Below are 72089 nucleotides of genomic sequence, written 5' to 3'. Positions count from 1 at the left end.
TGAGCAACAGGGGCTAGCATTTAGCCTAGTCATTAAATCACCAGTTGTGATGCTCACTTCCCATACCAGTGGGTGTGGGTTTGATACCTGGCTCCACTCCAATTCCAGTATCCTGCCAATGCAGACCCTGGGAAGCAGCAGTGATGGCTCAAGTCATTGGAGTCATGTCACCAACATGGGATATCTGAATTGAGTTCCCAAATCCCAGCTACAGCTCCAGTGAAGTCATAGGCGTTTAGGAAGTGAACCAGTTTTTCTTTGCCTATCTGATATTTTTAAATTGAGAAATATGATATCAAATGGCATTTATCACAATAATTTTAAAGATTATACATTTTGAATATTAATATGTTAAATACATAGAAAAAAATCACTTGTCACATCACAATGAAGAGGATATAATATCAGAAAATATCTCCTAAGACTAAATTCTTATAATGCATTATTTTATTATTCTCATAAACTTCAATTATAGGGGCCTAGTAAAAATTGACACAGAGCAGCATTTAGGAATTGCTATGTCACTGTAGTTTTGACATTCCCAAACATTTCAAAATTTTTTTAACTTTTATTTAATAAATAAAATTTCCAAAGTACAGTTTATGGATTACAATGGCTTTTTCCCCTCCATAACTTCCCTCCTGCCCGCAACCCTCTCAACTCCCTCTCCCTCTCCTATTCCATTTGCATCAAGATTCATTTTCAATTATCTTCATATACAGGAGATCAATTTAGTATATACTAAGTAAAGATCAACAGTTTGCAGCCACACAGAAACACAAAGTATAGAGTACTGTTTGAGTACTAGTTATACCGTTAATTCACATAGTACAATACATTAAGGACAGAGATCCTACATGAGGAGTAAGTGCACAGTGACTCCTGTTGTTGACTTAACAAATTGACACTCTTATGGCATCAGTAATCACCCTAGGCTCTTGTCATGAGTTGCCAAGGCTATGGAAACCTTTTGAGTTCACCACAAATAAGTATTTAAAAAAGGGAAAAAAATTAGAATACTGGGGCCAGCATTGTGGTTCAATAAGTTAAACTGCCACCTGCACATACAGTGCCAATTCCAAGCCCCTGCTGATACACCTGGAAAAGCAACAAAAAGGCGGCCCAAGTACTAGGCCCCTTCACACACACACACACACACACACACACACACACAGGAGCCTGATGCAGTCCCAGGCTCCTGAATTCTGCCTACCTAGCCAAGCCCATTTTGGAAGTCAATCAGCAGATGGAATCAACCTCAATCTCACTCTCTCCCCCTCCCTCCCTCCCTCCCATTTACAAATAAACAAATGGAAATAAATAAGACTTATTGTATATCCATAACCCTAGCTTTTAACCAAGGATTCATGAACATACTTCACTTTGGTTTTCAAGTCAATTTAACTTAAGTTTAGTTATGTGGAGTTTGGCAACATAAAGTGAACAGAATTCACATTCATAACCAAGGCCTGGTCTGACTAGTTTCCCTTTGTTAACTTAAACAATGAACTTTGAAACAATGATCCTTTCTATTCTGTAGGAAATTATCTTGATCCTCATGAGTGGAGGGCGATTTTAATTTTCATAAATTTGCATTTAGCTTAAGGAGGCTGTGTACCAGACTCAAGCACTAAGATGTGCAATAGTTTTGTACGCAACAACCCTACGATACTTTAACTAGAAATTTAAGCTAATAAAAAGCCAGTGGAAGCAAACCACATGGCGTAACTACTAGAAAATTGCGATCCAATATTCTGGAGTCACCATTGAAAGTCTAAAGTTTCTAAACAGTTTGGATTCTAGACAACAGAGAGGAATGTGAGCTGGAAAGCCCCGGAGATCCCAGAGCACTAGGGTTGGATTTTCAGAAGCCAGTGGAAAGAGGACTGGAGGCAGAACCCACGTGCAGGCATACTCTGTCCCTGGGGGATCCACTCAGCCCACCAGCAAAGCTGATGGCGTACAACTTCAGCCGGGAGGGGTAGAGGAGGAGACACTAACACGTTTCTAAGTCAACTGCCCTCCTGGGTCCAGTTTGTGGGGTTCCCCCCACCTCGACTTTGAACACAGGCAGACTGTGAAGTTTGTCGAGGAGTGACCCGAGAGCAGGGAGCCTGGCAGGACCGGGCACCTCGCGGATTGGCGCGGTCGCCAAGGAGGCGGCGGCGTCCTCGCTCGCGGAGTCTCCCGGACGGTGGCGGAGCCCGGGGAGCGGGTACAGAGCGTGGAGAGGGAAGCAGCCCCGGGGGAGGAGAAAGCGCCGGGACCCCAGCACTCACCCGCTGGGCGCTCGGGCCGAATGGGCCGCCACCTCAGGGTCCTCTCGCTCAGCACCACGTCGCAGCTGTCCCTCCCAATCTCGAAGATGCCCCGCAGCAGAGTCTGCTCGGCCGCCGCCTCCGTCTGCCACGGACACTCTAAATACGCCGGGGGCTCAGCGGCCGCCTGTGGGGGCGCCTCTTCCTCCAGGCCGCCCTCCAGGGAGCTCACTCGGCTCCGGCGCGTCCCCCGGAGCATGGGGAGCCTCTGACTGGGCCCAAGCCACGGGTAGGCAGAAGACTTTGGAGGACAAGGTGGAGGCCGCAGCAGCCACAACTCGGGCTGCGTCCGGCGCTGCCACAGCAACGCCGCGCGGGGCAGAGTCCCAAGAGGGAGGCGGGGCTGGCAGGGCAGTCCTTGTGACCTAGTCCCGCACCTTGGCCACAGCCTCGCGCCCCCGCCACTCACTGCGTGAGAGACCCAAGTCCGTGCAGAAGGAGGAGTGAGTGGCACCCACTGCCTGGTCTCTCCTATTCCCGTAGGTTTCCGCGCAGGGCGTTACCCCGAGTTGCACAAACACGTGGTTCTCAGACTTTAACTCACAAACCGTCCCCGGGTCGTTTTTGTTGAAGAGGTCCGAAGGGAACCCAAAAGACTTGCCATCAGGAAGCTACCAGGGGGTGCCAGTGTCCGTGGGAGATGAACACGCTCTGTGATGCCAGGGCGGAAGCCGGTGTTGTCCCGCTTCCTTTCCAAGGGGCTCTCAGGAAGAGCAGAGCGACTCCGCTTGCATGCCTAACCTGCGAGTTGACCTCTAGGCAACAGAGAGAGACTGGGCCCTCACCTCGCAAAACCACCCAGAAGGTTCTGTTTGCACACCTTCACAAGTGACAAGCTCAGTATTAAAGCAGAGTGCCTCTGAGTATGTGGGACCTTACTTTTCCAGAGCTGGCCCTCCAAGGTCTTGTTCTCCTCTGGCTACTGTGGCAAAGCAGCATTACCTGCAGAAACAGAACCCTGGGGCCTTCACCTTCACGGTCTCTTGATTTAACTGTTTGCTAATTTGGAAAAGGGAAAATCTGGAGACAGGGGCTCCAAGCAGGGTAATCATACAGGGAGCTGACATCTTGTGAAGGGACACAGGGAGAGTGTGAGGGTTTGGGAAGAAGAGCAGAGTGGAAGGCAAAGAAGAAGGCTTTTTATCAGGTGATGAAAATTACATTGAGTGATCCCTTTGACTCTTAGACCTATCAGTGTGATCAATTGTGAACTGAAATTGATCACTTGGACTAGTGAGATGGCATTGGTACATGCCACTTTGATGGGATTGTATTGGGATCCCCTGGCATGATTCTAACTCCACCATTTGGGGCAAGTCAGCTTGAGCATGTCCCAAATTGTACATCTCCTCCCTCTCTTATTCCCACTCTTATATTTAACAGGGATCACTTTTCAGTTAAAATTTAAACACCTGAGAATAACTGTGTGTCAATTACAGAGTTCAACCAATAGTACCAGAACAAAACAAAGAGAAAATACTGAAATGGATAAAGTATTACATTGTACATCAACCGTCAGGACAAGAGCTGATCAAGTCACTGTTTCTCATAGTGTCCATTTCACTTCATAAGGTTTCCCTTTTGCTGCTCAGTTAGTTGTCGCCGATCAGGGAGAACATATTATATTTGTCCCTTTGGGACTGGCTTATTTCACTCAGAATGATGTGTTCCAGATTCCTCCATCTTGTTACAAATGACCGGATTTCATTGTTTTTGACTGCTGTATAGTACTCTATAGAGTACATGTCCCATAATTTCTTTATCCAGTCTACTGTTGATGGGCATTTGGGTTGGTTCCAGGTCTTAGCTATTGTGAAATGAGCTGCAGTAAGCATTAAGGTGCAGACAGCTTTTTTGTTTGCCAATTTCATTTCCTTTAGGTAAATTCCAAGGAGTGGGATGGCTGGGTTGAATGGTGGGGTTATATTCAGGTTTCTGAGCAATCTCCAGACTGACTTCCATAGTGGCTTAACCAGTTTGCATTCCCACCAACAGTGGGTTAGTGTCCCTTTTTCCCCACATCCTCGCCAGCATCTGTTGTTGGTAGATTTCTGAATGTGAGCCATTCTCACCGGGGTGAGGTGAAACCTCATTGTGGTTTTGATTTGCATTTCCCTGATTGCTAGTGATCTTGAACATTTTTTTATGTGTCTGTTGGCCATTTGGATTTCCTCTTTTGAAAAATGTCTATTGAGGTCCTTGGCCCATCTCTTAAGTGGGTTGTTTGTTTTGATGTTGTGGAGTTTCTTGATTTCTTTGTAGATTCTGGTTATCAACCCTTTATCTGTCTCACTAGTCCAAGTGATCAATTTCAGTTCACAATTGATCACACTGATAGGTCTAAGAGTCAAAGGGATCACACAAACAAGTCTAGTGTCTTCTAATACTAGCTGATAGAATCAAAAAGGGAGAGAACGATCCATCATGGGAAGCGGGATACACAGTAGACTCATAGAATGGCAGATGTCCTAAATAGCACTCTGGCCTCAGAATCAGCCCTTAAGGCATGCGGATATGGCAGAAGAGCCCATGAGAGTATTTTAGGCATGGAAAGCCAAGATACCCTGGGGAAAAAAAAAGAAGAAGACCTAAATGGAAGATCTCTGCGAGTGAGATCTCAGTGGAAAGAACAGGGCCATCAAAGAAGGAGGTACCTTTCTCTGAAGGGAGGAGAGAACTTCCACTTTGACTATGACCCTGTCAGAATATGATCGAAGTCGGCAAACTCAAAAGGCTTCCATAGCCTTGGAAACTCATGACTAGAGCCTAGGGAGATTACTGACGCCATAAACAAGAGTGTCAAATTGTTAAGTCTACAACAGGAGTCACTGTGTACTTACTTCTCATGTGGGATCTGTCCTTAGTGTGTTGTCCCATTGAAGTAATGCTATAACTAGTACTGAAACAGTATTTTTACACTTTGTGTTTTTGTGTGGGTGCAAACTGATGAAATCTCTCCTTAATATATACTGAATTGATCTTCTGTATAATATAAAGATAATTGAAAATGAAAAAAAAGAAAATTACATTGAGAAAAAGTGAAGAGTGGGGGAGTTAAAGAGAAAATGAAATGCTGAGAGTTTTGACCCTGGTTTCAGTGTGCTGACACCATAGCAGTTCCGTCAGGTGGGCAGCCAGTTACTCTGTTCTCACCTCTGATGACAGCACCGAGTCAGGCTCCTACACTTGCCTGGCTCAGACTGTTTGCAAGCCTAGCCAAATCCCTTTCAGACACATAGCACCTGCGTGCCAGTTAACCTGGGAGTCTTATTGTTTAATGCTCAAAAAACAAATACTCAAGCTTCGAGGGGAAGCAAAGAAGTGCTCTGATTTGATCTGATCGATCGCAGAGAGCTGTTTCTTGGAGGGCATGCGCAGCTGCTGCTGAACCCCATGAAGGCTTCAGGTGGCCACGCTCAGCAGTCATCAGTAGGAGAAGGATGGTGCCCTTGGCAGAATGAGTTGCAGTTCTGGAGTCAGCATCTTGTATTCACAGCTGTTGGGCAGTCAACACAATTAGAGCTCGCTGGCATTTTAAAGGCTTACTGAAAGCCAGAGCAAATAGGCTAAGGCAATGGCTACTTCTTAAGACCTTTACAGAGCGGCAACTTGCCATTTTTCAAGCCGCAGTCAGGCCAAGCAGTCAAAAACCTGGGCCTTGAATCGTCTTGAGGATGGAAGTAATAAGGATTGTGTTCCCCTCTCCATCTCTTATGAGTTGTCCTCATACACAACTGCCTACCTGAAATGTCCTCCTGACTGTGCAGTAAGTATTGAAACACACCTGAAACCAAACACATGATTTTCTTTCACAATGCTACTCCTCCCAGAATGTGACAAAATGAGCAAATAGCATCATCAAAGCCCTTGCTATCATGTTGTCTACTTTGTCTCATGCTTCATTGGCAATCCACTGGCAAAACCTGTGTAAGCATTCTACAGAGCATGCTCCTTAGGCCTGCCCTCATCCCAGCCCATGCCTCTGCACTTGTCCACTAGAAAATGGAAATCCCTTTGCTTTCCAGTTCCTGTGTACTGGTACCTCCAACCTAGGGTCTCTTTTCCACCTAGTAGTTGCATTACTCCTTCAAAAAGAAACCCAATAACTTCTCAACACTCTTTGAATACAGTCAAAATTCTTATCAAATCTACAGAACCATACATAATCTGATCCCTGACTACCTCTGCAAGGTCACCTAATATGTTCTCCCTTGCACATAAACAAGAGCTTTCTTAGTAGTTCTCAGACACACTTCTAGTCCCTTCTTAGAGAATTTACCTTGCTGCTCCCTCTGGTAGAATGCTTCTCCCTCCCCACAGCCAAGCTGATGGTTCACATTGCTCACTTTTCTCTTTAAAGATCACCTCCTCAAGGAGACCACCCCTGTGGTCGATGTTTGCCACAGCAGCTTGGGAAACCCCAATCCCATATCAGAGTGCCTTGTTCTACTTTCCTACCAATGCACATCAGGGAAGGCTTCAGGTGATGTCTCAAGTAGTTGGGTCTCTGGCACCCACATGCAAGTCAGTCTCCGATTTCACCACAAGGAATACAGGTCTTTCTCTCTCTCTCTCTCTCTCTCTCTCTCTCTCTCTCTCTCTCTCCCTCTCTCTCTCTCTTTCCTTCTCAAAATGAAAATAAGCAAATAAAAAATTCTTAAGCACCCCCCCATAATTTGCCATTCTGTAACCTTGCTACATATATCCTGTATGAGTTTCCTAAAGCTGTTGGAACCAATTAGCATAAATTTACTGGTTTAAGATAAAACAAATATAACATCTCACTTCTGAAGATCAAAAATCCAAAATCAGCTTTACCAGTCTAAAATCAAGGCGTTAGTGAACTGCATTCCTTCTCTGTGGTATAATTACTTTCCTTGCCTTCACCAGCCCCTGAAGGTTCATGGTATTTCCTTGCTCCTGGCCCCTTCTTCCATCTCCAAAGCCAGCAGGGTAGCATTTTCTCTCGTCTGTGCTTCTGTCCTTACATCTTCTTTTTCTCTCACTTTGACCTTGTTCTTTCTCTCTTATAAGGACCCTTGTGATTATATTCAGCCTGCTGAGATGCCCGTTAATGTAGTTTCATTCTGGAGATAGAGACAAGAACATCTTCAGGTTGTAATTAATTTCTCAAATATGCTTTTTTATAAGATTGATTATTATCATATTATGTATTTACTTTTTTGTTTATTATGTAGCTCCCCCACTAAATGTGTTAATTCAGTTAGTGACCACAATGGAATATAAGAAACACTGAACAAATGTTATGTAGTTCGTTGTTGCTATTGTTGTGATAAAACCTTGATGGCAGGGCATTTATTTTATTCACCAAGGAATTCCCCACATCTAGCACAGTCCCTAGTACATAGTAAGTGCTCAGTGAATATCTGAAAGAATGAAATCCTTCAGCATTTACCTGTAACAATGATGCCAAGGAATCTTAGTAACCTTTCTCCCCTAGTTTTTGGAGATCAGCTGTCCCATTTATATAATGCTTAGTGCACAGATGCTACTTTCAAAAAGACATCCTGAAAGGTGTTCTCCCTGCTAAGGCTGAAGTTTGGGTATTTATTTCTAGAGGTTTAAACAGTCAAAGTCCTAGTTTAAACAGTTACATAGTCACTTTATGTTTTGAAGAGGTTTGGTTAACCTAGAAACAGAGTCTCCATCCTTTGTTCTTGACTTCTGAGACTAAGCATAACATTGTTTGTATTAAGTATGACATGAAAACAAACACCCAAGCTTCCAGAAGAATCAAAGAAAATCCCAGGAATCCCAAGCAATGTGACAGCCAGCAGAAGTTGGGGCAGGCTTCTCAGAGCCACAGATGGAAGCAGATGAGTCCACAGCCGACAGAGACAGCCAGACCCTCTGCAGGGGTGTGTGTGATGGGGATAGGAGGGACTAAGATGTCTAATTCCAGTTAGAACCAATGGCCAAGGATCTGAGTTTTGGTCAGTGCATAAACAATACTGTGTCCCTCCCTTTGATCTCCCAAAGTCTTTGTAGTTTTAAAGTGTGAAGTTTGTGTGACAAATGAGTGAGTGCTGTCAAATTACTATCAGTATGGTTCTTTCTGGAACTCCGGGATATATAATACTTCATATTACAAATCACTGAAAGTACAATAAAATCCAAACCCTCACCATCCCCTGTGAGACTCCTTGTGACCCGATTCCCATTCACCTGCTTGAACCCCATCTACCATTGTTCTTCCACTTAGACTATTTGTATGCCCTACCACCTTGGCCTTCTCTCTGTTCTTCAAATAAGCCAAGTTCACTTTCACTTTGCTGTTGCAGCTTCCTTTGTTGGAATATTTTCATCTTGGCAAGGCTTTGCATGAAACCCATGTCAACTTCACCCCAGCTCCTCAGAAGGCCTTCTCTGTCCAGCCAATCCAAAGTTGTTGTTTACTTAATAGTATTTCTTCATTGTTCTGTCTACTATGTGAATGTGTAGTTGATTTATTAGTTTATTTCTGTCCCTTTTCCAATCAGATGACCTAATCTGCTGATTTTTGGTTCTATGTCTTGTGCCAGAAAATAGAGCTTTTTAATATAACAGATGTTCAATAAATGTGTTTAATCCAAGAGTAAATGAACATTTTACTATGTCTCATGGGCAAGAATAAAAGAAAGATTCATTACAACAGGCCATATCTATTTTCTTCATGGCAAGATATATTTGAGTTAAGTGACTTTTAGTCATGTCCACCTCTTAGTCATTTCTGATGCTAAATGGGCACATTATCATTGTGGGAGAGAACTGACTGCTTTGCTCTCACGCTGAACGGAGATTTGGTCACAATGTCACTGCTACTCTGGCTCCTGCTGCCTAAAAAGGTAGAGGGCCATATGTCTCTAAAATAATGACAGGAAAAAAAATAGGACAAATCCTAGAATCCCACCAAGTCAGAATATCAAATTTTCTGCGCATGCCAGTTTTTTATACTCAGATTGAAACTCTGTTCAAAATGAATTGCTCAGCTGTGTTCTAGGACACATCTCACCCAGTGTGACCTCTCGCATCTCTGTAAAGATGTGATAAAAAGTAACCCAAGAGAGAAGAGGAGGCTCCCTTTCCTTTCCTTCAGGTTTTTAAAGTCTCTCTTTACCTGTGTTCTGATAATCATAAGCTTACAGCAAAATATTTGAAACACCAGGAAGAGTCTGAAATATTTTCAGGGTAACTGCTAGCAATGCTGCATTGTAGCATCTCAAGTGAGGTATAACACACCTGAAATAGGCACGCGAAATAGTAAGAAATATATCCTCATTTACTATGTTGTATGCACATGCAGTTTCTATTGTAGCTATGGGAGAAAATTAGAGGAGGCAACATCCCTTCTCACTACTAAAAACAGTGCCATTTCTAAGACTTCTTTCCCATAGACATCAGAGTGATTAACACCAGACTTTAATCTTTGACTTTTACTTCCTTATCTGTCAACATTTGGGGCCACTTTAGTGTCTGTATTCTGCAACCTACACAAATAACAGTGGTTTTAGAATAAGATTTTATTTCTCATACACAAGAGCTCCAGGGGCCAGTGTTTGGCACAGTGTTAAGAAAGCACTTGGAGCACCTGCATCCTGGATCAGAGTGTGTGGTTCAAGTCCTGCCTCTTCTTTTCTGATTCAGCTTCCTGTTAATGCACACACTGGGAGGCAGCAATGATGGCTTGGGTTCCTGCCACCCACATGGGAAACCCAAACTGAGTTCAGGACTCCTGACTCTCCTGACTTCGCTTGGCCAGTCCTGGCTGTTGCAGATATTTGAGCAAAGAGTCTGCAAGATGGAAGATCTCTGTCTATCTCTCTGTGTCTCTATCTAGAAGAATAAAGATAATATTCTTAAAAAAAAAAAAAAAAAAAAAAAAAAAGGTCCAGGCAGGCTGTTCCTGGATTGGTTCATCTCCTATGATGTCAGTAAGAAATAAAGGACTTTGCAACTTTCTACTTCACTACACCCAGGTACCAGGTAACAAGGACTCCACTGGTGCTCCCAGTTGGTAGCAGGGGTGATAAGGATGACATGCTTATCCCTGGAATGATGAACAGCAAGAATGGTTGGGACAAAGGAAGTTTTCCCTTGGGCAGTTTTTTAACCAGGGAAGAAAGTGTTTCCCAAAATCTGCCCAGGAGATTTCCTCTCAGGCCCCACTGATTAGAATTAGGCATTTTGGGCCAGTGCCGCGGCTCAATAGGCTAATCCTCCGCCTTGCGGCGCCAGCACACCGGGTTCTAGACCCAGTCGGGGCGCCAGATTCTGTCCCGGTTGCCCCTCTTCCAGGCCAGCTCTCTGCTGTGGTCAGAAGTGCAGTGGAGGATGGCCCAAGTGCTTGGGCCCTGCACCCCATGGGAGACCAGGAGAAGCGCGGTGCGCCAGCCGCAGCGCGCTGGCCGCGGCGGCCATTGGAGGGTGAACCAACTGCAAAGGAAGACCTTTCTCTCTGTCTCTCTCTCTCACTGTCCACTCTGCCTGTCAAAAAAAATAATAATAATAAATAAAAAATTTAAAAAAAGAATTAGGCATTTTTCCTGTATTCTCACTTCCACAAAGGATGGGAGGGGTATTTCCAACTTCTAGGTAGGATGTGAGAACTGAGTGACTATTGTGAAGCAACTAAAATTGCCATATTGTCGGTTTCTGTCCTATGTAATTTATCTGTAATTGTGCAACAAGCAATTTCCAAACTTATTGATTTAAAGCAACATTCATTTATTATTTTTTTTATTTTGTGAGTTGATTGAATTCAGCTGGATAGTTCTGTGCCAAGAGGTGTCAACTAAATGCACCTGCATTTGACTGAAAGCTACACTGAGGCTAAAATGCACAGAAGAGCTTCATTCTCGTGTCTGGCATCTCAGCGAGGGTGGCTGGACAAGGTGGAGACTAACAGGTCCTCATCATTCAATCATCCAGAGAGCTTTTTAAAAATAACCTAATTCTTTTTTTTTGTTTGTTTCTGAATCTTTTTTTTAACTTTTATTTAATGAATATAAATTTCCAAAGTACAGCTTATGGATTACAATGGCTTCCCCCCATAACGTCCCTCCCACCCGCAACCCTCCCTTTTCCAGCTCCCTCTCCCCTTCCATTCACATCAAGATTCATTTTCAATTCTCTTTATATACAGAAGATCAGTTTAGCATACATTAAGTAAAGATTTCAACAATTTGCACCCACATAGAAACACAAAGTGAAAAATACTGTTTGAGTACTAGTTATAGCATTAAATCACAATGTACAGCACATTAAGGACAGAGATCCTACATGAGGAGTAAGTGCACAGTGACTCCTGTTGTTGACTTAACAAATTGACATTCTTGTTTATGGCATCAGTAATCACCCTAGGCTCTTGTCATGAGTTTCCAAGGCTATGGAAGCCTTTTGAATTCACCGACACTCTGTCAAAAAAAAAAAATGACCTAAATGAAAGATCTCTGCGAGTGAGATCCCTCCCAGTGGATAGAACAGGTCATCAAAGAAGGAGGTACCTTTCTCTGAAGGGAGGAGGGAATTTCCACTCTGACTATGACCTTGTCTAAAAATAACCTAATTTCAAGAGAGCTAAAGCAAAACCTGCAAGACTTTTTAGGACCTCAGTCTGGAACTGCCATAGCATCATTTCCGCCTCTTACTATTTGCTGTAGCAAGTCACAAGGGGAAAAGGAAATGAAACCCACCACTTGATGGGAGATGCAGCAGTCACAATAAAAGGAGGCGAAGGAATTGTTGACATCTTGCAGATGGGCTAACAAAACGTACCTTTTGGGTATGGCTATCAGTGGCTAGCATCTCCCTCAATTTCCCTTTCAATACCCCAAGTTCTCATCCATTTGTGCTTATAGATGTGACTTTTTTGGCAAGCCCCTCTTATTCTGGGAACATGTAAATTATAAATACAAGAGTACTCCAAAAGTTCATGGAAAACGGGGTTGAAATAATAAGTTCATTGTAGTGTAAATAAAAGCTTTTGGATCCAAGCATGGTTATTTGATAATTTAAATTTTCTATGAACTTCTTGATGACCCTTCTTACAAGTTACCTTCTTATACATCTAGCATACAGAGATAGGGAGAGGATAATCATGAGAATTGCTGCCATTAAAAGAGTAAAAAACAGAAAGGATATCACAATCATTGGTCCATAACAATTCTGAAATTCAGGAAGACACATGTTGTCAACCACCAGTCCCTGAGAAAGGAAAATACTACTCACTGTGAGTGGTTCCCTAACTCTCAGCAGCTCTTGGTTCCACCTTGTGGGTTTTTACTTCTGCCTGCAATATTATCCCTTTTTTCAGCAAGAAATGACCCCTGTTTCCAGCTGAGTAGCTTTTCCAACCTTCCTTCTATTGGTTATAATGGGGCCCAGAGGCTTCTAATTTTGAACTGCTTACATTCTAAGTAAAACGTGAAAGAGTTGCAACTGCTTTAGAAACTTTGTGATCTTTCTTTAGGTGTTTTATATATACATATATATACACATAATATATATGTATATAGAACATAAAAATGCAGCATACTGATACAATATAAAATATGTTTTTGTTCTTTTCTCTAGATTTTGGCCAGAGTTCCTAAAAACACTTGCAACTTCCTAAGTAATAAAAGCACAATTAGCATCTCTCCTTATAAAACTTGGCTTTTGTCCCTGGATCCTGAAATAGCCTCAAGGAGATAAAGTGAAAGGAGCATTTTCAGTAACACATTTCCAGCCCTTTTCTGTTAATGAGATGGCTTTGGGAAAGATCTCAAGGATAGGAGGGGGTTGGTTGCCAAAGGAATAACTTATTATGAGTGGGTTGGAACTTTTAGCCTCACACCATGCCTTGGGAAGGAAGAGGAGCTGGAGGTTGAACTAGTCACCAGTGGTCAGGGGTTTAACCAATTAAGTCTACCTGTTGATGTCTCCATTAAAAAAATTTTTTTAAAAAAGAGAGAAGAAAAAACTAAAGGAAGGAGTTAGTAGTGCTTCTGGCTGGGGGGCATATGGAGTTGCTGGAAGCCTGGGGGACCAAATAGGTCATGGAAACACCATCCTCCTCTCCATTCCCTATCCTACGAGTCTCTCCCATTGGCTATTACACAGATGGGTCAGTTATAATAAAAACAGTAAACATGAGTAACTGTTTGCCTGAGTTTTGTGAGCCATCCAGAGTACCCCATCAAGGAGTGGCTTCCTCTGATATACAGCTGGTCCATCTAAACTACATGAGATTAGACTTCTTCTGAAGTTGGGGACAGCCTTTGGTTCTAAGTCATTGACTTTGGGGTTCACTGCACTGCCTCTGGAAAGTGTCAGAATAAAATTTAATTGTAGAGCAGCCAGTTGGTGTCCACCAAAAATTGGAAAACTGGTTGGTATGGAGGAAATTTCTTCACATTTGATGTCCGGATTCTATCAGTGCACAGAGAACTAATGGGATTTTTAAAACATAATATATATGCTACCTGTGATATAGGTAAATGTGTGTATAGACTATCATTTCATACAAAAGCCATTTTTGCAAAATCTATTTGAGATTGCTCCCTCTTTATTTTGGGACCAAGTCAGCTTGTTGTGGTGCATGCTCCTAGTATTTTTAGAAGCCTCTTTGTCCAGGTAAGCTGTGTATTCTAGCAGCACCCTGTACTGGAACTTGACCTGAGGGCATATTTAATGGGAAGGCACTCTACTTTCCTCTGTGCTTTGAGGCCATTTCTTGCTTTTAAAATATTTTTTTCCAGACAGGAGCCCTCTACAGTTTCTCTAAATTATGCTTGCTCATCACTTTCTTACAAAAGCCAAACTTCTACAGCTAAAAAAAGCCTATTAGCACTTAGAATATTCTGCCAAAAATCTCCTTAGCCAGATCCACAAGCTAGCTCATGAGTTATTTTTGCTATCTCCAAGGTTACTGCAGAATTATTTGGGGCCATCTTTGTCCACCTGCCAGATAGAATCACTCTGCTTTCCTGGCCTCCACCATTTACCAGTTCACTTTCTTTCTGATCAGCACACTCATCTCTTTTCTCCAAATTCCTTAAAATATCACATCTCTCTAAGGTTCTCTCTGTAAAGATTGAGTCATTGAGCAATGGCTACTAAAGTTGATAGGCTGAGGCTACTACCAATTACTATAGTATCATGGCCTCTCAACTTTGCCTGGTCCTATAAACTTTGCTGTGTTAGTATTGATTAATCTTGATGGATTTTCCTCTCCTTATCCCCAGTAAAGCTATTATAAACCATTAGCATTCTCCTTCAACTCCTCTCACTTAGACGATCAACCTGGTAAGAATAGACTCCTATTACTCTCTTATCCTTCCTCCTGAAATTCTCTTTTCTTGCCCCAAATACTGTCTCTGGAAAATACAGGAGAGGTAAAGATGGCCTAAGGAGAGATTTGAGCTAGAAGCTCAGATAATAGAATGCAGGAAACAGGGAAGGAGGAAGGGAATATCATATTCTTAGAATTGTATCTATGAATTATATTGAATCTGTTAAAACTAATTAAAAATTTTAAAAAATCTTAAATACAAATACAAATGCAAAAAAATAAATAAATCAAAAAATAATGCAAGAAACAATTCCTCTCCCAGAATTCACTCTGTCTTCTTTAGGGTCAGCATGTGTCCCTCTGCCTTACTCTCCTCTAAGTAGTCACCTGGCTGCCACATTCCAGGCCTCTGAGAATCTGCATATATACTACATATACTTCAAGAGAAGAGTACCCATCTGCCAATATTTCTCACATTAAAAAAAGGAAATGTCAGGGCTAATCGCTGTGGCATAGCAAGTAACAACGCCAACATCCCATATGGGCACCAGTTCAAGTTCTGGCTGCTCCACTTCCCATCCAGCTCTCTGCTATAGCCTGGGAAGGCAGTGAAAGATGGCCCACCCAAGTCCTTTGGCCCCTGCACCTGAATGAGAGACCTGTAAGAAGCTCTTTGCTCCTGGCTTCAGATCGGTGCAGCTCAGGCTGTTGCCATCTGGGGAGTGACCCAGCAGATGAAAGACCTCTCTCTCTCACTGGCCTTTGCCTCTTTGCAACTCTGCCTTTCAAATAAATAAATAAATTTCAAAAAAAAAAAAAGGAAATTTCTCTTTCTCTGAAGTCTCAGTGAGGTGTTTGTATGTAAAATTTTGTCTTAATAAATTAACACTCATCAGTCAACAGAAGCAAAGTTGTGATTTTTTTTTTTAATTCAGAGACTTAAAACAGAGAAGATTTATCTTTTACTCATATACACAGAAGTAAGGGTGTGCAGAAAACTAAAAATAAATCAAGGGCAAGTGTTTAGCCTTGCAGTTAGGTTGCCTTGACCAAGTCCCACATCAGAGTGCCTGCCTGGCTCTTAATTACAGCTTCTGGCAAATGCAAACAGGCAATGGTGATGACTCAAGTAACTGGGCCTGGCTGGTGTTCTCTAGCTCCTGGCTTTGGTTGTAGGCATTTGAGGAGTGAACCAGTAGATGGGAGCTCCCTCTGTGTCTGTCCCTTTCTCTCTCTCTCTCTCAAATAAATGCAAATTTTAAAAAAAGCAAACAAAAAAAGACTAAAAACAAAATAGAATCTCAGATCTACACAAAACCAAAATTTCTCATTAATTGAATACTATCAGAGGAAATAGCAGCAACTTGCCTTTAGAGCAATCAAAGCAGTCAGATGATCAGATGCATTGTTTTACCTAAAGCTGGGGTCTCAGCCCCTGAGTTTCAAGCTGACAATGAGAGTACTGGTTTAAGGCCCTAGATAACCTAGAAATAGAGACAGAATATTGAGAAGTCATGGCACTTAAATTCATCAGGACCATAATTTTTAAAAAAGATTTTGTCATTTCACATGTTCTAAAAGTGTGGGTTAAATGAACATTTGTGAAATCAGGGAAAAACTACATTCTCCTCCAAAGGTTCTATTTAACTGGTTTAAAAGGGTAGTTCAAGAATTTTGTAGCATTTAGAATTTAAAGATCATATTCGTGCAAAAAAAATTGAAATTCACACACCCAAGCAGTCTTTAAAAAGTTTACAAAAATGTGTATGCGTGGATTTCAAAAAAAATTTCACACCAAAAGTAAACTTCTTTTAATTCCATTTTTAAGTACTTTCATACATGCTGCCCTGGAAATCAAATGTGCCATTTTTCACAAGAAAAATAAATAATAGTTGATATCTGATGCTTTTTATTGAATTTAAGGTAAGACCTCTAAAAATTTGGGGTTGGCATTGTGACTTAGTGGATTAATCCACCACCTGCAAGGCAAGTATCCCTATGAACCCCTGTTCACAGTCCCAGCTTCTCCACTTCTGAACCAGCTTCCTGCTGATGTGTCTGGGAAAGCAGCAGCAGATGACCCAGGTGCTTGGGTCCCTGCCACCCATATGGGAGATCTGGATGTAGCTCCCTGATCCTGGTTTAGGCCTGGCATAGGCTATTATAGCCATTTGGAGAGTTAACAGACCGATGGAAGATCTCTCTCTCCCACTCTCTTTCTCTCTTTTCTTACTCTGCTTCTCAAGTAAATGAATAAGGCTATTTTAAAAAGTCACCCTTAGTTTACTAAGTGGACCCACCCACATTTTACTAAACCTAGATGAAAGTTTAACTTCATTCACATAAATAATAAGCAATACTATCTGCATAGATACTTATTTAATATCTATTGTTTTCTCTTTTTCAAATAACAAAACTGGTACTAATTAAAATATGCTTATAGTTCTATATTGTGTCGTTAAAAGGTCATGGTGACATTTTCAGAATCAATTTTTTGGTATTTATTTATTTACTTGAAAAGCAGAGTGGAGGAGAGGAAGAGACACAGAGAAAGAGATCTTCTATCTGCTGGTTCACTCCCCAAATGGCTACAACAGCATGTGGGGCCAGTCTGAAGCCAGGACCCTGGAACTCCATCCAGGTCTCCCACATGAGTGGCAGGGGCCCAAGGACTTGAGCCATCTTCTGCTGCTTTCCTAGGCACATTTGCTCCCTGCTGGATCAGAGGCAGAGCAGCCAGGACTCAAACAGATGCTCCAATTTGGGATGTGGGCATTGCCAGTGGCAGCTTAACCCTCCATACCACAATGTTGGCCCATTCAGAAGAATTTAAATGAACTCTCCTACATTTATGAATACTTAGTACCAATTGTAGAATTCAGTGTGTGTATTATTTTCCTAGCACAGCCATAGAAAATTACCACAAACTGGGGCCAACGCTATGGTGCAGTGGGTTAAAGCCCTGGCCTGAAGCACTGGCATCCCATATGGGCGCCAGTTTTAGTCCTAGCTACTCCTCTTCTGGTCCAGCTCTCTGCTATGGCCTGGGAAAGCAGAAGATGGCCCAAGTCCTTGGACCCCCACCCTGCACCCATGTGGGACACCCGGAAGAAACTCCTGGCTTCGGATTGGCACAGCTCTGGCTGTTGCGGCTATCTGGGAGTGAGCCAGCAGATGGAAGACCTCTCTCTCTGTCTCTACCTTTTTCTGTAATTCTCTTTCAAATAACTAAAATAAATCTTAAAAACAAGAAATTTACCACAAATTTAGTGGCTTTCAAATAACAGCAACGTATTGTATGAGAGCCCTGGACACTGGAGTTTCAAGATCAAAGCATCAGCAAGGGTGGATCTATTGCAAGGACTTGGAGGAAATGTCTGCCGTGTGCCTCCCAGCTCTGGTGTTTTCTCACAATTCCTGCGGTACTTTGGCTTGCAGATATATAACTCCAACCCTCTTTCTTTGTCTTCACCTGCCATTCTCCCCATGTGTTCTCTGTTTACATGTCCTGAAGAAATCAGGACATCAGTGACTGAATGTAGGGCCCACCCTATTCCTGCGTGTTCTCATCATAATTTACATCTTGTACCTTAATTGCATCCAAAGAGTTTCTATTTCTATATAAGGTCACATTCTGTGGTTCTGGGTGGGCGCAAACTATGGAGGGGTGGGGCGTTTGAGGGGGAAAGTTGGAGGAGATACTACTCAACCCAATACAATTTGACAATATAAGTGAATAAGATAAAGGCACAATTAGGGGAAAATGAAATCTTGGGAATTCACATAAAAGGTCTCTTTGCTTAACATTTTTAATACCAGTCATAATCAATGAAACATGAAGATAGAGTTTATCCAAAAATCTCACAATGGGATTTTAAAATATTTAAACAAGCAGCTTTGCTTCTATTTACTAATAAATGTTTTAGTAAAGAAATATTATAACAAATTTCACTATTTAGAGCTAATTAAACTTCATATGCATTTTTAAAATTGTTTATTGAAGGGCCAGCGCTGTGGTGTAGTGGGTAGGGCCGCTGCCTGCAGTGCTGGCGTCTCATGTGGGTGCTGGTTTGAGTCCTGGTTGCTGCACTTCCCATCTAGCTCTCTGCTATGGCCTGAGAAATCAGTAGAGGGTGGCTCAAGTCCTTGGGCGCCTGCATCCACATGGAAGACCCAAAGGAAGCTCCTGGCTCCTGGCTTCAGATTGGCGCAGCTCTGGACATTGCGGCCATCTGGGAAATGAACCAGGGGATGGAAACCTGTCTCTCTCTCTCTCTGCCTCTGCCTCTCTGCCTTTCAAATAAATAAATAAATAAATTTTTTTAATTGTTTATTGAGTGTTTAGTCAGTGGCTGTAGTAAAAATTATAAAATTACCTGTTAACAGTAACAATTGGTATATTCTTAAATCTTCTTTGTAGAACCCTCTATTATCCTTTCTATTATTGGATGTGAACTCCACTCAGTCACATACTTGCAACATACCACAGCTTATAAATTTGTAATTCCCTGCTCTGAGAAGACAAGCATCATCATTGCTAGTGACACCAGAGGCAGAGAATTAACAGTTTTGCTAAGCATTGTAACACCCCTTCATTGACGTCACCAAAAGTGGTGCTGTCTTAACTGACATCGTTGAGAGGAACACTAAAGGAAGAAGATTGATCTGCTGTTTATGTGTTGAAGATTTTAAAGTACCAAGTAGCAGCTAAAGTAATTTTAATACCCAAAATGGAACATGAGCTATTGCTGAAACAACAATGAACAGAAAGGAAAAAGGTTGCACGCATTCAAGAGAGTGCTTAATAAATGTAAAAAAAAAAAAAATGGACATGATCTGAAGATAGCCTATAATATTTCAGTTCTTCTGTTTCAGTTTTTTTTTTTTTTTTTTTGACAGGCAGAGTGGACAGTGAGAGAGAGAGACAGAGAGAAAGGTCTTCCTTTGCCGTTGGTTCACCCTCCAATGGCCGCTGCGGCCAGTGCGCTGCAGCCGGCGCACCGCGCTGATCCGATAGCAGGAGCCAGGTACTTATCCTGACCTCCCATGGGCTGCAGGGCCCAAGGACTTGGGCCATCCTCCACTGCACTCCCTGGCCACAGCAGAGAGCTGGCCTGGAAGAGGGGCAACCGGGATAGAATCCAGTGCCCCGACCAGGACTAGAACCCGGTGTGCTGGCACTGCAAGGCAGAGGATTAGCCTAGTGAGCCGCGGCACCGGCCTTGTTTCAGTTTCAATTCATGTTTAACTAAATGATATCAAGAAAAAATGGGAGAAAGGACCGAAACCCACGATCCTAATAAAGGAGTGGTATTTCACGCCATGCACCATCATTAGGTTCAATTGTTGTTGTTGCTTTTGTTTTCATAGAAATAATGTTTATGATTTCTACTGGGCTGCGGATCATTTGTGGTCCTCTCCATTCTCACCTGACTTGATTTATAGCACAGTAGTTACGGCAACCTTCCTGGTGTAGTTTCATTCTCTGGGAGAGTTAATATTTACTGAGAATCTCCTAGGTCTTTTAAGCACCAGAGAAATAGCAACAGAAGAGATAAGGTCCCTGTTCTAGTGAGGGATTAGATACTTTAAAAATAAACAATTGATGTGAAAGATAACATCACATGGATATATACTCTGAAGAAAGGGAGCAGCAATATGCATTTGGCTATTTTGGTGGGGCTGACAGTGGTTGTTACTTTACAGGGGGACTGAGGAGGTCTTTTCGGAGGAAGGGACATCAAAACAAGGGCCTGAATGAAGAAAGCAAGCAGGAACACAAATATCTAGACATCCCAGCTTCCGGCAGTTTCCTGGTCTGTAAGGCAAGTAGCTGCTTTGATAATGTAGTGTGTAAATGGGTGAAAAGCACTTAGCACTGACTTGATAAGGGTGTGAGAACATCTTTCCAACTGGCTGTCCTTAGACACGAATGTGTAAGGCAAGATCTGCTTCACAGCAAAGTAAGTCACCAGATTACCTCATATATGCTAAGCTTACTCTCTTGTTATATTTTTATACTCTCTTATTCTCCATATAATTGGGCTACCAGATTCATCTCTTTGTCTTTCTCCATACCTGGGGATCTATTCTTATAATCCATCCACTTCCAAATTAGCTGGGCAAATAGCAGAATAGTGTTTAGATGGCCAAATCCACACTTAACAAATGTGAAGATTTATCCCAACATTAACACACTATTCCACATTTTAAAGCATCTTAAAATTAGCAATTTAACCAAGAGTCTCCGGAGGCTGTGACCTTGTCTTGTTGATGCCACTAGTTTGGCTACACAGTTAATTCCATCAGAGCCACTGAACCAAGTGTTAGTGTGTGTGAAGGGAGTCCATGAGTCAATTGCTAGCACAGAATTCTTCCTGACAGAGGAAGGCAGATGATCTCAACTTTTGAGTGCATACACTGCAGATTTCTAGTTGAATGGTTCTTGACAATAGTGTCCTCTGAAACATAATGCCTGGCCAGGAGCCAATGATTATGCCACCATACAAATCACTGTGCATCTGATGCCAGAACGCCTCTTTGCAATGGTAACAAGAGTTCTCGGTCCTGGTGTTCCACAAGATGTTGCATTGGCTCTTTTATTCTTTATCAGACCCTGGAATTAAAAATTTTATTTAGATGGTTTTCAGGAAATAAGTGGTAGTAGATGGGGAGAGAAAGCAGAAAGAGGTTTTAGTGTAGCTTAAGAAACTGTTCTGCTATTTTACATTTCCCATCAGGACAAAATTGGCCAGTGTTTTGAAGCCTAGTTTTATTAATTGTTTAATAGATATTTTCACTTTAAACTTCTTATATAATTATAGAAGCCAAACAGCTTGGTTCAAACCATTAGCTAATGAGCCATTTATCATTTTATTAATTGTTAGTTTCATTCTGAAAATGCATTAATTTTGTAAGACTGTATAGATCTTCAGATGTTGAAAACATTGGGAGATTAAGGATTAACAACTTAAAACACTTAAAATTTGTTTCAAATGTTACTTTACTGTATTTACAAGCCTAGAATTAGTAGGACATTCACACTTTTGATTTGTATATAATTGTCTTTTTAAGGATTAAAAGTAGATGGAAAACACTATGTAATTTCAATAAGTAATGTAAGTGAAATCCAAGTTATGCAGATTGTTCTTGTTCAGAAGGAATTTTGCACCAGTTAAAATACTGAGCCAAATTTCAACTCCAGCTAGAAAATTTTCGGTTGATTTTAAATTCCAGCTGCTACTAGAAATAACTCTTCAAAGGATTTTCACATTAAATGAATAGTTCTAAGTATCTTCTTTGATAGGAATAATAATTTTTCAAGACAAAGGAGCGCACAGAATCCTAAATATTACTCATAACAAGTGTCATACAACAATACTACAAGAACCAGTTCCCCAGTGAAGCCCGAGTTGCCAACATTTCTTCTTTTTAGTTGACCTTCACTTAGTAAAACATTTTCTTATTAGCTAGATACAGGCATTGGCCAATCCTAGAAACTTTTTAAACATGGAAGCAATTCCTGAAAGAAAAGAAGAAGATAATTTAAAAGGTTTCTTGTGGTTTGAAAATGCCTTCCAAGTATTCATTAAACATTTAAGTGAGTAAATTTGTGGAATATGTTTCTGACATTGGCACTGGTTCTGTGGTATTCCTCTGATCAGATGGCAGTGCTATGTGTTATGCAGAGTGCATGCAGTTCATTCATGCATAAACAATATCATTTTCATAAATTAAAACCTCCCCTGCAGAAGGAACATCTGTGCCTGCCTTTGAATAAAAGATGGTGGCATGTGAGTTACTCTCTGACTGACTGAAAGAATCCTATGCTTTAGAATGAAGTTATATAGGCCAAAAAAAATCAACCTTAACTTTTCAGTGTTCAGTTCTCCTTTATTAAACAAAATCCATGGTAGAAATTCCCTTGCTTGCTGTTTTAAAAGCTGGAATTCTGGAAATGCCATTCATTCTCCTATTTCTTCGGTCCACTAATGCAACAGTTTTTAGATGCATGGAGATATCTCATTTTAATTATAGGTGAAATAGAGCTACTTAGTAGATCATATCAGATATGTTTGTTCATTTCAAAGGGTCCTGTGCTCAAAGACTGGAAGGAATTGGATATCATATCAATATTACATCTATTAAAGCAAGAACAGTGAGAACAATCCATGATACAGGAAGCAACAGCTTGATTTAAAAACAACAACTTGGAATGAGATTGCTTCATTTTGGATAAAGCTGCAACTAACTTAAAAGTATTTCTGTCATATGATGAAGGCTGATGAAAAACACTTTAAAATGATGTATTTTAAATTGCACTCAAACATGTTTAACATTGAAATATTCCATACTGCTACTGTCACAGCTTGATGTCACCCCATTGGCAATGTTATTAGTATGGTTAATTGTTCCCGTCCATTAGATTACTCACATTTTTCTGGAGCAGCTTGCTAAATGAGGTCAGCTTTCTGGAACCCCTAAATCACCAATGAGAAGGAGATTAAAGGAACAAGCTTGGGAAGGGGGGTTGTCATCAAATGTGGCATCCAAATCAGAGGAGGAACAATGGAGTTACTAATGACAGTAATCAGAGCACCACGGTAGAGCCAGGGCACAAGTGCCAAAAAGTTATTCCCTAGAAATCATGACTGTCAGTCATTTCTCATAAGAAGAGAAATGTCAACCTTATTAAGTGGACTTCACAGTGTTTAGAGTCATCAGTGTTTTCCCAGTGAATTGTGTTTATGAGAAACAACAAAACAGTACCCCAAAGGGAAATATAAAACAATTACACCTTCCTAAAATTATAGCACCAATAGTATACTCCCAAGTACAAATAATTCATTATCCCTTTTCCTGCAAAAAAAAAAAAAAAAAAAGGTTGCAATTATCTCAAGATGTTCATAGAACTTTCTTGGAGTCTTTAAATCTTTTCCTTCTAATATTTGTAAGTATATAACTTTCTCTTTGGAACAGTACTGATTTCCAAGAAAGACCTGTTCAGCTCATGAAAATGTACAGGTAATAGAACACCAAGAAAATAGTAACGCTTTTACATATATCTGTGTGTGGACAAGCTAAATTAGGGTACTTGTTCATATGTTGTTTGTTAATAATTAACTAAATCCTTCTTGTTATAAACAATAGAAAAAATATAAAGCATTATCATTTAAAAGAATGGGGGGTGGGGAATCTGAAAGTGAGGCCACTAAAAGAAAAATAAATGCAGCTATTTGTCTGCACCATCCCCCCTCCCACATCAAATGCTATATTCCAAATAATTAAATATCGGTTAGGTCCTTCATGATCTACACAGAACTGGTGACTCTCAAAGCAAGATAAAAAGACCAGTGCATATACCAAAGTAAACTTTTTCATTTTACACTACAATTATATTTAGTTTTTTTTTTAATTCAGTTGGTAAAACAGTTATCCCCCCAGGAATAATTGATATTTTTTAACAAAATCACTATAAGAAGAAATGCAACAATTGCTCTGATTTTCAATACTATTTTATTGCAACTGGATGAGTGTATTCTAAATTGTGCATTACACCATAATATACAGGATTACAAACAAGATTACAGTACAGACCGATTCCAGTGGTACCAGCATCACATCTCAAACAGCACTTATTCTGAACTGCATTTTACATGCAATAGCTATTGTTCTAATTATGAATTAAATGGTTTGAATTTATTTAAGCTACTGTACTAATTGACTACAATAGGTATAAACTCCCAACATTAACAACCTGATTAGATTTAGGCTCAGATTTATTACATGAATATATGACAAACCACAATTTGTGTGACTATGAAAAAAATCATGCATTTATATTTTCTGGAAACATCAATAGCTTCAGATTTTCCGTAAAATAATGGAATGCAAAGGAGTAAAAGATGAAAAAGAAACAGTGCAAATTGTATGTGATAGTCAAGCAGCTTTTGATTTAAAGAAGGGTATGTTGGCATTTATTTATAATATGTATATACAAGCTTGTGCAAGTAATGTATTGAATTGATATGTTTTGATAGGGAATGCATCTCTTGATTTTTTTCATCCTCTTGAGAGTTCTGGATCTGGTTTTTACTTTAGGAAGAAGGAAAGACTTAAAGTGAGATGAATTGCTCAAATTGTGCAATTATTTTTACAATTAGAGAAGAAAGAAGTGCTAAGGCAACACAATAACTTTCTAAGCACTTTTCTGCTGGTTTAAATTAGTTAAATTATTTTGTATAAATTAGATATAATTCTACTTTTCTGATATGTATAAAAATTGATGAAGCTGCATGGTTTTAAAATAGGAAATCCACATTATAAAAAGTCATTAAAAATTCTGTACAAAATCACAACAAAATAATTCAGCATGGGAAAGATAACAAGTAGTAAAATGCTGGTTGAAAAATATATATTTATATATATTTTAATTGGCCCATTACTCGTTTAAAAATTGCATAGATCCTAATTATTGCTTGTGATTTTGTTATCCGGATCAGATAATTAATATGATCTGAATACAGCTACACCAAATTTGCGGTGCATTTTTTTTTTTTACTGTCTCATTTTTTTTAAATAGAAGAGCTATAGAAAATAATACATAAGGTGAACAGGAACTTTGATCCCCTGTTTCTTCCCAAGGCAGTAACGACAATAAATACATATATCACTTGAAGCTTGGAGCATTTGCACTTTGCAGCAGTAGTACCCAAAGGGCTGCCTTTTGTAAACACAACAGTCACTGTAAGAACAGTGGGTTCATTTCCTGGGAGTGGTGAAACTGATGTGCCTTAATCGTGAAAGATGGCATTGAGCTGGGCACTCATGACTCGCTCATGATGTGAATGGCTATCGAAAGACATAATATTGTCTATGGGGATCTCGCAGCGAGGGGCAGCGGCGCCCGAGAAGATTGATCCGTGGCTTTGGGCCCCTGCCAGGGTCGCTGCAGGATAGTGCATGGTAAAGGCATAATTTTTTTCAAAGTCGGCGGACGGTTCGTGTTTGAAAGAGAAGTTGCCATTGATGCTGAGTGGGGGGCTGAGAGGACCATCGAAGGAAGGGCTGGTGCAATCAGTCAGGGGGCTTTCAAAGAAGGGCTCCAGGGCTGCGCCGTAGGCGTGTGGCGGCGGCTTGACGTGGAAGACGTGAGAGCTGTCCATGGTACCGTACGGTGGGCTTGGCAGACCAGGCGACTGGTAGGAGTAGGGGTGCACTGGAAAGGAAGCGCTGGCCGTTGGCAGATGTGGGGGCATGTCCTGGTTCTGCTCAGGCAGAAAAGTCCGAGGATTGAGCTGCAAACAACCCGCAACCAGGTTGGTGGTGGGCTGGGATAAGCCTTTGCAGAGCGTTTGTACAAAGGAGACCAGGTCAGGGCTTTTGCCTGAACGCAGGATCTCAGACAGAGCCCAGATGTAGTTCTTGGCCAAGCGCAGCGTCTCGATTTTGGACAGCTTCTGCGTCTTGGAGTAGCAGGGCACCACTTTGCGCAGGTTGTCCAGCGCCGCGTTCAGTCCGTGCATACGGTTCCGCTCCCTGGCGTTGGCCTTCATGCGTCTCAGTTTAAATCGCTCCAGGCGCGCCTTGGTCATCTTCTTCTTTTTGGGGCCGCGCCTCTTGGGCTTTTGATCATCGTCTTCCTCTTCCTCTTCTTCCTCCTCTTCCAGGTCCTCATCTTCCTCCTCCTCCTCTCCCCCATTCCTCAGCGAGTCCTCCTCAGCGTTCATGGCTTCGAGGTCGTCCTCCTTCTTGTCTGTCTCGTGCTCCTCGTCCTGAGAACTGAGACATTCGTCTGTCCAGCTTGGAGGACCCTGGGGCTGAGGCTCACCCATCAGCCCACTCTCGCTGAACGATTTGGTCATAGTTCGGTTTCCTACATTCAACAGGGAAGAAGAGCAAACAGAAAGAAAAGGAGACAAATACACTCAAAATCCAGACATACTTTCAGCTCCCGCTTTCTCACCCCCTACAAAGGCATGTGATGAAAAGTACCCGTCCATTACCAAATGAATGCCTCTGGGGACAAGCTGTATTCATTGTTTGATAACAGCGCGTGTGCCCCGCTGGTACGTAGAAGAGGGGTCAGGGCAGACGTGGGGGCGAGGGGGCTGCATACGTGTTTGTGTACACCGCTCACGCATGTGTGTGTGTCTTCTAGTGTGAAGTTAAGTGTGCTGGTGGTATGGCCCGGTAGGATCTTGCGTGCGGAAGGAAGTGAGTGTACTTTTCAGCGACTTCATGTTTACCTGCATGCATAAAGTCACTCACAACTCCACCAAAAAAGAAAAAAAAATGACGAATTTGAAAATCCCATGTCCCCATCTCTGCCCCGGTTTCTCGGTACTTAGCGATTTAAGTTAAAAGAGCCATTACGTAATTTAACAGTGGCAGTGATTTTTTAAGAAGATTACAGCAACGGGAGATTTGAGGAGCAAATGCACGGAGGGAGGAAACTAATGCGCACCAAACCGTTTCGCCCTCAACGAAACAGTTGGCAACAAAAGTGGGCAGGAGTCTCCCATCCCTCCCTCGCCTTTCTCTCCTGGCTTCCTATCCCTCATCCTCCACTGAGTTTCCACCTAGCACAAAAGCGCCGGCGCGGCGGCGAGGGTTGGGGGCGCGGCGCAGAGCGCTCTCCCACGCGCCGGGGATCAGGTGCGGAAGGCTCCTCTCTAATAAACAACCCATTGAAAGGGCCGCCCGCTCTTTATTGGGGCTTTTCAAAGTTCTCCTCAAACCTTCCTTTAAAAGATTGAGTAATTACAATGGTCAGCGATTGGCAATGGTGAAGTTGCCGCTTCTAATAAGGAAAATAAAAAGCCTTTAGTCAAACAACTGAATTTCTGGCTCCAGCAGTTTCTCCTAAGGGGCTGGCCGACCCTGGAGCAGTAACAGGTAGCAGGAGTGGGTCCCTCTTTCTCCACTCCCCTCTCACCATCACCACCACCACCACCACCACTTTCAACTAAACTGTTTCCGAACCCGATTTATTTTCCAGAGTGTGTATAATCAAGGTATCCAAGTCTCTTTCATTCATGGAAAAAAATAGCTACACACTCTCAATGTGCATAAAATACATTCACACCAGATACTCTTGGAAATAGGAGCTTTTTGTATTTTCTTAGAAGTAAGAAAGTTAAGTAGTTATTTGCTATTAAGACTTTAATATCATCACTAGCAAAAATGCGTAATCAGAGTTTACGAGTATTTTGGAAAAAAATACCAAGAAGCTCCCATACTATTTAAAATGACTCAAAAAAATCTTTAAATTTTTTAAAGTGAGAAAGTGCAGGGAGTACCGAGTGACGCGACTCATTATGTATGAATATTTGGGGACAGTTACTGGGAGGGATACTGGTCTCAACACACAGACATAGGCTTGCAAATACGCACATACAGAATATGTAGGTGCCCTGGCTCTTCAATTACTGCGTTGACTCTCTAGCAAAAAGGAAAAAAAAAAATGAAAGGCTTGTAATTACCTGTTGTTGTTAGTAGGTCTTGAGCAGTGACGGTCTCATAACCCTGGGGCCTCTGGATACAGTGCCTTCTGCGTGGGCGAATTCCTCGTGTCCTGGCGGCGCGGGTGCGCAGGTTATATAGCCGAGATAGTGATGCTGAGCGCGGGCGGGGCCACCGGCTGAGTGGCGAGCAGGTCCCTGCGCCTGGCGCCTGCGCACGCGCCCGGACTGTGCGCTCCCTTCTCCCCCCACCCCCACCCCGCCCTGCTCCCGCTCAGCCTTGCTCTTCTCCCGCCCTCTGGTGACAATCGCTCCCCTCAACCCCCACCCTTACACCCCCCCCCCCCGCCCCTTCTCCTTCCTCCCCGGCATGCGCCATATGGTCTTCCCGGTCCAGCCAAGAGCCGGGAACCACGTGACCTGCCCATTTGTATGCCGCGGAGCGCTCCATTCCGGCCCCTTTGTGGCCAGAAGAAAGTGGCCCATCTGTCGCCAGTTAGAGACTCCGCGGACCTGTTTTTACCCGCAGGAGAGATTAACCCTTTCAGGCGGCAGAAGGGAGAGGGGCACGGGAGTGGGGCGAGGAACTTGAGGGAAGGGAGCGGGAAATCTAAGGCGGGCTGGGTCTATAGGTTAGAGCGAATGCTTTGCGTTGACGCGCGAAGTAGGGCACAGGTGAAAAGGGCAGAAGCTGGGGGGCTGAGCGGGTGGTGTGAAGAGTCCTCGCTCCTTTTGGATTCCTCACCCTGGCACTGGTCTCCGGGCATCATGACTCCATGCCCTCTCTGGGAGGTCCCCTCCAGGTTTCTTCGCCTTGACAGACGCTTTGCTTGTCGGCGCCAGAGTGGCTTCTAATCCCTATCAGCACCTCTAGGCAAACGTATACTTTATGAAAATCGCTTAATCTGCAAACGCAGCTTTGAGACTGGCCCCCAGCTTCTCTAGTGCATCACCTGCTTGCAGCTCATTCGGTATAGAAATTTTGTGCCTACCACTCTACTCCCAACCACCCGTGCAACCACGTGTGCCCTGACCCTCAACTACCCTTGTCCCTGGAGACCTCCTCACTCTCCGCCCTGCCCTCTCTACCCCCAGGATCTTAAGCTAAAAGCGGCCTAGTTCCTGCGTAGACCCCATCGCCAGTGGCCTTTGTGCTCTTGCTCTGGAGCCAAGGGCTTTTCTAGTGCTTGAATTCTGCCTTTTAACCAACCACTGGGTGCCATCACCCTGCCAGTCCAAGGAACACCTTCTGGTTCCCTGGTCAGCGCGCCCCAGCGGCCTCAGCTTTGTAACAAATACTTGGACCTAAAAGCACTCTGGCTGTCACTCTGCCATGACACACCCGGAGTCCTTGGTCCCCAATCTATGTAAATAGGGACTTGGTTCAGGCAAGCTTCCTCAAAGAGAAGATGGAACCGGCTTGTGTTGAATGGGTCTTTTCTTTCTCTTTCTAGAAAGGCACAATGCTGGGAAGAATTGGTGGCTACCACTCCTTCAAGTCTCTAAGCCTCTGATTTGAGGTGTCCTCGACCTTGGGAGTCAGCAAAGACCACGCGGCTTCCAGCCCCTTTGGAAGGATCCATGCTTGTGACTAAATAGGGATTCTTGATTTTTTCTGAGCAAGGCATGTTCCAGACTGATACATAAAAAGAAAGAAGTTGGCCTGGTCTCTCCTTAGTCTAATCCTTCTCCTCCAGTTTCCCTTCTAATCCTCCATTATCTCTGTACCCCCTGCCAAACCTGAAACCCTTTGCAATGAATGCAGCCCAGCTCAATTGCTTATTTAAAGGCAATTGCCCTATATGTCTCCAGAGTTTACAAACAGTGTCAGGGTTGAGAGGCTGGAGTGGAGTGCTTCTGGGAAGGGCTGCGGGTGAGAATCCTAAGGAGATCGCAGTTTTTGGAAGGTTGCAGTGCAGCTTTTCCAGCCCAGCATAAATCCAAAAGAAAGGAGTTATGCGACCGACCAAAGTGAGACATAGGTCGATCTTAGGACTGGGGTAGAACTATACAATTTCGTTCAGTTTGACTCTCTCTGTATATTCTTTGCCGGCCAAGAGCACAGAGGAGGTTAAAAGAATTCACCCAGGAGCCTGGTCCCAATGCCCATTCTCCTGCCGTTTGTGTCTTCGGTGCCCGGTTGAACCTCGAGGGACGTCCAAGCACCAACCTGCAGGGGCTGGCCCACAGGCTGGAGGGCCGAGGACGTTAGCAGCACGGCCTGGGGAGAGCAGCGGTTCTCCAGACGCCCACCCTAGGAGCCAGCACACAGAGCCGCGGGGGTGGGCAGTCCATCCGGGGTTCTCATTTCTCATTTCTCAGGCGTTGGGGAGCGCTGGTTGAGATGTTGGGGGTGGCACAGGAGAGAGATCTCCAGCTGCTCCACAGGCCCAGCGGCGGCCCGGAGATCTCTCCCCTACCTCACTACCCCCGCCCGAGAATCGGAAACGTCCCCGGTTTGTGACATCCTGTGGAATAGAGAAGAATCGTGGTGGAGCCAGATGTTCCCCGGGCAAGAGGAAAGCCCTGGTGTTTTGCCAGATGAGACTCAAATGCGTAAGGTGCGGGAATTATTAGATCTGTTTCCTCCCTCTCCCTCTGATAAATTCACCTCTAATCCGACTACGCGGCGTTACGCTCAGGCCTGGGGATTTGTACAAAGGAAAAGCCACTCCGAGTTGTTCCGGAGACCGGGCCAAGGTTCAGACCCACTGTGGCTCTCCTGGGACTTCCTGGCGGTGGACCCGCCTCTGCGCGGGGAAGGTGGACCCGGCGCTCAGCCAGTGCCGGCGGGGCGCGGGGCTGCCGAGGCCAGGGACTAAGACCTGGAAAGGAGGAGACCAAAAAACAGCTTGGATAGAGGTGCTTTTTATCTTGGGGAGCGGGGAGATAAGGAGGCAAGAAAGCGGGTCGGGAGAACCGAGGGGGCCGCAACGCCAGGAGAGGACTGAGCTGGAGCTTCGGCGGGCCTCGGCGCTGGGGACGGTCTCTGCCGCGCCTCCCCACCCGCCTCCTCATTTTTTCCTCTTTGGCCCTGTTTTGGACGGTTGCACACTTCCCCCCCTCCTTGTTTCCTAAGTTCTCTTCCTCTCCCCAGGCTGCCAGTTAGCTGTACTCCCCCAGCTCCGGCCCCCACTGGGCGCTGCAGGCTGCTGAGCGGCACGCGAACCGCACGCGCAGGCAACAAAAGCCGCTTTCATGACTCACTGCCCTCGAGCAATGCCCCAAATCTGCCGCCCCCCGGGTCCCTGCCCCGAGCGCGCGGCGCGGGCCGGGCATCCCGGCCGTTACAGCGGCAGCCGGAGCGCCTGCGGGAAGGGGGGCCTGAGGGGGCGTGTGGCCTGGCTAGGGACAGGGGAGCGTGGCTTGCGCCGGGCGGAGGGGAAGGGAGGGGACGCACGGAGGGATGCGGTGGGGGTGGCGGTGGCGGCGTGTGGCCCGGTCGTTAGGGGGTGGGAAGCGTGTGGCTGGCGGCAAGGGGTGGGGGGTGGGGAATAGGGTGCATTCACTGAGCCCAGATAAAGAGCCAGGGCAAGGCCAGCGTCCCCGGAGGTGACCTGTTTCTCGCGAAAGCAGATGCTTGCTCTTCTAAAGGAAGGTTTGCGTTCAATGAAAGGATCTAGCGTGGCTAGGAAGGCCCCCACAGACCTCGAGCGGCGCCCTCACCCTGCCCCGCCCAGGCGGGGGTGTCCCTGCCTGGACGCGTTCCGGGGGACTGGAGGCCGGAGTGGGGGCGAGTACTGGGGGATCCGCAAGATCGCAGGGCGCTGGGGCCGCAGGAGCTGAGGGCTGAAAGCGTTAGCTGCCTTCTAGGCCCAGGAGCTGAAGCCACTTAGGAGGCCCAGGAGCTAAGAAGCCAGACCGCTGGCAGGGCGCCGGCTTTGCGCCTCCGCCTCCAGGGAGGCAGTTGGGCTCCCGGGTCCTGGCCCGAGGCTGGAGCTGCCGGGTCTGGACAGGCAGGCGGTAGGGGGGAAGCCAGGAGCAAAAGAGACGCTATTAAAATGCCTCGCCGTCGCCCCAAGCACAAAACCCGTCTTCCCCAAATCTCCTGGGCTTGCGGCATAATCTTAATTAAGATAATTGATTCATATTGCACCTGCGAGAACGGGAAAAAATTGATTCCAACCCCCAGCCCCACAAATCGCTCAGAGCTATTGGATGGAGCGCGACGCGGCTGTGATTTGGAGAATGATTTAGTGCTGGGCCTCCCCAGCTTGGCCTGACTGGGCCCTTTTATTTATTATTTACGTCCTCTTGGCCCCGCTGAGGCTTTGGTGGCTTCCCTCCTGGAGCCCACGGTTCCTCAGAGGGACTTCGTCTGAAATCCCCATTAGAATAGAGGGGCTTTCCTTAAAACATCCAGCATGCAGAATCCACAACGTAAACTGCAGGCAGTCGGATAAGGCTGGCAGACATGGGTCGTGAGCACGACTGTCCAAGACCTCGTGTGTCAGATAACCTGTGTGTGCAGAGTAGTATGCAAAAAATTGTTAAGTGTGCAAGGACGCATGGACCTGAATTTGAGTGCATAAGTGTGCATGAGACTGTGTGAATGAGAGTGCAAGTGTGTGATAGTGTGCACGCGAACACGAGTGTGTGAATGTGAATATGCCTGTCAGTGTGTGAGTATGTGTATAAATGCATGGAGGTGTAACAGTGTGCATGAGTGTGTGAATGCTTGTGGTCACACTATGCGGATGTGGGGAGTGTGAGCAGAGGGTGCCAACCTCTTTTCTGGGTACTGAACTATCTTGTGGTTCAAAGGGTTCTGCAGAGTCCTGGAACTGACAAGCAACTCCGTGTTTGCCAATCTCTGCTTAACAGAAAGAAACAAGCAAACAAAAATCCCTGCTAGCTGGGTGTAGCCACAAAAATGGGGAGCTTGGACACATGGATGGCGCCTGAGCCTCCCCTGAACAATGGTAGCAGCAGGTGGGGGTGGGGGTGGGGGTGGGAGTGGGACTCGGTAGTTCCAAAGGCAAGGATAGAACATGGGCGAGCCAGGTTTGCTGCCCCAGGCTTGTAGGGAAAATTCAAGTAGCACCCTCAAGGTATCAGCACCCTGGACAACTCCCACTTGCTTGCCCTGAATTCACTGTTAGGATTCAGCAAAAACTTTGAGAAGTAGTCTTTCGTTTTCTCGTAACGTTTGTTTCACAAAACGGTTGGCCACCATGCCTGAACTTTCAGTAGTAGAACCCTGTAAGTCTGCATCTAATTAGCAACCTTTTTAGAATAAGTTTCCGGGTAAAGTGGATATCTAGGTTTAGGGGTGGGAGAAGAACTTAAAATAATTTGTGTCAGAAGCAAAGAAAAAAAATCGTATATTGAGTAACTTTAGAAGATAGCCATTATTCTAACAATTGCACTTATTTGGCTGAAAACATCAAAACCATTATTTGCTGTTCACAGAAATAAAATATCTAAAAATACTTTTGTTTTTATTTTATGGAACATAACTTTTACAGGGAATATAAATCTCTGTTCATTATCATCCTATCAACTCTCCAATTCTTCCACACCTAAACTATTTCTTTTAAATTAAATGGGAAAGCAAGCCTACAGAGTTAAATGTAATTATTTATTCATTGTTGGTGAGCCACACAATTCTTTAAATCACTGAATTTAAAATATTGCATATTAGTAAACACCACTTACCCAAAATATACTACAAAAAGCTAGTAGAGAGATGACTGAGAACAGCAATTTCTTTAACAATGTAAACATCTTAGAAGCATACAGTATGTCCCTCCACACACACATATACACACTTATATGTAATTTTCAAAATGTCATTATTATTAGCAAACAAAATCCTTAATGAGTATTATTCAGACTTCACTGCGATGGAAAATACAATTACTTTTAATTCAAGAATTCACCCCCATAGCCTCACCTTCTTTAAATAAAATATTTTCTTTCCTTTTTAACAAATGCATTTTCACTTGAATTAAATATTGATAATTTGACCTTTTATGTCTTCAACTAATCAAAGTGGGAAAATTCCAAATGTAGATCTCAGAGTTTGGTCCTGGTGGGTCTTTCCGCTTGAATAGGCACTGAGATTAAAGGAGTTGAACTTCCTCTTTCACTGCTCTCTCCTTGCACTAATTGCTTATGCAAAAATGCAGATTAGTATTAATTAGTAACTCTGCTGATTAGTTCTGTGGTATTTTCACATAATAAATCATGCTGCAGACATGAATTTTGGCACATCACCCAGTGGTGGCTCAGGCTGAAATAACAGATTTCATATTAAAATAAAATCTCTGACTAAATCTACCTTTCTTATGCAGGTACCATGAGCAGCCACCTGCTGGGAGCACCTGCCATGGGAAATTACTTTCTGTCAGCGACAAGCCACTTTTGGGGGCCAAACAGAACAATCTGATTATGAGGTTAGACTCTAATAATAAATAAACAAATAAACAGTTACATACATACATATGTGACACAAGAATGTGCCCAAGCTTCAGGCATTTTGCAGACAATGATATTATAACAGAAGATATACTTGCAATAGCACTAGATATTTAAAAATAACTTCTCAAGTTATTGATAAACACCTCAGTTTATTATCCTCCTGTGACATATGTCCTCCTTTGTGAGATGGTCTGATATTCTGAGACTCTCCTCATAACTCACACTTACTGATTTTTCCTCTGCCTGGGCAAGCAAGTTGGTTCTGGAAGAAAAGCATCACAAAAACACCAAGAAGAGAAACATGAATGCCTGAAGCAGTCGCAGAGTTAACTGACCACCTCTCCCAACCTAGCATAAGAAGAGACACTGTGAGGCCAGGCATAGTTGCCTGATGTGAAGCAAATTCTTCCCTCCCGATTGGTTACTCTATGAGCCTCTACACAGCTCCTTTCTTTCCTCTTGAAAACTGTTTCATCTGATGAGACAGCTTACAACCATGTTGCCAAGATTATGAAATAGACCCAGGTGTTTACTGTGATCCCCCAGCCCTTTACATACCCTTGTGGTTTTGTTTTGTTTTGTTTTGTTTTGGTCTTTTTGCCACTGATGAAACCTCCTGATGATCCATCAAGTGCTCTCTTGCACTTTTTTGTTCTTTTTGTTCCCTGTCTATATTTATTGTTGGAAATATCCCAATAACTCATGCACCCTAAGAGGTTAAAGACAGAGAGGATTATGACTTTTAATCTGATGCCCATACTTGGAATACTTGCAGAGTTGCACAGCGCACATACACGCCACTAATAAACATTCAATATTGAAATACAGAGACCAATAAAGGCTAAGAGAGATACACTTTTGGAAGGGAACTGAGACACAGCAGTTGTTTTTAGTTGTATAATGCAGGTTACAACCTGTGTCTGCCTTCAAGATTTGTCCTGAGGCTGTTGGATAAATGTGACCTATGGGTGATGTGGGTGGCTTTCCAGACATCATTCACTGAACTTTTCAGGTGTTTTGCTGGTGAAAGGAAAAGGTTGTGCATTTTGCAGTCTTCTTATTTATCTTAATTGTAAAGAATTTTATTCAAGAAATTAAAAATTGGGAGAGAAGACATACTTTAAAGTAACTCTCAAGTCAAATACATTGCTTTGTTTTTTATCCTTTGAAGCCACTCCTAAGTCACACTTAGAGGTCCACATGAACTAGGCGGACAATCTCTGATGGGTGAAGCATCTTAGATTTTCATGATTGCTCATCATATTGAAGGGAAAGATTTATGCAAAGAGCCAGGGCTGGCCATAAGCAAAGGCTCTAAAGTTGCTTTAGTTTTTTTTTTCTTTTGTTGTTTTTGTTTTTTAAAGAGTTTGTCTCCATATTCACCTTCTTTCAGGGACTGCCACTTACCGAACAGTAAATATATTCAGAAAAATTATATTGAATGCTACTATGTGCCAGGCACTGTGCCACCAGGTGCTAGAGGTACCAGGGTGAATAGAAACATACATCAGACTCCTTTCTTGACACTTTCTACTGTAGTGGGAGAAAGACTTTAATAGGGTTCACTCACTGTGTACCCATCTGGCTTGAAACAAGCACAGGAAATGAAAATGAAACTCACTGGTACATAACAATCAGAGAACAAAGGAACCTGGCCAAGACCTGTGCAGGAAGGGTTCCCACATAGGTAGAACTGGAGGAAATGAGAAACACGTTGCCCAAGTAAATGAGGCTGATCTGGGGATTGAGTCCTCCACTTAGTCAGAATATGTGGAAAGGTCTTGAGGCAAGAGCAGAGGGGACATGAAAAACCTAAAGAAGGTCTGCTAGAGTAGTAAGAAGAGAAAGAATAATGGTAAGAAGTAAGGTAGCCAAAGACAGAGCCAGAAGCCTATGTTCCACCGAAGAGTGTTGAACTTTTGGACAGGGTATGAATGAGATGAGTAAGATTCATACTTTTGGGAAGCCTGCTTTAGCCATGGTGTAGAAAACTGACCGCAAAGCTGTTGACTTGGGTAAAGGAGGGCTATTGCAGTTTTCCTACTGAGAGATCATGGCACCTAGATTATGCTGGTTGTACAGAAGATGGACAAAGTTAGGCAACATAGTTCAGAGATATTTACTAAGATTTCCTTGAAACCACAGCCTAGTTCCACAGAAATTATCCAATGGCCATGAACAAACAAAATCATGATATTTGGGCTGGGCAACTGACTTAATGGCTAAGATGCTGATTAAGGCACCCACCTCCCACATCAGAGTATTGGGTTTGATTCCTAAACCCAGCTTCCTTTTAATGCACACCCTGGGAATCAGCAGTAATGACTCAAGAAATTGCATTCTGTTATCCTATCCAAGGAGAACTGGATTTGGTTTCTGGTTCCTGGCTTTGGTCTGGCTCAGCCCTCCCTGTTGCGGGTGTTAGAGGAGTAAACCAGTGAAAAGGAGTTTCCTTACAACCATCTCCCCCCAACACCTCTTAAATATATAAATAAAATGTTTGTAAACTGTTTATTATTTTATTTGAAGTGGGGAGAGAGAGAGAGGAAGAAGAGACCTTTCACCCAATATGTGGGTCAGGAGTTCAACTATTTGAGCCATTGCCTGCTGCCTCTCAAGATGCATGTTAGCAGAAAGATGGAATTAGGAGAGGGGCTGGTACTCAAACACATACACTCTAATATGGGATGTGGCATCTCAAGCAGCGTCTTAACCACTGTTTCAAACATTCACCCCATAAAAAATTATAATTCTTTATAACCTTCATGAATGTTATTGATTTCCTCAGCAATTGCATACCAAATTTAATTTAAATCAATAACTGATTAACCCATAAAATAATTGCTTTGCAAAGCAGGAAATATAATACTAACAGCATACATTTATGGAGCGCTTAAAACATTGTAGGTGCACCGAGTTAATAACTAGGACAATTTTCACTTGATAGCTGAGGAAAGTTAGGTGTATTCCAGTTAAGTAACATATTCAGCACCGCCCAGTTAATTAGTAGCAGAGATAGGACTGGAGCTCAGATACACCAATTCCATATCTGTGGCAGGAATCTAAGCTTGTTTCTAAGGAACAGTTTTAAGTTTGATTTTTTGGTCAATCTAAAAATAACATATGAATATATTAACAGTTTCTGTATCTTCCTGGAGAAAAGAATAGGGAAATACTAACCAACAATCTGACAGCACATCCATACAAATTAATTTTTAAAAATTTATTCAAAGGGCCGGCGCTGTGGCACAGGGGGTTGAGGCCCTGGCCTGAAGTGCCGGCATCCCATATGGCCGCGGGTTCTAGTCCTGGCTGCTCCTCTTCTGATCCAGCTCTCTGCTATGGCCTGGGATAGCAGTGGAGGATGGTCCAAGTCCCTGCACCCTCGTTGGAGACCTGGAAGAAGCTCCTGGCTCCTGGCTTTGGATCAGCGCGGCTCTGGCCATTGCGGCCATCTGGGGAGTGAACCAGCGGATGGAAGACCTCTCTCTCTGTCTCTGCCTTTCTCTGTAACTCTGTCTTTCAAATAAATAAAAGAAATCTTTAAAAAAATAAAATATTTCTTTGGGGGAGTGAGGAACTTTTAAAAAAATTAAAAAAAAATAAAATTTATTCTAGAGGGAGGATGAGAAGGAGAGAAAATGAGACCTCCTCTCTTATACTGTTTAACTATACTGTTTAACTACCCAAACTCCTGCAAATGCTGGTACTGGGCTATGGCTCAAGGCAGGAGTGAGGAACTCAATCTAGGACTTCTTCCATGTAAGTCATGGGAAGACAACTACGGAGCCATTGCCACTGTCTCCCAGCATCTGCATTAGCAGGGGAGTAGAAGCCAGGAATTGAACCCAGGCACTCCAGTACAACAGAAGGGCATCTTAATTGCCAGGCTAAAGGCTTGCCCCTCCACCCAAATATTGTAGTGAACTCACTTAATCAATGAAACTAATCAGATTGAAGGAAATACTGCAGATTGACCAGTCTACCTTATTGAAATAACTATTGTCAGAGAAAGATCACTATTCAATAATTTTTACAATATTTTAAAATATAATATTTTCATTTTTTTTGAAGGCATGGATGAGAGAGAGAGAGAGAGAGAGAGAGAGAGAGAGAGAGAGAGATTGAGAATATTCTATTCACTTGTTCACTTTCCAAATTCTGGCAACAACCAGGGTGTGCCAGGCTGGGACTCAGTCTGGGTCTCCCATGTGGGTGGCAGGAAACCAATTATTTGAGCCATCATTTGCTTTCCCAGAGAACACATTAGTAGGAAGCTAAGATCACAAACAGAGCTGGGACTTGAACACAGGTACTCTGATATAGGATGGGAGCATCCCAAGCAATGTCCTAACTGCTGTATCAAATGCCTTCCCCTACTCAAGAATTACAGTGGTGACTGCCAAAGGCTGTGGACACTAGGTAAAAGGGGATAGGGAAAGACTATATAACAGCTACTAAGTTATAGTTAGATAAGAACAAGTAGTTCTGGGTTCTATTGCACAGTAGGAGGATTATACATAATGGTATTAAACTGCATATTTTTTAAAAGGAAAAAAAAAACCTAGAAGAAAGGATTTTGATTACTTTTACCATAGAAAAATGATGAATGCATGAGAAGATAGATATGTTTACTTTAATTGGACATTGCAAAGTATTTACATGTATTGAAACATCAAATGGTACCCCATAAATATATAAAATGTTTATATCAATTTAAAATAATTATAATTGGTTCTTCTTGAAGAGTTCAAATTGTTTTGATTCTGGTCATATCTACTTCAAAATAAGAAATTTTTATTAGCTTGCACCTGCTTTAGTCTTTAATAAAGAATTAAAGATTTTTGTTTTCTTTTAGAAAATGCTTATTTAATTACAACCCAGCCTTTGTTTCTTGCCATACTCAAAGCTTTAACATTTACAAAGGAAGTTACATTCACTTGGAGATTGGGGTATGCAAAGGGAGAGGTTGTCACTGGCATCTTTTATTAATACAATTAACTAATTGCTGATCTTCCAATAGTCAATAATATATGTATTTCAATCTGGGTAGTTGACAAGTAGATGCACCAAATGCACAATTTTAAAAGCAGAAAAAATAAACCTCATTTTTGCTTCTCTGAAGATAGCTATTTTCAGTAAAGCCTTGCCTTTCTTCAATTCATTTATGACTTTTCTGGGTTTTGTTTATTGTTTAAATAAACATCCAGTTTAAGAAAAGTTTTATAATTATAGTACACACTCTAGGGGAACATATTGGTTTTTATTAACATTTATAGCTGAACTAAAATTACCTCATCAAAATGCAATAGAATTCTTTCATTGGCAATAACTGGTTATATTGTATGATTTTTTTTAATTTAAAGATTAACCATTATGTTCACAAATATTTTCAAATAAATTTTAACAATTGGATTTTGATAAATGTGGCTATTTTAATTTCTCATTTTTTATTATAAGAGCATCCACAAACCACTGCATATAATCAATCATTAGTGTTAGTATACAAGGAAGAGAGAGCCATATGATAGAAATTATATCAGGGTCCTTGAAAAGAGAGGGGAGGACTACACCATAATCCTGAGAAATAAAGCACCAATCAGTACAAGCATTTGAAGGACCATCTGAGAAATAATGTTCATTTGTCCTTTAGTTCACTAAGTTTGAGGGTGATTTACTACCCAGAAACACATAAATTATACATTATTATCAAAATTCAATATTTCTAGGTTTAAAAATCTGTGAACTGAGATTTTCCTTCAATTGTCCTGTACTTATAAGTATTTCAAGAACTTAGATAATGTAAGTGTACCTTGTAGAAAAAAAAAAAAAACAGCATTAAGTGTTAGGGACTGCACTAAGTGTTACAGAGAAGTTATTTCATTTAATCCTCAAAGCAGCTCTATGAATAGATCTAATTGTTATTTTCATTATTATTGGTAGGGCATGGATGAGAACACATGGTAAGTAACATGTCCAAATATTGCAGAGCTTTTTCACTTTTTACGTTTGCTTTTATTAGTATCATTTTACTACCAAACTGATTAAGAATGAAGAATAATAAATATTTTGGGAAATTCTGTGGCCTGCTGTGTCCTGGGTTTACTTCTCTTTCAGCATTGTGAGCCTCTCAAATCTCATATTCTTTGTAGCCAACTACATCCAACATATACTGCACTTTCTACCTAGACTTGATACTATGGATTGGTTAACTAAGTAAACAATCTAACTCCCTTCTTGAATGCTTTTAAAGAATAAAAAGGCTGGACATGACACTCTGACAAAAAAAAAAAAAAAATGACCTAAATGAAAGATCTCTGTGAGTGAGATCCCAGTGGAAAGAACAGGTCATCAAAGAAGGAGGTACCTTTCTCTGAAGGGAGCAGAGAACTTCCACTCTGACTACGAACTTGTTTAACCATGATCAGAGTCGGTGAACTCAAAAGGCTTCCATAGCCTTGGCAACTCATGACAAGAGCCTAGGGTGATTACTGATGCCATAAACAGGAGTGTCAATTTGTTAAGTCAACAACAGGAGTCACTGTGCACTTACTCCTCATGTAGGATCTCTGTCCTGAATGTGCTGTACATTGTGATTTAATGCTATAACTAGTACTCAAACAGTATTTTTCACTTTGTGTTTCTATGTGGGTGCAAATTATTGAAATCTTTACTTAATATATGCTAAACTGATCTTCTGTATATAAAGAGAATTGAAAATGAAAAAAAGAATAAAAAGGCTGGAGAAAAATAGGAAAAATTGTAAATGATTCTTGGATATGATATATATTTTCCTAATCAAATGTATTAAGTTTTTTTTTTTTTATTTAACAGACAGTAAGAGAGAGACAGAGAAAGATCTTCTTTCCGTTGGGTCACCCCCCCAAGTGGACACTACGGTCGGAGCTATGCCGCTCTGAAGCTAGGAGCCAGGTGCTTCTTCCTGGTCTCACATGCGGGTGCAGGCGCCCAAGCACTCGGGCCATCCTCCACTGCCTTCCCGGGCCACAGCAGAGAGCTGGACTGGAAGAGGAGCAACTGATACTAGAACCCGGCGTCCATATGGGATACCGGCGCTGCAGGTGGAGGATTAACCTAGTGAGCCACAGCGACGGCCCTGTATTCAGCTTTAATTTAGAATGATGTCACAAGAGAGAATCAGGAACAGAAAATTTTTGGGCTGACACAAATTCTGGTGCAAGATACTAAAGCTGGCAAGTTTGGTGGTGGCTTCCTGACTTGTCAGTTTCCTAACTCTGGTCTTAACAGCCTAGTTTTGTGACACAGTTCTGGATACCGTACTCGTAATCTTAAGGTAGGTCCTGTTTCACCAAGCATGCTAACATTTCTATGAATTACCTAAAAGTATGCCCATTATAAAATGCATCTGCTCAAATTCTAGATGCAGTTGATTAAATTGCTTGCAGTATTTTCTGTTTATTCATTGGTATCAGAAATGTTTATGTGCAATAAGACAGTAAGAAAACAGAAATATATTATTGGGCTTATAGGTACAAAAGAAGACAACAGTAACTCATGGTACGTAGCTGTTAATTGATTCATTTATCACCTGTGGTCACTGGGAATGAAATGCCAAACCAATCAGTTGCTGCAATGGACCAGTAGGAGAATATAAAGAGTACACAGAATATAGACATGGGTTGTCTACTTTTAAACTATATGAGCAACTTCAAGGAAGAATATGATTTATTCAAGACAGTTTAAAAACACAGGGAATTTCTACAATTTCCCTAAAAAATATAATCACTTTAACTACAGAACTGATATAGCCAGTTATGAAACACAAGTTGTTGAACTACAAGTTAGTTCAGCAGTACTCAAATTGTGGTCCCTGGATACTAGCTTAGGGAGGATAGAATATTACATTAGGTCAGTCAGAAATTATGCATACTGTTGTAATTATTAGTACTACTGGATTCAAAGTGCTGCTGAAACCTCTGGGTATAGTTCTTGTTGTTTGCTCAAGTTAATTAAAATGTACATTCAATCATGACCTGTACCACATGAAACTGAAGTACCAAAACTTTTTGATATGCTGTAGAAAAAGAAATGCAAAGTATTTTATTATAAAAAGATAGATGAATTCACCATCGACAAACTTTTCACCTTCCTCCTAACTATGCTGAATATGTGTGCATTACTTTGGGAGTGACAGAATCCTACAAAAACCACTTCTGGCTGGGAAAGAAGGTAGGCAAAGTTACTGTTGAATGGGGATCCATGATAGTAATTATCATGGATGTCTAGAATAACAGGCCAGGGAGCATCATAGAAATGTCAGAGACAAGATGGTATTTTTATGATAACAGACAACAGAAATAGAGTAGTAACTGGAGTGATTTAACAGAAGAAAACCTGTGGTGATGTTTAAACCTTTCTTGGGAACCTGTAATTGAATTAGGATGAATAATAATAATCCACAAATGATGAAACCTTACTAAGTCTTGTCATAATTACCATGATGACTGCTCACTCAGTTCTGAAACTTGAGTGTTCTATCAAATGTTGACTATGAAGGAAACCAGGTACCCTTAAAGAAAGATCTTGTGACACCATCACTAGTACATCCCATAAATTTTTCTCCCAGACTTCTCCCAAACTATGAACACTTACCAGGGTAACTGTGTAGTGTGGAAAGGGAAATGGCCTGATTGCAAGAGGCCCCTGACTATAAGACTATATCATGTCATTATGATCATTTGGCAGAATGGGGACACATAGAAAGTTTAGGTGGCAATTAGATATGGGATTTAATTCTGTCACAATGTCACCAGTGGGTGTACAAATTCATACTGTGGTTGCTCTCAAATTTCTTGCATAGAAAGATGACTGTTTGTCCATATTTATTCCCTGACCCCCAAAATGAGGGTCATGATGCCACAAAGGACAAAATCTTCCTATCCTTAGTGAAAGTAAAACTGCATACAAGAGGGATTACAGAGATTAATTCAGCATTAGATTTGAATGATATGAGGTGCTATTAACTAATAGCAGTATCTCTTAGTTGTCTTGCACGAGCTATAATCTCCATTTCTTTCACAGAAATATGGATAATGTCTACAAATTTGAACTAGAAATAGTCACTCAGAATAACAACACATTTTTGTGCTACTTTTTCTGCTTGGTGATTTGATTATGCTTTGGCCAATGCAATGGTAGTGACAGTAAAGGCAGAAATTTCTGGAATGTATCATTAAAATTCAGTGACAAGTGTACACTTTCTTCTTTCCTATTTTTTCTGGCTAAAATGCAGACAAGGAACCACTAAAAGAACAGCATTGTGACAAGACAGAAGTTATTGATAGCACCATCACACCATCATATTAGCTCTAGTGGGCATATAAGAAGACTTTTATTTGAATGAGAAACAAAATCTTATAATTCTTGCCTGTATCATTTTGAATCTCTCTCCAGAAACTTAATTCATAAAGTCAGAAATTTAGTTAGTGATCACTGTTATATTCTTATAAAAAAAAAAACCCTGCATGCCCTATTTTTCCCTTGTGAAAATGACAGATGAGTTGGTGAGTGTTAGTGGATTACTGTAAACTTAATTAAGGGATGACTTTATATGCAGGTGCTATTCCACATGAGCTCTTTAGTTGGGTAAATCAACAAATGCCTGACAGCTGGTATTCAGCTATTGTTCTGAATCAGAGAGTACCACAAGTAGCTTGCTTGGATATTTCAGGTATACCAATTCTTCCACTCTATGTAACAATTTGGCCTCCAGGAACTGCAGTTATCTCGCTATTCCACAATATAAGTTTGTCCACTACATTAATGGCACTATACTGATAGATATTGAGTGTAGGAGTGCTAAACATCCTAGTTACATTTAAAAAAGTCCATCATTGTCAAGGGGTAGGAAGTAAATCCAAGGAAAATTTAGGGTCTTGTTATCTCAGTAAAGGTACTGAGGAACCATTGAAATGGGGCAAACTAAGATACTTCTTCCAAAGTAAAAGGCAATTGGCTTCATTTTACACCACGTATGATAAGGTTACTATGTAGCATTTTCATCCAAAATTATTTAATCAAATTAAATAAATTTAATTGAGGTGGAAGCTGCCATGGTTTGGATATTATGTGAACCCCAAATCATACAATTTAATCACCAAAGTCATATGTTAGTAGCATTAGGAGGATAGAAACAATCTGACGGTGGTGCTTAGAGACAAGGCCTTTGGGAGGTGATCAGGATTAGCTAGGGTCACTCAAGTGGAGCTCCATGATTGAATTCTGGTAACTTTTTAACAAGTGGGAGAAAGGCCACACAGACATGCAGACATGCATGATCATTCTCTCTTGCCATATGAGTCTATGTGCCTCCTATGGGTTCTGTCAGGAGGAAAATATTCACCAGATGAAGTCTCTACACCTTCCACTTCCAGAACCATGAACTAAAATAAATCCCCTTTCTTTATAAAGTTACCCAGTAGTTATCATAACAAAAATTGGACTAATTCAGGATAGACGGTAAATGAGGTCATTATTCTTATCCATATTTAACTATCTTCAGTAACATCTTTGTGTCTAGAAACATCTTGCATAAATTACTTGAAATATGAGAGATCTAATAGTCTGAATAAATTCCGCCTCATTTGAGTAAATTCTATTCAATGCATAGTTCAAAAATTCTATAATGTGTGGGATAAGGAAACCATAAATGATTCACAATATGAAGAAAATATATTGCTTGCATAGCTAGAAATACCTTTAACAAATGTCTAATAAGAAAGTCAGACACAAAGAAGAAATGTGCCATATTAATTAGAGTAAGAAACTAGACAAGCTGAATGAAATGAGAGAAAATATTCATAGATAATTTTTTTGAAAAAAAAAAATGAAAGCCATCACATAATGCTGGTAGGAGAATGAAATGGTATGACCACTATGAAACCATAATGGTTCTAGTCTTGGCAGTTTCTCAAAAAGCTGGACTTTCCAGATGATCCATTTCTACTCCTAAGGATATCACCAGAAGGTTTGAAATCATATGTTCACACAAAACCCTGTTCATAGCAGCATTATTAACTGCAACAAGACAAACACCCATATATAAGGTAAACAGATGAATAAATGCATTATATTGACACAATATTATTCAGCCATAAAAAGGAAATTCAGATATATGCTTCAACAAGGATGAACCTGGCTTTTATTATCCTAAGTAAAATAAGCCAATCATGGACTGGCGCCGCCGCTCACTTGGCTAATCCTCCGCCTGCAGCACTGGCACCCCGGATCTAGTCCCAGTTGGGGCGCCAGATTCTGTCCCGGTTGCTCCTCTTCCAGTCCAGCTCTCTGCTGTGGCCAGGAAGTGCAGTAGAGGATGGCCCAAGTGCTTGGGCCCTGCACCCGCATGGGAGACCAGGAGGAAGCACCTGGCTCCTGGCTTCAGATCAGTGCAGTGCACAGGCTGCAGCATGCTTGCTTTGGCAGCCAATTTGGGGGTGAACCAACGGAAAGGAAGACCTTTCTCTTTGTCTCTCTCTCTCACTAACTCTGCCTGTAAAATAAATAAATAAATAAATAAATAAGCCAATCACAAAAAAAAAAAAAACACAAATACTACATGATTCCACTTATGAGGGTATGAGGTTAACTAGTTACCTCATGACAACAAATTGTAGATTGGTGTTTAAGTAAATGGTTTGAGAGTGTAAGGTGTTTTTTTTTTTTTTAAAGATTCATTTATTTTATTTGAAAGGCAGAATTACAGAGAAAGAGAAAGATAAAGACAGAGATATCTTCCATCCACTGGTTCAATTCCCAAACGCAATGACTAGGACTGGGTCACACTGAAACCAGGAGCCAAGAGATTCATCTGGGTTTCCCAGGGGCGTGCTATGGGCTTACGTACTTGGACCATGTTCTGCTGCTGCAAGCAGGGATCTGAATGGAAAGTGGAGCAGCTGGGACAAAAACCAGCACCGATAGGGAATGCTAGCATCTCAGGAGGCATCTATACCTGCTATACTACAAGGCCAGCCCCGCATAAGTTTTCTTTTGTGGGTGACAGTAACATTATAGAACTGGATAATGGTAACTGTTGTACAACCATGTTAATATAAGGATATTTCAAAAAGTTTATGGAAAAAATTGAATTCAATGATATTCATTTTGATGCAATTTTTAAACCCTTGCATAATTTAAAAATCACTGAATTATACACTTGAAAATGGTGAATTCCGGGGGCGAGTCTTGTGTGACACTTGCAATGCTGATGTTTTATATGAGCATCAGTTTGAGTCCTGTCTACTTCACTTCCAAGTGAGTTCCCTGCTGGATGTGAGACCCAGATGAAGTTCTAGGCTTCTGGTTTTGGGCTGGCCCAACACCGTTCATTGCTGCCATTTGAAGAATGAACCAACAGATGGAAAATTTCTGTCTCTGTCTCTCTCTCTCTCCCTCACTCACATCTTATCACTCTTTCAAATAAATCTTTTTTTTTAACTTTTATTTAATGAATATAAATTTCCAAAGTACGATTTATGGATTACAATGGCTTCCCCCCCATACCGTCCCTCCCACCCACTACCCTCCCCTTTCCCACTCCCTCTCCCCTTCCATTCACATCAAGATTCATTTTCGATTATCTTAATATACAGAATATCAGCTTAGTATACATTAAGTAAGGATTTCAAATAAATTTCAAATAAATCTTTAGGAAAAAAGGTGAATTTTTGTTATATTAATTCTGCCTCAAATTAACAAAAAACAAGATGCAAATGCAATTGTAATATCTCTTCTCTCGCCTTGCAAAACACCACGGTGTTCAGGTCAGGAGCACCCCACCATCCAGAATGGATTAAGGCTTATTATAAAAGGGTTTACACGGTAGGAATAACATAGATAATGATAATATCCTGTCTATATTTCTAAAAAACAAAAGCTAGAAGATATTTTGTATGTTTCTATCACAAAGAAATGATAAACATTTAAGGGCATGGATATGTTTACCTTGATTTGGGCTTTACATAAAGTATACAGGTATTAAAACCTTACAGGACACCCATAAATAGGGCTTGAGGCTGCAATTTAGTTTTCTTGCCCCCTTGCACTCTTGTCCTTTGCCTTCCATCAAGGGAAGACACAGCATAAAGTCCCTTACCAGATGTGGAACCCTTGATATACGAATTCCCATCCTCCAGAATGAAAGAACTAAACCTCTGTGCTTTATAAATTACCCAGTCTCAGGTGTTCTGTTATAGCACAAAAAATGGACTAAGACAGAGCCTGAAGAACATTTCACTGCCAATGAAAGCTGATTTTAGTGTTTTAACAATTGATGTGATTCTGCAGAATTTGAATTTAATATAAATGGAGTTATACAAGTAGCTGACTATGAGAATGTTGACACTGTCACTTTTCAGAAGACTTTGGACAGCAGTCACAGAAACTTTATAATGGCAAATACATCAACATAATGGAGGAAAGTGGTTGTGACAAAAATGATTAAGATGTCCCAGAGGAAATGACACTCACAGGAAAGAAATCTTCAAATTAAAGGGAATCTCAGTGATATTTCACAGCATATAAAGGATTAATGATAAAATGTTGCAGTTGATCCAAACTTAGAAAAGAGCATGACAATTTGCCAAGACATTGGAAAGAAGCTGACTCTGTATCTTCAGTTAAATAATGAGAGGTTTGCAAAGCATGTTCAAACTACTTTTAAGATAGGTTTTTTTTTTTTTCAAGAATAAAGCACTTTTTAAAAATTTTTTGAAAGCAGAGAAACAGAGAGGGACACATACGCACACATACACTCACACCAGAGAGAGAGAATCTTCCATCCACTGATTTGCTCCCCATATGACCCTAACAGCTGGGATTAGGCCAGGCCAAAGAAAGGAGCCAGGAACTCCATCCTGATCTCCCACTTGAGCATCAGGGGCACAAGAACTTGGGTCATCCTCCATTGCCTTCCCAGATGCATTAGCAGTAAGTTGGATTGGAAGCAGAACAGCCAGCACTTAAATTGGTACTCTGATATGGGATGCTGGTGTCACAAGTGGAGGCTTAAACCATTAAGCTACAACATCAACCTCAGAATAAAACACTTTAACTTTCAATGTCTAGTTTTAAATTTGTTTACTAAATAGATATTAGCTTTATTACTTTTTTATTTCCCAGTAATGAGAATTTTAATGTTTTGATAAACATTTTTAAATTATAATTTTTCCCAAAGAATATAAGGATCACATTATATAGCTTCAGTTTGCTGAGTCATTTTATGGTCCTACACTACACTGCAAAGCCAAGAGTACTGATATTTATTGTGATGACAATAAAGAAAATCAAACTGGATACTTTAAGAAGGCACTCCAGTGGCTCACATAACTGAAATGTCCAGTGTTTGATCTTGCTTCAGATATGGCTGGATTCAGGGCTTAAATGATACAAATATAACTCAATTTTCCTTCATCACAAATCCATCTATTGGATTTCTTCTCAGGCTGTATGTAGTGATCCTGTGGTGCTCAATTTCTTGGTAGCAGAGTGGCTTTGATTACTCTACTCTCATATTGCCCTGGGTTCTAGTCCAATGGGACTGAGCAAAGTGCTATTTTTAAATGGGTAGCTCCTGAACCAATGGTTACATCCACACTTATTTTACTAGCTTAGGCTGGCACCTCTTACACTCTAATCCCAGTGACCAGGTATATGTGATCTTCTGCTTTACTTAGACACAGGAGGATCATATACTCTTTCATTGGGACCGGACTGGAGTAGAGCTGTACCCACATACACACAGACAACTGGTAAATAAGTATGAAATACTCAAGAGACAGTCAAAGGAAATGTGTTGTAAACAAATTAGAAATGACTCTGGCATACCCTTGGTGACCATCCACTCCTACAGACAGTTAAATTATCCTCCATGCAAGAGTGGCTCTCAGACCTGCCTACAGAAATCATGGCTCTATATTCCCAACTCCTTACTAGACAATTTCTCATTGATTTCCTGCAAGGAAATCAAAGAGGTCAAAGTCATGGTGTCTGGAGGTGAACCCTTCTTTCTTTATTTCTAACTCCAGCCAAGTCTCTAACTTGGCAAACGTCATCGATTTCCACCCCAGTTGCTCACACAACAAATCTAGAAAACAGTTAATTCCTGACTCTCCCTTACCAGAGGCTAAAAAAATAAACTGGAATTAATTATTGTTAATTTACTCCAATATCACTGAAATCAACCTATTTCTCTGTACATTTTTCTCTTAGCCCATTTCTGCTCCCATCTGTATCTCCTGCCTGTATTACAGCAATAACCTCTTTTAACTTGATGTCAATGCTTTTATTTAAGATGCTGTTAAAATACATATAACAAAATTTATCATATTATCCATTTTAATATATAGTTCAATAATATTAAATATATTCATATTGTTATGCAACCATCACCAGTATTCATCTTCAGAACACTTTTCATCTTGCAAAATTTAAACTACATGATTTTTTTTAAAAAGATTTTTTTATCTATTTGAGAGGCAGAGAGAGGGAGAGACAGAGAGAGAGAGAGAGAGGTCTTTCATCTGTTGGTTCACTCCCCAAATGGCTGCAATGGCTGGAGCTGGGCTGATCTGAAACCAGGAGCCAGAAGTTTCTTTTGAGTTTCCCACACAGGTGCAGGGGCTCAAGGACTTGGACCATTCTTGGCTTCTTTCCCAGGTGCATCAACAGGGAACTAGATCAGAAGTGGAGCAGCTGGGACTCGAACCAGAGTCCACAAGAGAAGGCGGCACTGCAGGCTGGGGCTTTCACCCACTGTGCTTTAGCACTGGCCCCAAAAGTCCATGCTCTTTAAATGAAAAGTTCCCATTCCCCCTTTCCCTAAGCTCAAGCAACCAGGGTTCTTCTTTCTGTCACTAAATTAGACTACTCTGGGCATGTCACATAAGAGGAATCAACAGTAATGCATTTTTGTGGTTGGTTTATTTCCCTTGGCATATGTACACAAGATCCATCTATGTCAGAACATATGTCTGAATTTTCTTCCTTTTTAGGTCTCAATAATATTTCATTGTGTGTGCATGCAACGATTTGCTTATTCATTCTTTTGCCCATTTCATAGCTTCCAGTTTATTATGAAATATGCTGCTAAGAACAAAAATATATTCAAGATCCTGCTTTCAGTTCTTTTGGGTATACAATCAGATACGGAAAGGCTTGGATGGGCATTGCGGTACTGTTGGTTGAGCTGCTGTTTGAGACACCTGCTTCCCACTTCAGAGTGTCAGGTTCAAGTTCCAGCTACTCTGCTTCCAATCCAGCTTCTTGCAAATGTATCCTAGGGATCAGCAAATGATAGTTCAAGTGCTTGGGCTCTTGCCACCCACATGGGAAACTTTGATGAGGTTTCAGGCTTCTGACTTCAGCCTGGTCCAGCCCTGACCGTTACAGGCATTTGGGGAGTGAACCAGCATATGGAAAACCTCTCACCCTACGCTACCCCCACCTTTCTTTCTGTTTATCTACTTTTCAAGTAGATGAAATTAAATAAGTTTTTTTTTTTTTAATTTGACAGATAGAGTTAGACACACAGAGAGAGAGAGAGAGAGAAAGGTCTTCCTTTTGTTGGTTCACTCCCTGAATGGCTGCTACGGCCAGAGCTATGCCGATCCGAAGCCAGGAGACAGGTGCTTCTTCCTGGTCTCCCATGCAGGTGCAGGGCCCAAGCACTTGGGCCATCCTCCACTGCCCTCTTGGGCCACAGCAGAGAGCTGGACTGGAAGAGAAGCAACTGGGACTAGAACCTGGTGCCCATATGGGATGCCGGCGCCACAGGTGGAGGATTAACCATGTGAGCCATGGTGCCGGCCCCCAATTTTTTTTTTTTTTAAGAAGTGGAACTGCTGGATTATCTTACAGTTCTATTTATTATTTTGAAGAACTGCCATACTGTTTTCCAGTTTCTACACAATTGGAACAAGGGTCCAATTTCTCCACACCCTAGCCAGCACTTGTCATTTTTTTTAAAATAGCAGCCCACATGATAGATGTAAGAGGATAGATTTTGGTTTTGATATTCAAAACTTTTTTGATATTCTAACCATTGTTGTCTTTACTGAACACACCATGATTGTGTCACTATCTTGTTTAAAGTCTCAGTGGCTCTTCATTGCCTTTGAGATAGTCTAACTTCCATAATGCCTTACAAAACTTTTCATGATGTTCTTTCTCCTTGCTTAGATTTCTAGTCTAACTTTTCAACTGCCCCATCTTCTACCTCCTAAAATGTAAATAATGTGACCATGGAAATGAACTAGTAATTATGCTTACTTGTATTACATTTAAATTTAAAACTTATATCTGAATCAGCTACTATACTAATGTTATAGTTTGAGAAAACTTGGGTTATATTCTTTTAACGGTAATTATATTAAATCTAGATAAAAAGTACGTATGAAAATTAGGCCTCTGAATTGATATTTGCTATAAGTATAAAATGCACTCAGGATCTGGAAGACTTAGTACAAAATAAAGAATGGAAATAATCTCCTTAAGTTTTTTAGGTTAATTACATGTTGAAATGATATCTTTTTTTAAGATTTTATTTATTTTTTTTTGAGAGGTAGAGTTATAGACAGTGGGAGAGACAGAGAGGACTTTTATCCGCTGGTTCACTCCCCCACGTGGCTGCAATGGCCAGAACTGGGCTGATTTGAAGCCAGGAGCCAGGAGCCAGGAGCTTCTTCTGGGTCTCCCACATGGGTTCAGGGGTCCAAGCACTTGGACCATCTTCTACTGCTTTCCGAGGCCTTAGCAGATAGTCAGATTAAAAGAAGAGTAGCGGGGATGAGAACCCGTGCCCCTATGGCATGTCAGCACCACAGTGCCAGCCCAAAATGATATCTTAATATGCAAGTTTAAATAAATTACCAAGATTCATTTTACTTAAAATTCAATTACTGCTAAAAATGTTAATTACACATGTGGTTCACCTTATATTTCTATTAGACAGCACTAGCCTACAATATGTGTTCTATAAGAATAGAAATAACAACTGCCTTATTTACTTACTTAAAAAAACTTAGAACATTTACCATGTGCCAGAAATTAGTCTAAGCATTAAATTAGAATTATAAACATTAATTCTTTTCATCTTTATAACAAACTATTGAGTTCCATATTATCATTATTCACGTGATACATATGAAGACGTTTGCATGAAGAGTTTCACTTAACTAGCTCTAGGTTGCAGAGCTGACCTTGGAGAGTAAGGCTGTATGTGTGTGCTGGGGGAAGGGCAGGGGTGATAACAGAGTACTTACTCTCAATGGAGGAATGCAGAGTGCGTATTCTCAATGACCTTGTTCTGCTGTTGCTTGTTTCTTTTTGTATTAAAGATGTCTAGAGAAATTATTGCTACTCAGCTTTTCAGATTAACAGCAATATTAAAATGTTCTTTTTAACTTTTCTTCTTCTTTTTTTTTTTGGTGGTGGTAATGTGGAGATGATGTGTTGTTGTTGTTGTTGAATTTTTTTTAGTTCCTTGTATATTCTGGATTTTAATCCTTCATCAGATAAGCAGCTTGCAAATATCTTCTCACATTCTGTTGTGTGTATCTTCTTTACAGGAGCTTCTGTGTTTGGTATACTACCATTTTCCTAATTCTGCTTTTGTTGCTTGGTTTTTCTTTTTTGTCTTATCCAAAAAAATTATTGCTTATATCAATGTTCCAAAGTGTTTCCCTTATGTTTTCTCCTAACAAGTTCACAGTTTCAGATCTTACATTTAGGTCTCTGGTTGATTTTGAGTTGATTTTGTATATTTAAAGGTAGGTATCTAATTTCATTTTTCTGTAAATAACCACTCTTTCACATGAATATCCAGTTTTGCCAGCACCATTTACTGAGAATGTTTTTTCTCCAATAAATGTTCTTGACACCTTTGCAAAAACTAAGTTGGCTGTATGTATGTGGATTAATTTCTGCATTCTCTATTCTGCTACATTGACTTGTTACTTTTTATGCCAATACCATGCTGTTTTGATTACTATAGCTTTGGGATCATGACTTAAAGTCTGGTATCATGATGTCACCAACTTTACTTTTTGCTCAGGATTTTTTTCCTATTCTGTTCTATTATCATTCTATGTAATTTTTGTGATATTTCTCTATGTCTATGCAGAATGTCATTAGTATTCTGATGAAGATTGCATTGGATCCATAAATTACTTTAATTATTACAGACATTTTAACAATATTGATTTTCCAGTCCATAAACAAGGAGTATCCTTTCATTTCTTGTGTCTTCTTTGTGTTATTTAATCTATATTTATGATTTTCATTGTAAGCTCTTTTTTTGGTCAAATTCATTCCTAAATATTTAAATTTTTAACTGTTGTGAATTGAATTGCTTTCTTAATTTCCCTTTCATCAAGATCACTATTGCTGTATAGAATGTATGGTTTTTTAAATGCTGACTTTGTATCCTGTAACTTTACTGATTGGTTTATCAGTTCTAACAGCTGTTTCGAAGCAGTGTTTCATGTTTTCTTTATGTATAAAATCATGTGATCTACAAACATGGATATTTTGTCTTCCTCATTTCTAATCTGAATACATCTTATTTCTTCCTCTTCTATAATATCTTGCTAAGACTGCCAATACTATATTGAATAAGAATAGGGAAAGTGGACATCTTTACTAGATCTGTGTATGGTATTGGCTGTGAGTTTGTCATATGTGGCCTTGACTATTTTTAGGTATATTCCTTCTATACCTAATTTGCTGAGAATTTTATCATGAAGGTCTGTTAAATTTTTAAACAATTTTTATTTATTTGTTTGTTTACTTGATAAGCAGAGACAGAGGAAAGACAGAGAGAGCACTTCTATCTGCTAGTTCACTTCCCAAATAGCCACAACAGCCAGGGATGGGCCAGGCTGAAACCAGGGCCAAGCACTCCATCATGGCCTCCCACATGGGTGTCTGGGGCTCAGCTCCTCAGGCAATCTTTGGCTGCCTTCCAAGGTACATTAGTAGGAAGGTAGATTGGAAACAGAGTATCTGGGACTTGAACCACCACTCCGATACGGGATGCTGGCATCTCAAGTGGCAGTTTAACTCATTATGCCACAATGCCAGTCCCTGTCTGTTCAGTCTTATCAAATATTTCTTCTATGTTTATCGAGATGATTATATGGTTTTTGCTATTCATTATATTAATGTTATTTGTTATATTTACTGGCTTATGAATGTTGACCATTTTGCATCTCTGAAAAAAATCCCACTCGATCATGGTAATGACCTTTTTGATGTACTGTTGGACTCAGTTTGCTAATATTTTGTTTAGAATCTTTGCACCTATGTTAATCAAATTTATTGGTCTGTAGTTTTCTTTTTGTGTTATTCTTTTGTTTGCATTTGGAATAAAAGTAATTTTTTTGACAGGCACAGTGGAAAGTGAGAGAGACAGAGAGAAAGGTCTTCCTTCCTTTGGTTCACCCCCAAATGGCCCCTGTGGCTGGCTGCACCACGCTGATCCAAAGCCAGGAGCCAGGTGCTTCTCCTAGTCTCCCATGCAGGTGCAGGGCCCAAGGACTTGGGCCATCCTCCACTGCACTCCCAGGCCACAGCAGAGAGCTGGACCAGAAGAGGAGCAACCGGGACAGAATCCAGAGCCCCGACCGGGACTAGAACCCGGTGTGCCGGCACCACAGGCGGAGGATTAGCCTATTGAGCTGCGGCGCTGGCCGCTATAAAAGTAATTTTGACACCATAAAGAGAGTTTGGCAGAATTCTGTTCTCTCCAATTTTTATTGGAACAGTTTGAGAAATACTTAAATATTTTGTGTGGTTCAGTTATAAAACTATTAAGTCCTGGACTTCAAGCTCATTACTTGCTGTTGATCTGGCTACATTTTCTGTATCTTTTTGACATAACTTTGGTAAGTTTTGTGTTTCCGGGAATTTATCCATTTCCTCAAATTTTCCAGTTGTTTCTTAGTACTTTCTTATGGTCCTTTGTTTTTCTGTGGTATCAATTGTAATGTCTACTTTCTCAATTTATTTATTTGACTTTTTTTTTTGTTAGTCTGCCTAAGGGTATGTCTATGTTGTGTAGCTATTCTTTCTTTAACTTTTTTATTAATACCAAGAGAACAGATTTTATGCATTCCATGATATTGCTCCAAGAATACAACCACATTTCCCTCACTGCCCCCTTTTCACCACTTTGACATAATTTAATTCACTCTATATTCATAGGCTTAATTTGTCACTAATAATAATATTCAACAAGTTAAGAAGTAGCTTTTTGTTTTATTAATCTTTGTATTTTACAAGGTTTCAATTTCATTTATTTCTCCTTTGATTCTTATTATTTCTTGCTTCCTACTAATTTTGTTTCATTGTCCTTGCTTTTCTGAATCCTTCAGGTGTATCATTAGATTGTTTATTAGAAATTTTTCCAGTTATTAAATGTCTGCCCTTATTTATATATAATTTCTTGTTAATACTGCTTTTACTGTATCACACAGATTTTGATATGTTGTCCTTTCATTTTCATTTGTTTCAAGAAATGTTGTGATTTCACTTTTATATTTCTTTAATGATACATTAGTCATTCAGGAGCTTTTTTTTTTTTTCAGTTTTCATGTATTTGCAAATCTCCCATTGCTCTCACTGTTTATTTCTAGTTTTACTCTGTTGTGGTTTGAAAAGAAACACGGTATGTTTCCATTTTTTAAAATTTATTGAGACTTGATTTGTGGCCTAACATATATTCTATCCTGGATAATGTTCCATGTGTTGATGAGATGAATGTGTATTCTGTAGCTATTAGATGAAATGTTCTGTAAATTGTTAAGTCGATTTTTTCAACTCTGATGTGTCTTTGTTGGTTATCTATCTGGATGATCTGTCCACTGATGGCAGTAGGGTGTTGATGTCCCCAAATATTATTGTATCAGAGTTTATATCTCTCTTTTGCCTTAATAATTGCAGGTCCTCTCAGATGAGCATGAGTATTGCTGGGGCTTGGGGCACTGATATCTATGGCCCTGTAACTAGACTGTAGTTGGACCTTCTCCAAGACCTCCTGAGTAGGTATGGATGATGCTGGGTCTTATAGTACCAAAAGTCACTCCCAGCACGGAGGGATATGGAAGAAACATTATTCAGGTCCCACAGGGCAAGCACAGGCTCTTCTGAGGATTTGTGCACTGGCAGGTATGGACCTCGTGGAGTGGAATGCAGATAGGTCCTTCTCCACGGACTCATGAGTTGAGTGCAGGTGATCCTGAGGAATATAACGCCAAGACCACTATAGTCCCAGAGCTACAGGACAGGGAGGTTTAACTTGCCTAGTTTCCATGTGGTGAGTGCTGGTTAGATTAAGGATTGTGTACTAGCAACCACAAGCCTGGGGCAGTGGAATGCATAAATACCCTCCCCAACTCCTGTCAGATAACTGCTAATGATCCCAAGACTTATGAAAGCAGCAGAATAAAAGTCTCAGTGGATGTGGTGGTGTAAGTTCAGGTTATTCTGGGGACTATGCCCTTGAAGATGCAGACTAGAACAGTGGAATGTAGATAGTTCACCCCAGGTCCCCAGGGGTGAACTCAGAAACATGGTGCCAGCAGTCCCAGTCCCAGAACTGCATGACAGGACGGGGACCTCACCCAGGTCCCACAGGGTGAAGACAGGTTATACTTGGAATTACGCACTGGCATCACATGGGCCTGGAGCAGTGAAGTGCAGATATGGCTTTCCTAGGTCCACGGTGTAAGTGTAGATGTCACTTGGGGCTTACAGAACCAACAGTCACAAAGCTGCAGGACAGTGTAGTCCTTGACCAGGTCTCTCACAGTGTGAGTGCAGGTTTTGCTGGGAATGGTGCACGGGTAGTTACAGGAGTAGTGGAATGAGATAGGATGTTTCCAGGTCCCATTGAGTGAGCTCACACTACCTTTCCCAGCAATGTGGTGTTCCTCTGGCTGGAGCTTGAGGAGGTATGCGGGGCAGCATTATTCCCCTCTCTCTGCTGGCTTTCTGAGTCTCTGTGTTGTTCAGGGATCCTATCACTTCTTTACTGAAGCTTTCCCTTGGCAACCTCCTGGAAATGAGATCCTCCTACTGTTGTTCTAGAGTCTCTCTGTTCAGCCATCGTAAAGAAGCTCCTTCCAGTGCTCTTCATTTATTAACAAATCTATTTATTCAATCAGTATCGACAGTGAATAACAAGCTCAGATTCACCTATGTGAAAAATCACTGTGTAGATAGTTAAGAGAAGAGATTAGATAGAAGTAATCATCATTTAGAAGCAAAGTAATTAAGAACAAGTTGCTGCTATAGTCCTAGGCACAGAAGAATGTAGTTTAAACCAAAGTAGGAGCACACTTTAAGCGATAAAATAGATCCAACATGATGTTTGGTTGGAAGGAGGATGGGATTTGTTGTAGATGCTGCAAATTACATAATCAACAACTATTTTCACTTTTTTTTTCCCACCAAAGTAACCCTGATTTTTTTTTTTTTTTGACAGGCAGAGTTAGACAGTAAGATAGAGAGAAAGGTCTTCCTTCTGTTGGTTCACGCCCAAATGGCTGCCACAGCGGGCATGCTGCAGCCTGCGTACTGCACCAATCCGAAGCCAGGAACCAGGTGCTTCCTCCTGGTCTCCCATGCAGGTGCAGGGCCCAAGCACTTGGGTCATCCTCCACTGCCCTCCTGGGCCACAGCAGAGAGCTGGACTGGAAGAGGAGCAACCGGGACAGAATCTGGCGCCCCAACTGGGGCTAGAACCCCAGGGTGCCGGCGCTGCAGGCGGAGGATTAGCCAAATGAGCTGCTGTGCTGGCCATAACCTGATTTTTTGAGATGCCAATTTGCTCATTTTTAAAGATTTATTTATTTATTTGAAAGGCAGAATTACAGAGAGGCAGAGAGAAAGAGAGAAAGTCTTTCATCTGTGAACATGATGAAACTGTCTTAATGCTACCAGGGAACATAAAGTGAATTGTGGAAATATTATTAAACATTTTTAGGGTAATGAATCAACAGCATAGCCACTTACCTCATACTCATGACATGAGAAAACAAAAAGCAATATAAAAGTTGCTGTAGGGGCCAGCACTGTGGCGCAGCAGGTTAATGCCCTGGCCTGAAGTGCCAGCATCCCATATGGGCACCGGCTCGAGACCTAGCTGCTCCATTTCCTATCCAGCTTTTTGCTATGGCTTGGGAAAGCAGTAGAAGATGGCCCAAGTCCTTGGGCCCCTGCACCCGCTTGGGAGACCTGGAAGAGGCTCCTGGCTCCTGGCTTTGGATCGGCGCAGCTCCAGGTGCTGCAGCCAATTGGGGAGTGAACCACCAGATGGAAGACCTCTTTCTCTCTCTCTGCCTCTTCTCTCTCTGTGTAACTCTGGCTTTCAAATAAATAAATAAATCTTAAAAAAGTAAAGTTGCTGTAAATTGAGTTGCTTATTACTCGTAACTGAACACATGCCCATCTGCTAGTAGGTTAAGTGAAGATAGTCTAGGGTTTTCTCTGGTTTCTGACCTAAGCAACTGAGGGAATAGTACAAGGAGGCCTAGAAGTAGAGCAGGCTTAATAGGAAGTTAGTTCTGTTGAAGATTATTTATGCTAAATTTGATGATTGTGGATCTATCCAGGTAATAAGTAGACCAGCTGATGTACATATTCAAAATATGAAAGAGACCTATGCCCTGGAGACACAGATTTGGGAGTTGTTAGCACACTGGTATTAATTTATATAAATAGATATAATAACAGAAAAATATGTTGTATCTGAGATTATGCCATTTAAATAAAAATATAGCATGTAATTCCCAATCTTATCTCAAAATATGTAAATAAAAATATGTAAAGTTGAGATGTATTTGCTAGCGTAGTTCATTTCCTTTCCAAAATTTCTATTTATTTTTATTTGAGAAGCAGATGCACACCACACATACACACACACACACAGCACAGAGAGAGAGAAAGAGAGAGAGAGAGAGAAAGAGAGCGAGAGCACACATGCTCCTATCTGCTGGCTCCGCAAATGCCCTCAGCTACAAGGACTGGGCAAATGTTAGAATCAGGAGCTGAGAATGCAATTCAAGTCTTCTAGGCAAGTGACAGAACCACAATTTCTTGAGTCACTACTGTTGCTTCCCAGGTCTGCATAAGCAGTAAAGGTGGAGACAGGAGTTGGTGCCTAGAATCAAACCCAGGTACTCCACTAAGCTATACATTCACTCCTGCTTGCCTAGTTAGACATAGAGTAAGACATCACTTGAATGTAGGCTGAAAGCCTGTAAGAGACCAAGGAAATGGGCCGGTGTAGTAGGTGTAGTGGCGTGGTAGGCTAGGCTTCCCATATGGGAGTCAATTCATGTCCCAGCTGCTCCTCTTCCAATCCAACTCCTTGCTTATGGCCTGGGAAAGCAATAGAAAGCTTGGGAAAGCTTGGGCCCCTGCAACCACTTGGGGGACCCAGAGGAAACTCCTGGCTCCTGGCTCCAGATGGCTTAGCTCTGGCATTTGAGGCCATTTGGGGAGTGAACCAGGGAATGGAAGATCTCTCTCTCTCTCCTTCTGTCTCTCCCTCTCTCTGTCTGTAGCTCTACTTCTCAAATATATAAATAAAATCTTAAAGGAAAAAAAAGGAAAGAAGGAAATCCAGAGGCAGTATCTTGGTTTGGGTTTTCTGAAAGCAAAGTCTGAGCTACAAATTCAAGCAGTTATTTGAGATGGTATCACAAGAAACATAGGTAGGAAACAGAAGTGATACAGGAAAGTGAAGAAAGTTAATAAATAGTGTGTTATTAGGTAATTAATACTATGGGCAACTGATGACTCATATTTCTGGAGAAATCACAGCACCATTATAGAATGTGTGGCTCAAAACTGTTCTACCTGAATGTGAGAGAACTGAGGTATGTATACAACCATTTCTACTGGTCATTAAAGGCTTCTCCTATGTACGTGGGCAGGGAGTTCTGCAATGCAATGTAGTACTGACAGTTGAATGACCAGCACATGCTGTAATGTAAGGTTCAATGGGTTCTGAGTGAGGCATAAACAGCATCTGAGAATGAACATCCTCAAAGCCCTAAAAGCTATGGGCAAAATGGGGACATCCAGAAAGAAGAATTGAGACAGACGAGGAGGCAGAACCTGAGCAAATTTTCCAAGCTAAGTAGCGTGTTTGCACGACTTAAGGTATTTCCAGCAGCCTTGGGTACCAGCAAGAAAGAATCGTTACAAATGCTAACCTGCCCTTAACACAAGGCACAGGATGCTTTAGAACTGCAACTTTAGTGGCATCTGAAGAATAGCTTCTGCCTTTACAACCAATTCTTTATTCTGAGTAGACTAAAATACATTTTTCCCTCTGAAAAGAGAGTAGTCCTTGAGGAAAAAATGCATCAAGGCAACAAACACTCTGTCCACTGCTGAAATATTTTGCTCTGTCTGTTTCAGTGGAAGGACTTTTAGTGAAAATTCTGAGACTTTTGAAGATAAAATGAATATTGTATTTTTGTGATAATTTGTCAGTGAGAGACTTAGGTTCAGTGTTAATACACTGATGATCTGGAATATTTTATATTGCATTGAAAATGCTATTCAGTTCCAGGAAAGACTAATGTATTGTGATATAAATTAAATGGAACCAAAAGAGTGCACATCTGTAACCAGAGTTGAAAATACCTTGCATGCAGTCTTATTTTTCATACCTTGCTTGTGAAATTTGTTATAGTTAACTTGAAAACCTATAGGCAGTCAAGCTTACCTCTCACTGGGTTCCAACTTCTGCCACAGAGGAATCCAAAAGAAGATTATATTAAAGAATGGCTTCTGTTGGGGCCGGCACTGTGGTGTAGTGGGTAAAGCCGCCGCCTGCAGTGCCGGCATCCCTTATGGGCGCTGGTTCAAGTCCAAGCTGCTCTACTTTCCATCCAGCTCTCTGCTATGGCCTGGGAAAGCAGTAGAAGACGGCCCAAGTCCTTGGGCCCCTGCACCTGTGTGGGATATCTGTGTGGCTCCTGGCTTTGGATTGGCGCAGCTCTGGCAGTTGTGGACAATTGCGGAGTGAACCAATGGATGGAAGACCTCTCTCTCCCTCTTTCTTTCATTCTTTCTTTCTTTCTGTCTGTCTGTCTGTCTGTCTCTCTTTCTCTCTCCTTCTCTGTGTAACTCTGACTTTCAAATAAATAAATAAATATTTTTTTTTTTTTTTTTTAAAAAAGAAGGGCTTCTGTGCCCTAATCACTTAGACCATCACAGACCCAAATGACTCAGTATTGGATACACTGTCAATCCTCAGGCCACAATTTCCTGTGGACTATTCAGGGAGTGTCTATGAACAAAAATGACCCTGATCATGACAGAACTGAAAGTTGGTTGTTCTGTTGTATCTTCTTCAAGCCAGAGTACATATTCTTAAATCTGGCTACAAAACACACCAAAAAAATGTAAATGACTTTTCTGAAACATCTTATGTATTTCTCCTGACAGCCCATCTGGCAGGGTGATGTTTGAAACATTATTATAGGATTAACATAGTGGTGGTCCTCACTGTGATATAAAACTCAATATGTGTAGAATACATTGTAAACACCTCAGGGAAAAACTTCTGTTTTTAATGGAAAATCTCAGTTCTGTGTAGCACAATGCCCTGCATGCTGAGTATAAAAACTTTCTTTTTTTAAAGAAAGCAAATACAAAAGCTCTTCATGCATTCTCTCTGAATAACTTTTCCCAAATGGTGATGAGGACATAGCAAAATCACGTGCATGTTAAGCAACTGTGATAAGCAGCTCTTACAAAGTTGTGAGTCAAGTAAGAACATTAGAATAGGCATTGTTTTAAAGCAGAAATTGTCATAATTGAAAGAATTATTGAGCCACACCTACTGCAAATCTCCTAGTTTTCAGTTTGTAAAAATTATCAAAGCCAACAACCAATAAAACAATCAAGACAAATGTGAAAATTAAAAAAAAAAATAGACCAGTGAGGCTAGAATTATACAGTCATAAGAAATTCAGGGACTTCAAAATGTTTGTGAAAAGAAATGGAATTAAAAGATGTTTAGTTCCTGTGCAAAATTTTGAAACCCATGCATAGCTTTCCCATAGACCATTTGAAGATCCCTCATATAAGGGTGCAATGCAGCACCCTGCTTTTTCTGAGTTACAACCTCCAAAGTTGTCCTCAAAGGAATGAAAATCTTTTAAAAATATATCTATCACACAGTCTATCAATTCCTGTCTTAGATTTTCAAAATGATGCTGCCTCAAGCCTCCTTTAAACAAAATCCCAATATTTTATTTTTTATCTACTCACTTGGTGAGAATGAGAAATTTATTATCTAGTTCAGAAAGAGGAAATTAATAAAAGGAGAAGGTGTAAGAAAAATATTTTACAATGCATTTTAAACATAAGTCCTACCCAAAATTTCTGTATTTGGAAAGCAAAGTGGAAGAAAAAAGAGAACTTATCTCTGCAGGGCTTCTATTTGCCTCAATTAATCCTAGGATCTTTCCTAATCTACAGTCTTTTAAGGTCCATCAGAGTCTCAGCCTCTCTCTCTATATATAACATGTGTTAAGGTATTAATATATTCCTGTTATACACCTCCAGGTAACATGTTTGAATTTTATTAGGGGCCTCTAGAAATAATTCATTGTACCAAAAAAATCATTCAAATAGTGAAAATTGTGGGTAGCACAGCAGTTCATAGAAAGGTGTGTTAAAGCAGTTATTTTAGAAAACGGTACATCTTCCCTCTAGACCTATATCAGTGTTCTTCGAAAGGAGTTTCCCAGGGTACATGTTGCAAAATATAAATGAATGTGCATGACCCAGTAAGTTTGAGAAATGGTTTTTACCATGTCACCTCTCCTTAACTGTCCTAAAAAATCCTATTGTGTCAGGGTCAGTGTTATTTTGTTTGTTTTGCCAAACTAACAAGATAATCTGTTACCTTTCTGTAGATGCTGCCTGAGCATATGAAATTCCCAGATCAGAGACAAAGACCATTATTGCAGCAAAGCAAGTAGTTTGAACATCATGTTTGCCTTCTATCTCCTTGCAACCTACAACCCACAGGGAAATCCAGACAGAACCCAGTTGACGCTGTGTATGCAATGGATTTGTGTTACAGAAAAGAAATCCACCTTTGATTTTGGGGAATACCTCTCTTTTCTAGCAAGACTGTTCTTGTCCAGTAGGCTACTACATCATCCCTCAAGGTTGCCTAGTGTAAGGCTTTTCACTGCAAAAATAACCATGAGAAATGTCACAGGGAAAGAAAGTACACAGTTTTGCAACGTTGGCATGGCCAGCAAAAAATACTCCTACAGGATTACTCATAGGATATAGCATGTTGTTCCTCCTAACAGTAAGAAAACCTATTTAATTTTATTTAATGCAGAAATTATCAATATATTTGATCACATAGAGCATTCAGTGGCACATATTTTAAGAAATTTGGTTCCTCTCTGGGTTTTTATTCACTGTTTAACCTTTTTTTATTAACAACAGTTGTGGATATTTATGGGCTATTGGGTGATATTTCAATACATGTACACAGCATGTATAGATCAAAATAGGCCAATCAACACTTCTCCTTCTTTGACATTACTTTTTGGTTGGAGACTTGGAGCTTTTTTCGTCTATTTGTTTATACAAAACAGACTAGGTTATTGTGAACTACAGTTTCCTCCACTATTTCTGTGTAACACAAGGATCTTATTCTTTTAATCTAACTCTGATTTAGTGCCCATTATCTAAACTCCCTCTATCTGCCCCCAACCCCTCCCAGCCTCCAGAAACTGCCACTCTGTGCTCATATTGAGTTATTTTTTTTAGCTCCCACATATAAGGGAGAACATGCATTATTTGCCTCTCTATGTCTGGCTTCAAAATGATGTCCTCCAGTCCTCTCCATTTTGCTGCAAATGACAGGATTTCATTCTTTATGACTGAATAGTATTCTACTATGTATATATACCATATTTTCTTTAGCCATTCATCTAATGATGAACACTTTGGCTAGTTCCATATCTTGGCTATTGTGAATAGTACTGCAATAAATATGGTGGGGCATTGATAACAATGATTTCATGTTTTTTGGACATATACCCAGTGGTATATTGCTGGATCATATGGCAGTTCTATTTCTCATTTTTTAACAAATCTCCATACTATGTTTCATAGTGGTTGTGCTAATTTACATTCTGAGCAACAGTGTGTAAGAGTTATTTCTCCACATCCTCACCAGCATTCGTTATTTTCTTTTTTTTTTTTTTTTACAATAGTCATTCTAACAGGGATGAGATGATATTTTATTGTGGTTTTGATTTGGATTGCCTTGATTGCTAGTGATATTGGGCAGTTTTTCATTTTGTCTTTGGTCATTTGAATTTCTTCTTTTGAAAACTATCTACTCAGGTTCTTTGAATTGGTTGTTTATTTGTTGTTGAGGTTTTTAATTCTTGGTATATTCTGGATATTAATCCTTTGTTGGATAAGTAGCTTGCAAATATTTTCTCCCATTCTGTCAGCTATCTCTTCATTGTATTGATTGTTTGCTTTGGAAAAGGAAATCAACAAAAAAAAATTCTTTTATGAAAGCTAAAAAAAATTAAATATTTAGGAAAAAATTTAATCAAAGAAGTAAAAGATCTCTATAACAAGAATTCTAAAGCATTGATGAAAGAAATTATCAAGGACAAAGATATTCCTTGTTGACAGTTGGGTTTGGAAGAACTAATCCTGTTAACATGTCCATGCTATCTGTTTTTTTGCAGGCTTTGTCACTTTCTTTCAATCAGTTTTTCAAGTGAAGTCTGGGACTCACATCCTGCTTTTTGTGGTCAAAGTATATGATAATCATTTCAAAGACTGAATAAGAATGCCTATAGATGCCCCGCCCCTAACTAGAATTCCAGTGTTATCATCCAGACTTCCACAGAGTGGAGTCACCACTAGATTATAAAGGGGCACTTCTTTAGAAGGCCTTTTCCACTCGTCCTGGTTTTTGCAAGCCCCTTAATGTGAAGAATCTTTGAAAATATAATCCCTTTAACTAATTGCACAGAGCATTCCTTTGGAATGAGGAAAATAACTCATTCCCTAGCCACCTTTTTCATTTTGTTCCTATATCTTACCACATCTCTGGCCCTTTAAGCTTGATCTTTCCCAATTATGAGGAATTATTTTGGAATTCATTTTTTCTATTCCCACTCTCTTTCCTTCCCCTCCATTTTTTGCAGATCTAGATGCCTATTTTAACTAAACTACCACATAGACTTTCATTTTCTTTTCTATTGAATTTCAGGAGCATCCAGGTGATGACTATTTTTCTCTTGCTCCCTTTCTCAAATGTTATCTAATTATCATTTATATCCTCAGCACTGTTAGAATGTCTCTGAATAGCAGCCTCTGGGGTCCTCTTTCTTCACTGCTCCCAAGTGACTTCCTTTGTGTTGGTAAGGTCTTGTGGTATTTGGTAGTGACAAGTGGCATGAGGTGGTCTTTCAAATCTTTTGCTTATATCCCCAATGAAATACAGCATTAGACTTTTCCCTTTCCTTTTACCTTTAATGAACTAGGATATGTATCATATATCATAAGTTCAAATTTTGGACTATTATAAGATTTACTCTCATTTCTATTCTGTATTATAAATGATCATTCTCAGTTTTTTCTGCAACAATGTTTCACATATTCATATAGAAATTGTGCTTACTTACAGTAGCAATATAATAGCCCCCTGAAGTTAAGGGTGGTAAGCATCTGTGCTCATCTTACTCTGAAAATTTAAGTTGAATCAAACATCCATGATAAGTCATGAACTGAGAATCAGTCTTACATATTGCAAGTCTGAATGCTGTTTTCCCCTGGAATTACTATTGTGGTGTGTTGAAATGTTACAAAATGACTAGCTACCTATGTTACAGTCATTTAACCTGGTTCTTCTTTGCCAGTTCCTGGTTAGGAAATTGGGCTTCATTAAATGCACAGCTGCTTTGGCTGTAGAAAGCTTACATTTCTACACAAATGATCAAGCTTGTTATATTGCCAGTCAGTTATGCTGGTTTCAATATAAAAGGTGCCAAGTGACTTGAAGGGAATCAAGGTTTCTCTGGGGCTCTCAAGAAACTTTAGAAAGATAAGAAATCATTACTGCAGGTGCTCTCCAGGTTATGAATTAAAAACAAAAAGCAAGAGAAAAAAATAAGACTGGTAATTTTGGCTTACTAACAAGTGTACACTTAGTTTTTAAAAAATTTATTTAGAAAAAAGAAATTTACTTGAAATAAACTGAAACTCAAAGAGCCTGAGTAAATTTCTACTTTTACAATTTCATGGGAATATTTATTTTCACTTTTGATTTTTTGAATCCCTCTCTCTTCAAAAAAGACTAATTCTGGACATAGGAAACTGAAGTAATCAAGGAAAGGGAAGACTTTCTAGGTGAAGATAAATTCTCTCCACTTGTAAATTCAAGTCTGTTTGAATAGAAAAACATGAAAAGAATTAGCCTATGAAGTCATTAGGACAGGACCAGGATGAATAAATCCACTGGCTACTTCGTGACTCTTCATGATGAAATGTAACCATATACCAAAGAAGTCCATATGCCAGCCTTCATGGCACCAAAATTCCAGTGGACACAGACTGACAATAAACCAGGAAAGAATGTTGGATGATAATCAGATTTCAGGAGAAAAATAAAGTAGAGAGAGGGATAGATATTGGATGGGTAGATGGGATGATCAGAAAAGACTCCACTGATAATGCCTCATTTTAATAAAAATGTGAAGCAGGTAAGGGAGACAGTCACACAGAAACTGGAATTGCATCCTTGGCAGAAGGGATAGCAACTACAAAGGTTTTAAGGAAGGACTGTGCCTGATAAGTTAAAGGAGCAGCATAGAGGCCAAGCTACTGCAAGAAAGTTAGGAGAACAAGCAAGGAGGTTGAGGAAAAGAAATGAAAGAGAATTGCAAGTGGTAAATGCAGGAAGGTATGGTAAGAGAGACATTTAAGCCATATAGGCCATTGTAAGAATGTGATGGGAGAAAAGACATTGTCCCTGCTTTCACAGAGTTTATAGGACAACAAGAAAGAGAATAAAAAGCAATTATGATAAGATGATAGTTAAATTTATGAAAGTATAAGGTGCTCTGAAATCATAGAGTGATGGATCCTGGTGTGCTCTTGAAGTCTCCATTCATGAGGAAATAATGTTTATGCTGAGAAGTACAAAGGGGACACAAGTTAGCTACACAGAGTTAATGTGGTTGAGCATGGCGGGTAGAGAGACTGCAGTTGTTACTGGGAACATAAGCAGGAGTAGGAAGAATAAACCATTCTTAATGAATGGTTTCAATAGAAATTGAAAAATTATCTTATGATAAACGGGATAGTGTTACATGATAAAGCTGGAGAAGCTTGGGGGTGGGGTACAGGGATAGGAACAGTGTGTGGTAGAAGGACAGCTGATTACAAAACTGTTGTAGGCTATGAAAGAGTTTGGATTTTACCTGAGAGCACTAAGGAGCTACAGAAGATTGTAAATAGGGGGATTAATGATTAGGCCAATCCTTGTGAAAGGTAACTCTAGATCAAGGGTGGAGAGCAGATTGAAATAGCCAAGCTGTGGTAAAGGGGACACTACTGACCCATTTCTGTAGGGGTTCAGGGAGGCATGATGGTGCTTTAGGACTTTACTGGCAGTAGTGGGAATGGAGAGCCATGGACACAGTTGAGACATCTGGATCCTAGAATAGATAGGACGTTTAGGAGCTCAAATAGATAGTATTGATTGGATGTAGGTTCTCTGGTGGGGAAGGTTAAAATAAACGGAAGGATCAAAGCTGTCATTCAAGTCTCTAGCTAAGGCAACTTGATGGATGATGGTGCCACTGACTGCAAATAGAGAACAAAGCAGAAAGAACAAGGTCAGAGATGAACTTAGGCTTTCAGAATATGCTTCTGAGCTAACACAAAATTGCATTTATTATATTTTTTGTAACTTTGTAATTTTCTGTAATTTAAAGATGACATAGGCAGGTTATTCCACTGGTGACTTCATTTCATCTTTATACTTTTGTACTGAAATACTGCTTCTAGGTAGCATTCCTTACAAATCTTTCTGCAAGTCTGTGAAGCTGTTAGGCACTTGGTATTTCCAGAGGAGTCACACAGATACAGGCTGTAACATAGCTAATCTCATGGCGCCATCTTCGGGACAGCCTGTTAAACAGTTACACCCGATCAGCTACTCAGAGCACACTGTCAAATGAGTCTGACTCCATCTTGTTCCATAATAAGAAGCTGAAAACAGTGTGTCTGGCAGCTCCACTTCTGTGTCCAAATCTTCTGTCCTCACAAGAACTGGCTTATCACAGGACAGCAAATTCTCCTTAGAAATCATTCCAGTCTGAAGATTTCTATTATCTGGAAAATGAGCTTTGCCATGGAAAAGACTGGAAAAGGAAACTACAGCAGCATCACTTCAGGTTTTCTGCCCTAGTGCTCAGATTCTTCAGGCATTTCCAAATTCATACATTTATGTTCTTCATTAACACTTAATTAGATGTATAGTCAAATGAAGTTTAACTCTTACGTACTTTACAAATACACAAATATCAAAGTTAGGAGAAAAATAATTCGACAGATTTTGCAACCAATTTTTGTTTCAGGAAATGCAGTCCTATTTATTTTGTCTCCACTCTAACAATAAAATTATGAATAAAAAATCCATATTATACCCATAACTAACCATATAAGGAGAACCAATAGAGCTCCTCCAATGAATTTTACTTTAAAAAACTTCTCATTCCATTTGAATAAGTTCTCCCTTTTCCTTAAGCAGAGTTTATCCACAAAAACATGTGCACACATGTGTGTACAATAATGTTTCCACTCATTCAAATGCAGGATGCAGAGTTCACCCTACACCAAGCATTCAGCACAGCCTTGGTTTTACATGGAGGGAAATGGTTTCTGCAATCTTACAGCAGCCCCACTTACATATGGGGTTTCTTCTTAGATCTCCCTCATCAAAAAGATGTGCTTTGGGGAATCTTAAGATCCAGAGTTCCTTTAATTCTGAAAGAGCTAACGCAAAAATCTAAATTCCATTGTAGATAAAGGGGGGCAGTGGCCACTGGCAGTAATGGATTGGGTTTCTCATGTCCAAGTTGTTTTGTAAGGGGTGGGGAGGGGACTTACAGAATGTCTAGCTAATAATAGTATCTCATAGTAATTATGGGTTTACCATGGGCTGGGTGTTTTACCTGGATTCCCTTCAATTCTCATAACAATCTATCGGTATGTTTTCTTATGGCTGGGTACTTTTAGTGTTTGTACTCTGCAAATGAGGAAACTAAAGCATACAAAATGTAAATTTGCTCATGCCCCACATCTTCCTTCTAATAAGGCAAAGGAAATACATTTTAACCTAGGCACTTCCTCTCTAGATCCAACCAGCTTGATCAAAACCTCACGCTGTCTCATAAGCAGAAAGCATCACTCATGCACAGACTTGAAATAAAGCTGCAACCAAGAAACAAGGTAATCATCTGAGCAGAAGATTTAAAGAGCAGCAGGTTTGGAACCAAGGGCAGTGGACAGGACCTGGCGAGATCTCTGAGGTGCAGAAGTTCTCAGCCATCAAGAGCATTACTGGGCTGGGAAGTCCTAGGCAGGATATGCAAATATGGGTCCTTGAGATTCTGGGAGAGGGTGGGTCTCCCCTATATATGAGAAGGTGGGAGACCACAGAATTCACTGTTGTCCTTTTTACAATTTGTTCTGAGATCAAGTCGAGTGATAAACGGCCAGGGTCCCTGAGAATAAGGTTGACTATACATACTTAAGACTTGGAGCAGGATCAGAAATAAATAACACACATTACCTGTTCAATTAGGCAGAAGTGGATGCACAAAACATGAAGCTGCAATGATCACCTGCAGTGGGCATGGCCACGGGCCACTAAGAGGCCAGCTGGCAAGTAAACAGCCTGACCGGCACTGATGCAGCACCAGCTACAGAGATGAGTACAGGGCTCAGAAACCCTGGTGCCAGGCTGAAAACTGTCATGACTGTGTGATGTAGTGCAATTCATTCACATTATTTGACCTTTAATTTCCTCAGCTGAAAAATGGCTATAACAGCTACCAAATAGGATCCTTGGAATGTCAAAGAAACAACATATGTGAAACACTGTAAGCTCCAATACTCACTAAGGGCCTCGTGTGTGCTAGCACTAGAAAGGGCCCAATCCTAGTTCTCAAGGAGTTCACAATATAATGGTCGATTCACATAAATACTTGTTTTCTATGTTCTTGTAAGCCCCTTCACTTTCCAATTCTCCTCTTATCTCTCAGTATGGATTTTCTCAAAATCAGACCCTAAGATAAGGATTTGAGTGCAAGGAGTTTATTTGGAGATGTATATAAACACAGCTGAACCAGGAAAAATGACATATTAAAGGCAAGACCACCAATATAGGATGCACTATCAAGCCACCTACCACCAACAAGAAATGTTACAGACACTCTGAACTCAGAGGTTTCCCACCTGAGGGCTAGAGGAACTGCAGTATTTTACATCAACCTCCACTAATTGTTGGTAGACTTCTTCTATTGGGTGTTAATTCCTTGGCACATTCAGGCTGCCTGATGTATAGGTAGAGAGTCTTACAGGAATTTCAGAAAAGGGCCTTGACCAAAGGAATAGAGATACAGGTGGCTGGGAGATGACTGGAGCACACTGAAGCCATGAGAGTCAAAGATATAGCAGGGCACTGGCAGCAACTGCAAAAGTTGGGCAATGTGTCCAAAGGTGCCTGGGTGGGCTCGCTCTCCCTGTAGCACCCAAGGCAAAAACCAAGGGAGAAGAATCTTCTAGTACTTACCACTTGTAGAGGCAGGGATAAGGAGCCATATGGATTTTTTTTTTTTTTTTGGTTATTGTTTGCCAGGTCCTGTTAAAACAATAGCACTTCCTTATTAGTCATTTAATATTTTTTAAATTGTGCTGGGAATATTATTGTTTCTGCTAGCACATCATTAATCAAGTTTTGTATGTCTTGATTAGAAATTGAATATATTTTGAGTGGCTTAATAACTATTTTAATCATGAACTCTATTGTTTTCACTGTATCATCTTGTGAGTTGAATTGTTTTTTCCTTCAGGAATACATTTGTTGCACTTAAACATAACACCTGTACATTGATTCTTCAACTGAGAGAACAGAAGCAACAACAATCGATGCGGAGAGCTAGACTTCAAATTGTATTTAGAATTATTATCTAATTTGGAAGTGAACTTTCATATACAAACAATATTCCAAACTATATTCTTTGTTTATATTACTGATGGTAACTTCTTAAGAAGCATTGGTCAGACATAAGTCCTGGGACTCTGGAAATAGTGGTGAAGTTGTTTACCTCATCTTCTGAAAACCCAGGCCATAGACAAAGGAAAGAGTAGACTTTGGATGAATATCCAGCAAAAGCAGCAGCTTCATGTCTCCATTAGAAAGAAAAATGTACATTGACCCATGTAAATCATGCATGCATACTAAGAGATTTTCACATGTATACC

The 72089-nt window shown here is 40.8% G+C and overlaps 2 protein-coding genes and 1 long non-coding RNA gene across 8 annotated transcripts in view; 1 reads left to right on the top strand and 2 right to left on the bottom strand.

The window, feature by feature from the left end:
- Positions 1-2902, bottom strand: part of CERKL (CERK like autophagy regulator) — a 175694-nt gene extending 172792 nt beyond the window's left edge. For 3 of the 5 annotated variants that reach the window (XM_008258805.4, XM_070070504.1, XM_070070503.1), the window contains exon 1: positions 2280-2902. In XM_008258805.4, coding sequence (XP_008257027.2) covers positions 2280-2517 — 238 coding nt within the window. In that variant the 5' untranslated portion in view covers positions 2518-2902. The remainder of the gene's footprint in view (positions 1-2279) is intronic. The other 2 variants (XM_002712228.5, XM_051849385.2) reach the window with 2 other exon arrangements.
- A 21186-nt stretch (positions 2903-24088) lies between these two features.
- Positions 24089-28264, bottom strand: NEUROD1 (neuronal differentiation 1). Its single transcript, XM_008258808.4, has 2 exons — positions 28074-28264; positions 24089-26464 (listed from the first exon to the last, which is right to left on the bottom strand). Exon 2 carries the CDS (start codon positions 26451-26453, stop codon positions 25383-25385), a length of 1071 nt encoding a protein of 356 aa, XP_008257030.2. The 5' UTR covers positions 26454-26464; positions 28074-28264; the 3' UTR covers positions 24089-25382.
- Positions 28265-30707: 2443 nt separating this feature from the next.
- On the top strand, positions 30708-41537 carry LOC138849162 (uncharacterized). Of its 2 annotated transcripts, none has more exons than XR_011387579.1 (3): positions 30708-30914; positions 34349-34450; positions 41310-41537. It is a non-coding gene; the product is annotated as an uncharacterized lncRNA (long non-coding RNA). The 2 variants fall into 2 exon arrangements; XR_011387578.1 differs by lacking the exon at positions 41310-41537 and adding an exon at positions 37709-38569 and having other exon boundaries at positions 30710-30914.
- The last annotated feature ends 30552 nt before the right edge of the window (positions 41538-72089 follow it).

The sequence above is a fragment of the Oryctolagus cuniculus genome, chromosome 3 (assembly GCF_964237555.1).
Source record: "Oryctolagus cuniculus chromosome 3, mOryCun1.1, whole genome shotgun sequence".
Lineage (NCBI taxonomy): Eukaryota > Metazoa > Chordata > Mammalia > Lagomorpha > Leporidae > Oryctolagus > Oryctolagus cuniculus.
Note: the sequence above shows the minus strand (reverse complement) of the source record. Positions and strands in the feature narration are given on the sequence as shown.

Coding starts and splice junctions, on each gene's coding strand:
- NEUROD1 (XM_008258808.4), bottom strand. CDS start 26,453: ATGACCAAATCGTTCAGCGAGAGTGGGCTGATGGGTGAGCCTCAGCCC.